We start from the raw sequence: 72,089 nt of genomic DNA, 5'->3' as shown, positions 1-72,089 counted from the left end.
GAGGGAGCAGGGAGAGTTTAGCTGTAAATTTATATGAGTTCCAAATTCCAAAATATAAAGTGTGTAAACAAATCAAGTGGCATTGTTTTCTTAAGATGTTTTTGTCGGCAATATATTCTTTACAAGTTCTTAACTATTTACAGGAAAACGACTTTTAATAATTCAGGAATCAATGTGGGGTTAAAAAGGGTTCCCAATCACAGAAAGTGATTATAAATGTAATTAACTCATGATCAATAGAATATATAGGAAAAGGCTTTTTAGGAGCTATGGCCCCTGAATTTTGTACCCACTTGAGCTTTAGTCCCTCAACTTTCAAAATAGCTTCCATAGTCTTTCAACTCCACATTCGTTTGTAACAGAAGTCCTGGAGTAATTTCTGTTACTTTTTTCCATCAATATGAGGGGCAAATTGGTCATTTTCAGTGTTTAGGAAAAAAACCAGCATCTCAGCCTCCCCACGACGACCCACCAATAGTTGCGAAGCCAACATAGGGCCAGTGTGGTCCCAAGCCCCCACTCCACTTTTTACCTCTTTTGTTTGTATATTATATATGATATATAATATTATAATATATTGGATTAGTTTTAGGATATTTATCCTAAAATAAAATAATATATTAGGTTCTTTTTGTCTAAAAATTAACCATAAAATTTCTTGATCTCTCTTCTACTCGTCTCCCTTAAATCTTCTAGGTTAGTTTATGATATTTGCATTAAAAACTTCTGGGCATGTTTGGTATGCCTCACTGGACTGAACTGGGTTAAATAGCACTCGAAACCCTTGTTTGGTAAGAGACGAGAATAACTTAAATGAGACTGTATAGTCCAATAGTGAAAAAAACGCCTCACTCGCTCGTCTAATACAGTGAGCCTGAAAAGTGGTTCACTAAATAGCACGCTCGCTAAATAGAACACGTGAGTTCCACGCCTCTCTTTAAAAAAATATCAGAATTTTATTTGTTTTCTTTTAATTATTGTTTTAGATCTTTGAATGGGTTTTTTTTTTTTTGCAGCATTTATTTATTTTAGATAAAAATCCTTAAAATATTACAATAATTATTTTGATATTGCATTTGGAAAATCAAACTATAGTAATTTACAAATGTTTGATATTTTTTTGATATTGAAACAAGTTTAATAATTCATGATGTGATGCTTTCTTTATCGCAAGTAATTTTTAAATATAGAGTGAGCTTGGCTCCTTTAACAATGTTTCGACCAACTAAGATTAATCTTGAGAAGCCAAAAAATAAATATCATAATTTTATTCTTCATCAAATAAAAAAAAACAGAATTTTATTTGTTTTCTTTTTATTATTGTTTTAAATCCTTTGTTTTTTTGCCAGATATTGTTATAAATCTTTGAATTGGGTTTCTTTGTAGCATTTATTTATCTTTTAGGTAAAAAACCCCAATTAAATTTAAATATTATAAGAATTATTTTTTAGTTTGACACAGCACCAAACATAGGTTTTCACTATTTTTACAATCCAGCTTCTTAGTTTGACGCAGCACCAAACGTAGGTCATTACTTAATCCAGCTTAGGCCAGTCCGAGCTAATCCGAGACAGCCTCAGGATTTAGTCCAGTCTATGACAGTCCGCCATGCCAAATGACCCCCTAAAGTTTTAACCTTTCTTTCTCTTCCTCTTTTGTTTAAAGCTTTGTGAATTTTTTATTTTCCCCGTTTGTTTCGTGTATGAGTTGGGTACCTTAATATTGCACTTATATGAACTTTTTTTTTGTTGGTCTTTCTATTTCTTCTATGTTGGAATATAAATTATTAATTTTTAAGTCTTTGTGTATATGATGAGTATTTAACCAATTTAAAATATGAAATTCATGATAATTATGAAGAGAAGACAAGTTTTACGAAGGCCCCGTGAAATTCTCTGACTCCGCCACTGCCCACCAGCCACCTCCAGCCATCAACCCACCCCAAATTGGTTTCGGCAACTATGGAAATAGGTTTGAAGCATTGAATTTTGTTTGCTATTCTGTATAAATTCTCTTTGTCAAGAACTTTGGGCTATAGTCCTTTTGAAAAAAGGAAATTTTCTTCGCCTCTGTAAAGAGATGCCTTTGCATAATCATTAATTTTGTTATATTTGTCCAACTCTTTAAATGTCGTCTTGCATGGGAAATGATTTTACCTTCAAATCAGCGTCTCCGTTCGCCATAGCCACATGCCCTTTTCCAAATCAGGGCCTACCCAATTTTATCACCGCACCCTCTCCCCACCCGAAATTATCAAGACACACATGCACAATGCCATTGCAGTTGAGAGAGGGAAAGCAAAAATTGAAAGAAAAAGGGATAGAGAAACACCTAACCCTACGAGAGAAGAAGACGAAGAGCAGAGAGGGTTGGGGGTTGAGTTACTTTTTTTTATTAAAATTGTTTAAATTTTAAATTTAAATTATTTTAGAAAACAAAAAAAAGGGTAAACTACCGAAATGCCCCCTGAACTTGTACCTAATTATCAATTTACCCCTTGACCTTTTTTTTAGCGAATTAAGGACTCGAATTAAATTTTATTCTCAATTTCCCCCCTGCCGTCTAAATCAACAACATGTCATCCAATAATCCGTTAAATTATTAAAAAAATATTATTATTTTTTTGAAAAAATTAAAGAAAAAAAAACAAAAATGAAAAAAAAAATCCTATGGCTTTTCTACACAGAAAAGAAGAATTATGAAAAACATCCTCAAGTAAATAAAAGTACAGCCAAAATTGGAATTACCTAACTAGAAGGAAAAAAAACAAGGGATTTAAACTAGTTCAGTTTAGTCTTCTTCGTCGATCACCTTGGTGCCCAAACCAGTAAATCCATTTGGAGGGACCTCTGTAACAGTGACTAGTGAGTATAACTCCTCCTTGGCATCTTCTTCCTCATTTCTCTTCCGTGCAATGCGGACGCGTATCCTTCTAGGACCACCAACCCTTCACTCCAGACCAATCCACCTCTCTTCCTTCAGTTTTTTTTACCCCCAGACCATTCACCCCTTCCCATCCTAACCCGATTCCCCCATGACTACCACCCCTCAACGAACCCAGAACCCACAGACCCAACCCCATCCCCCATCACAGACCCACCCCTCATGAACCACCGTTTTCTTCTCCCCTATTCCCTCATGACCACCACCGCAAGCCACCCTTCCTTGCATCCTTAGTCCCCATAGAAATCATCCACACAACCCCAACCTTTCAAATCAATATCCTAACCCCAAATTCACAACCATCGAATTATTCCAAATTAAAACAAATAAAAAAACAAAACTAATTGGTTTCTGAAAACCACGAATTTGACCACAACAATCTTGTGCGTAGTGTTTCTCTCTCTCTCTCTCTCTCTCTCTCCCATTTGAGCACTCCCCTCCCCCCCCCCCTCCCCAATTCCCCAAGGGTAATCAAATTCATCTGAATCTGCCCTCCTCTCTCTCTCTCTCTTCTTCACCAAGCCCACTGCCCAGCTCCTCCACCATGACTAGATTTGCCATGGCCATTGCCCAAATCTACCCTTCTCTCTTACACTGAGTCTGAAGCGGCCATGGAAACAGATCGGGAGGGCTAGCCAGCTCTAGCCAGCCGCCACCACACTCCTCACTCCTCGACGACCGCCACAGAACCGTAGCACCGTTGGTGGGTGCAAAGTGCTAGCAAAGGTGGATATGGCTGGGGAAGGCACGAATGGGTCTTGGGTAGAATAGAAAGAGAGAGGGCAGAAGGGGAGAGGCGGAGGTGAAGGGGGTAGGGTGGGTGGGTCTCACTCCTTTGTTTATAAAATATATATATTTTCATTTTTATGTCATTTTATTTTATTTAAAAGTATTTAATTATTTTTAACATATGAAATGACCAATTTGCCCTCATATTTGACGGATTATTGGATGACATGTTGTTGATTTAGACGGTAAGGGGGGAATTGAGAATAAAATTTAATTCGAGCCCTTAATTCGCTAAAAAAAAAGGTTAGGGGGTAAATTGATAATTAGGTACAAGTTCAAGGGGTATTTCGGCAGTTTACCCGACTGAACACTTAAAAGGACCAATTTGCCCCTCATTTTGATGAACAGAAGTTACTCTAAAACTTTTGTTACAAACGAATGTGGAGTTGAGGGACTATGGAAGCTATTTTGAAAGTTGAGGGAGCTCAAGTGAGTACAAAGTTTAGGGACCATAGCTCCTAAAAGCCGTTAGAAAAATCCAGTAGGTTTTACAACTTAGGTCTCTAGTGAGGACGGGGGATGTTCTATTAAAGGCAAGGTTCCTTTTGATCGCACCAACAATCGAACCATAATATGTAAAGCTGCTTACTTAATCCTCTAGAGCTGAGTCCGTTTTTATTTTTTATTTTTTTTTATACCTCTTATAAATAAATATTATAGCCTTTTCCAAGGAAAAAAGCATTAAAATACCACAACTAGATATGCTTGCATAGACTTAATCAAGCGACCGTTTGATGTGTGAAAAAGGAAAGGTGAAAAAGCTAAAAGAGATTTTTTTTAAAGTTGCTATTATTATGTTATATACAATAAGGTCAAAGTGCCACTGGTTTGAGATTAATTAAAGAAAGAAAAAGAAGAAACAACATGCAAAACAAAAGGCTTTTATATAATATTGTTTTCTCAAAAGCTAAATGTTGGAATATGGATATCTCAAAATCTCCAAATAAAATTCAGTTGTCTATCCTTTAATTTTAATTTTTTGTGGAATGCTTGCTAGATTCCTCTTTGTAGATTCTCCCATCAAGTTTGTGTCATGCAACTGATCAATTGTATGATGGAAACCATACTTGTTGATCACCCTTTAAAGATCATCATCTCTACCAAAAAGAAAAAGAAAAACCAACCAGATCGAAAATCATTTGGTTATTCAACTATTTGTCAAATAATAGATGAATCTGGTGTTATGTTTCAACATTGAATTTAGTATAATATTATGAACAAGAAAATAATAATGTGTAAGGGGCTTGTAGCTCAAGTGGTTAAAAGTATTTATCTATGCACTAGAGGTCTTAGGTTTGATCCAACCCTCCCCCAGTATCGCTTGTATAAAAAAATTATAAAATAAAACAATAATTCATATAGCTTATTACAGAATTTCGTATAAGAATGTGGAAATGCAATCATGCAATATAAAGCATGCAAACGGGGCCTCCTTAATGGTGTGATTTATTAGTGAATATACTCCAACTTGCGTTAATGTATATAAAAGAATTGACGAGTCATGGATAATTGCACCGTGACAAATGCTTTATGAAAGCAGCTTTTTGATAAGAATATATATAATAATTTAGGGCTCGTTTGGGAGTGCTTTTGGAGCAGCGAAAAGCGCTTCTAAATATGGGTGAAAGCGCTTCTATCTTTTAAAAATGGTGTTTGGCAAAAATTGCCAAAGCGCTTTGGGTGAGATCCAAAAGCACTTGGAGTGGTTTTGGAAGAAGCACTTGAGAGGTGCTTCTTCATAAAAGCGTTGCAGGACAAAAATACGGGAAGCACTTGGCTCTCTTTAATGAAACTTTTAAAATACCGAAAATACCCATATTTAATTTTGTTAAATGCCAAAATACCATTTCCTACAATCCAGTCTAATGCAATTATAGGCATCAAACCAGGAAATACACTCCAAAACTATAACTTCCCACAGTAGCTCTTTTGTTCATTCACATAGGAGTTGCTTTTAGTTAGTTTTGGAAAGTCCTTCATTAATTTTTGGGAGTTTCACTGAAATACCCAAAATGGGGGCTGAAATTATAAAAATACCCAACACCCAAAACACTTTATAAACATACCCAAAACTCATCATTACACACACTCAAAACCCATTTATAAACATATCCAAAACCCATCATTACACACATACCCAAAACCCATTTTGGGTATGTTTCTATGTTTAAATAGTGCTTGGGTATTTTTATAAATACATGTCTAGAATTGGGTATTTTTATAAATATCTATTAATTTTTTTGGACGTACGCATATAATTTCGAAATGTCAAGTTTCAGAGAACCATCATGTTAACAAAGGCCAGATTAATCCTCAAGTCATGCAGATAACGGAAAGGATTGAGGAGGGAGTAGCTTGACATGTGCTAAGCCAAGAACACGAAAATTCAACTTCTGCAGATTTGAGGTTGCTTTCTCCAATTTGTGCCCATAATGCACCACTTCGAAACGAATGGCTAGACAAGTCAAACTCACCGTTTTGCTAAGAGCTTTTATTTTTTCTCGCTCTTTATGCATAATTTCACATTTTGCTAGGTGAAAGTTTCGATTTTTGTTATTTTCATATTTTGGTTTGAGGTTAATTAGCTTCATTTTTAAGTTTGTTGTTCATATTTTCAGAGAGCAAGATTTTGAGGTTTCTATTAATTTTCTAGGAGGATTCCAGCTTTCATGTTCTAGGATTAACACTTGTTTCCCCTTATTCCGCAGTGTTATTTAGTAATAAAATGTATAGAGAGGTCACCATGGTAAACACATTGAAGCAAGAATCTAATAAGGAAGCAAATACAGAGTGAAGAGAGAGAAAAGAGAGAACTAATTGTCAATCTACATCGAACCAGACAACTAGCAAGCTAGTCAACTAGAAAGGTGAAAGCATGATCACAATCAATGAAACAGAAGAATTCATTCGAAGATTCTTTGGTCCACTCCCTATCAGTTCTTCCATGTCTGCAAAAGCACTTTCAGTGTGATAATGCTCCAACTGGACAACTTTTTTCCTTTGATGGTGCTCTAAGTTTTTTGGTATTAATATTTATGTCCCTGGCCACATGCGTTTAATTGTCTTTGATAACACTCCCATATAGGAAAAAAGATATCTTTTATTTTGGTGGGCCTCCAACTTAAAGTTAACTTTAAAATATTAATTCATCTCTTTCTGGACCTTCTCTTTTCTTAATATATATATATATATATATATATATATATATATCAGTCCCGATCTCTTGGACCACAGGAGTCCAAGAGATTATGGTCACCCACCATTGGATATTAATCTAATGGTTCAAAAAAGTTTTTTAAAAGGAATGCAAGAGTAAGTGAACCGTTGAATTTACATCCAACGGTGAGTGACCACAAATCTCTTGAACCCCTGTAGTCCAAGAGATCAGGACTAATACATATATATTCATCTCTTTCTGGCACTTGGTTTTGTCGAAATTTACCTATGTTTACAAATTTGTCAATGTCATTTTTAGGGTTCTGTTCCCCCCGTCAATTGTGATTTCAACAAGAAATAATTGGTACCCGTCTAAGACTTTAGTTGCATACAACTGTGATTTAGGGACCCTCGAATCAAATAATACTTTTCAAGAGACAGTATATTAATCCATCATGGAATATATAAATGCCCTAGTTCACTAACTTAATCACTAGCTAGTTCTTAATTCCATCTTTCTGTTAACTTTCGACAAAATGAGTAGTATATCTGTGAGTGTGAATGGACAATGCCAAGTTCCCCCTGGCTTCAGATTTCAACCAACGGAAGAGGAGCTCTTGCTATATTACCTGAGGAAGAGGGTTTCATGTGAGAAGATCGATCTGGACGTAATTCGTGATATTGATCTCACTAAGCTTGAGCCATGGGACATTCGAGGTACGTAATGCATCTATATACATAGGGTTTAACCGTAATGGTCCTTAAACTTATACCCAAGTTTCGTTTTGGTTAATTTTGATTTGATTAAAAACACAAACCAAGTTATATGTAATGTGTTCTGTAGCAGAAAAATGCAAAATAGGAAGCTTTCCTCAAAATGACTGGTACTTGTTTAGCCACAAGGACAAGAAGTATCCTAGTGGGATGCGAACAAATCGGGCAACCATTGCTGGGTTTTGGAAGGCCACAGGGCGTGATAAGGTGATATACAGCAACGGTAGGCCAATTGGGTTGAGGAAAACTCTTGTGTTCTACAATGGCAGAGCTCCACATGGAGAAAGATCTGATTGGCTCATGCATGAATATAACCATATTGTAAGCCTTTTTGTCTTTCTAAATTCTTGATGAAAAAAGTATCCTAAGCGGCTTAGAAAGTCTAACTATTAGTTTCTTGTTTTGTCACTAACTTCAATCCGTGAAAATTGCACTTCTCATGATTGTTGTGATGTTGTTTGTGAATATGAATCAATGGTCAACTTGAGTGACTTGAATATAGGGTTACTAACTTGAATATGTTAAAATCGCCCGCTTCCCATAATTAACTTTTCAATGTGGGACACTCTCAACACGTCCCCACACGTGTGCCGAACTTTCAAGCATAACACGTGGACATGTGAGCACGTGTGGCCGTTGAGCCCAACATGTGAAGTCTTGCTCTGATACCATGAAGGAAGTTGAGGTTCCACCCCAAAACCAATTGGCCATGGGGGAGTAGCTCAACTCCCAACAGTCTTAACTTGTCATAATGTGAATCTAAATCAGTGATATGCTAGAGTAATAACAGATTACGAGTTAGTTAGCTCAGCTATTAGAAGAGTTAGCTGTTCATGTTCTTAGACTGTGAATAATTTCTTATTCGTATTTCCTCTTGCTTAACGTGATCAACTTGATTCTTACTTGAATGTATGATCTAAATTTACAAACAAATTAATGATTTGTAAAGAACATTGCTTTGCCTATAGAATATGAAAATGAAGTACCACTTTCTTACAACTTTTGCATATGATATGTTTTTGCTGTTATTGTTTTGTTTTTTTAAATCCAAGGTCTCCAATGCTATGGGAGGGGCAGCAACAGAGGAAGAGGGATGGGTGGTGTGTCACATATTCATCAAGAAAAAGAAGAACTTGAAAACCTTAAACAGCCCTAGCAATTCTTCCTTCAACTACATGGGAATTAATACAGGTCATATGTTGGATTCCTACTATGATGAAGGATCTTTGGAGCAAATGTTTCAGCAAGTGGAAAGGAATTGTAAAGAAGAGAATAAGGCAGAGGTGGTCAAATACAATACTAAACCCTTAATATACACCAGCAACCAGGTGATTGGAGCCCCTGATCCCAAGTCCTTGCATCAAATTGTCTCAGGGCTCATCAGTTGGGCAGCCTTTGATCGCCTAATTGCTTCCCAGCTCAATGGCCACACAGCTTAGTGCATCGATGATCATCATCGACTCCAATTGCCAAAACCAGGACGTCTTTAAGATCAAATCTTAATTATCATGCTCACCTGGCTAATACGGCAATGATTTGTGTGTACATACATACGTACAGATGTGTATGTGTACAACCACATATATAACGTATATCAAGACTCGAATGTTGGAACATAACCTAAATGTTGGATTTATTGAGTCAAAATGTGAACTATATTATTTTTCCAATATGTACCAGAAAAATGTTCTTCTAAAACTACAAGGGAAAACCCTAAGAAAGAAAAATTTCAGCCACCAGCCCCCTCTCATCCTCCCCTTCCGTCTCCTCCTTACCCTCCCAAACCTTTCCCTCCCCTATCCACTTTTGCTCCTCACTCATCCCCGCCAACACTGCTATCTTGGTTGAGTTTGGTGGTGCTTGGCTGTCTTGGTGATGACGTGGTGGCAAATCAACTTTTATTTACTTGTTTTATGTTACAGTATCTTTTGAGTTGTAATAAGTGTACCAACTCCTGAGTTTGTTGCATATTTGTTGTCTCTACTTCTATTTTATACTTGTGGGACTTAAAAGGTTGTAGTTGCAATTGTAGTTTGGTGCGCTAAGGTATATGTATGGTTTTTCCAAGCTTGTGAAATTTTGTAGGCTCGGTGTGGCTATGAGTAGAGGTACACCTTTTGTGCTTGTTGTTGCTGGTGAACTCCTTTGTGTTTGGATTAATCCTATGTGGTTATTTGTATTTGTATTAAGCAAATATATATATGGTTATTTGTATTTGTATTAAGCATATGTGGTTATTTGTATTTGTATTGGGCCTTGTGACTGACAGCCTTTAAGCTTGAATTATAAATGCAATATATTGCATTTTTTTCTCTTGAAAAAAGGTTATTTAGCAATATATAAATCATAGTAAACACCTTTTTTTTCTTTTCAACATTCATTGACTTAAATGTTCGAGATATTGGGTTTAGGGTTGGCTAGATTGAGGTTTGGGGTGCCAATGGGATCTATCTTAGTGGAAAAAAGCCTTGATTTGCACACTAATGGTGTCAAGTTTGAATTTCGATGACACCTTGGTAGTGTGTGTGTAAGAAACCTCCCTCCCCCTTATAGTTTAAACTATCATTTGTATTAAAAAATAATAATAATAATAATAATTTAAAAAAATAAAAAAGGGGTTTGGGTTGTCATAATTTTAAAATTTGGACATGAAAAAAAAAAAAATTAAAGTTGCTTGGCCCACCCAAAGAGTCGATACATAGAATTCAAAGCCCAATCATAAAGTTGTATATTCCATTTTTCTCTCTCTTTACACATTTACAATCTTGTTCCCTTTATGGCATTCTGCTCAATGTCAATACCTTTTATAGTCTCCTCCCAACAAAGGTACGTGCCTTAATTTCTTAGCTAGATTGTTCATTTCTTTATGCTACCTGCCTCCATGTTTCTCTCTTCGTTCTCCCTCATCTCTCCCATATTCCGTTCCCATCTTCTTTTTTCTATCTTTAGCTAAGAAAAATAATACATGCAAATTAAAGACAAAACGGTTACTGAAAGCAAGGTATTTATATTATCCCGATAATATTGGTTTTTTGGGGGCCGATATTTTCGGTTATTGAAAGCAAGGTATTTATATTATCCCGATAATATCGGTTTTTTGGGGGGCCGATATTTTCGCAACTATCCATGGAGTTATTGATAATATCGGAGACGATAATTTCAACATTTTTATGAATGATTTGGGCAATATATCGCGATATGAAACCCAAAAAATACATGAATTTTTTTGAAAAGCCTCCCCTGTTGCGGATAGAGGGATTCGAACCCCTCCCCCTCTGTCAACAACCACAAAGCCTTATCCATCTCACTGAGGATGTGTTTGTGATTATATTTTCGGCGTGTAATATTTATAACGTCTTTAAAATGTCTGCAAGCTAACATTTATTATCTAGGATAAATTTCGATATTGAAAAAAACACCAAGGGGATTCGAACCCCTCCCATTTTACTCCTTCAACGCCTTCACAATATACTTACTCTACACATAGAGATGATGAAGATAGTGAAAATTTTGAACCTCATAGGAACTCTATGTGGTACTAAGTCACTCATGTATCTTACCATGCAATGTATAAAGTGTAAAATATTATAGTAATTCATTATATATAAATGATAATGGTGTGTTTAATCTTCTGTCATTAATTACTACATATTTTCTACACTTACAGTGTTTGTCAGCTCGCTATATAATCAACTTAAATCAGTTAAATCCATCATGCAATGCATTTCCTTCCAATTTTTTGTGATAAACTAATAGATAATTGACTAAATAAACATCCTGCAAAGTTTCAATAAAAATTTCCAAGTTTTTCTTACAATTTCCGTGGTTTTTATTCATTTTTATCGATATCGATAATATCCCGATATTTCCATCAACATTTCCGTTTTTTTGGACTACCGATATTTCCGATATCATCGATATTTTAGACCTTGACTGAAAGTGTGCCCTGACTTTTTCACTATTTGTCATTGTGTGGGGACTATGTAGCTCTATTATTAGTTAAGAGCGTCTTGAGACTTGGAGTCTAAATTTATTTTTTTCCTAATATCCTGTGATAAAACAAAGAAAAATGCTAGGCATACCACATTTTTATACCATAATGTGTACCACCTAGGGGTGGGCTCGGTTTGGGTTGGTTCGGTTTTGGGCTCAACCTAAACACTGAACTGTAGGCCTCTGTTTGGTTATTTTGGAAACCGAAACCAAACCATGATTGATGAAAACCGATCACTTCGGTTAATCGGACTTGTTGGATTGGTTTGGTTTGGTTTGGTTTGGGTTTTTTGACTTTCTTAGAAAGAGAGAGAGAGAGAGAGAGAGAGAGAGAGAGAGAAGAAATAAAAGCGATGGAGAGAGGGAGAGATGAAGAGGAGAAGAAGAAAAAGAGGGAGAGATGGAAAAGAAGAAGAAGGAGGAGGAAAAAAAGAGAGGGAAACTATGTATTATATATATATATATATATATATCTTATAATAATATTATATATAATATTTTTTTAATACCATCGGTTTGGTTTGGTTAAACCGTGGTTTTGAATATTGCAAACCGTACATCGAACCATATATTTCGGTTTGGTTTGAGTTCAAACCGATGACCAAAAAAATATTGAAAAAAACCAAACCAACCCAAACCATCAGTTTGGTTTGGGTGGTTTGACCGGGTTACCGGTTTGAATGCCCAGCCCTACCACCTCTCTAATAGAAGTGAGCCTCATTGAATTGGTGGGCTCTACCTCTATTAGAGAGTAGTACACAATGTGGTATAAAAATGTGGTATGCCTAGCAGTCATTAATTTTTTTAATCTTGCCACAAAAAAAAAATTCATTTTTTTAATAATAGTTAATGCTTTGTATTAAATATGCTTGTATAAGTGGCTGCTTATATTAAGTAATAGATAGCATTGGATGTTACATACCTAACATGAAAATAATTAGGCTAAGTGGGGTTTTGATTTTTATTTATTTATATTCAAGCGAGGGGGATTCGAATATGGGTGCAAGGAAGGCAGGCTCACTGCCCTAACCAACTGGTCTAACCCATGTCTATAGTGGGGTTTTGATTTTGAGTGTAGTTGTCATACCTTAATTTGAGTCTTGATTGTATTTATTTTTGTCGGCAAATATTTATTTGTTTAGTTCAATTGGTTACGTTTAATTGTGAACCCACTTGTATGACTTGTTTAATTATGACAATCTCATAAAAGTTCATTACCATTTATTTAATTAGGGCTCTTTTGGGATTGCTTATTTATGAAGCACTTCTACTCATAAGCGCTTATATTATAAAAATGTTGAAATTTTCATAAGAAATCTAAGCGCTTCATTGAAAACCACTTTGGAGTGCTTCTCGAAGAAGCACATAGTAGGTACTCTCTAGAAAGCACTTTTATGACCCATAAGCACTTCTAAACTGTTTTGAGAAATGTTGTCAGAAGTACTTTTGGTTGTCAGAAAGTGCTTTTAGCCCTTTCGGAAGCACTCCCAAAAAGGCCCTTATGAAATAACTCATGGGAAATTGGTACTTAGGTGACAAGGGGTAAATTTAAATGCTATTCAAACAGACACAGCAATCTTTACACACTTTAAACCTTGACCAAATATACTTATGACTAGTCAACTATTAGTCATGTAAAACCATAACCAAGAACACACACACACAGAGCATAACAATATGCACCTGCAAGCCTAGAAGATTACTAGTGACAACCTAGGCACTCATAAGGACCCATCAATCTAGGCATCCCCTGTGCTACCAACAGCTATGGTGAAAGTGTGTGAAAACATCATAATCAAATAAACAACAAATAGCAGATAATGATGACTAGTCAAGCGTAAGAACACAAACCCAGAAATGCATGAACATCATGCGATGACTAGTCAACTATCAAGAATACAAACCTAGAAAATAATGAAGCTGCAAACCATAAATTGTTCACCTAGAAACCCACCACTGGGAAAAATTGGGGGTCATCAACCGACCAGGCAATCCACTAAATAAAGAAGATTCTTACAAAGAAACACAAGCAAGCTCAAGAAATCTTAGATATATTTAGGAAGATAAGCAATACCTTTGTGCAATCTTCTTCTCCAACTTAGCAATGCTAGCAGCTTAGTCCTTTATGGCAATGGCATCTCCTTCTTCAGCTCTTTCATCCCATGGCACCAGCTAGCCAGCTCAAACTCAGACGAAAACCGAAATTTGGATTCAAGGAAAATTGACCAATTTCTTCAAGAAACCATACTCTTGAAGAAACCAATCTTGAATCACACACATATGTTTTTCTTGTGTTTTTGATAAATCAATAAAACTAACACCAAGTTTCAGAGGGCAACAAAACTAACACGCTAAAAAAGGCACATTAAAGCAGGCACACCACCAATTACCCACATCACTACAGTTAAACATAATCTCAAATAGGCCAACGGGGTCCAATCCAATGAAAAATGGCTTTGACTTGCAGACCAGTGTGCTCATGTTCAAACCCTCATGGCACCTTGTTAGTCTGTGTGTGAGAACCCCACCTTCCCTTTGTAACACACCCAAAATTTCCAAAACCCTAAAATAACACATGAGCCTAAATGAACTCTACTGCCACCACCTGAAGAAGCGTCACCGTCAACCCCACCACCACATCTAGCATTTAAGCCAATGCAAAACCTCCAACGGATTTGGGAAAAACCATGTTTCCAATGATCCAACTGTACATGATAGTGAACGCCTATGTCAATTGCACAAACATGGCGAAAACCAATAAGGTAGATTGCAACAAACTCCTTCAAATGCGAGGTAGAATTAAATTTAGAGAAGATAAGAAGTTGTAAAGAGACTGTTTTAGGAGAATGATTTGATTGAGGAATTAGCCCAAAAGAGGTGATGGAGAACTTCAAATTGAGCATAACTTAGAAGAAATCACCATAAGGGGCTTCCTATTCAAAACGCCCTAATGGACTTATTCACTAACTCAAAAGAAAAAGGAAAGAGAATAGAAGAGAGAGGAGGAGGGACATTGACGCTTCTTCCTCCTCCCCTTTATTGAGTTTTTTTTTTCTTTGGGACTATCCAAAGCCTCATCTGCATTACACACATACGTTTACACATGCACTCTACAATGTAGTTTCATTTGAGGACTTAAAAGTTACATATCAGTAGTTATGTAAATTAAATATGAAGGAACAAGATGCATATAAAATATAGCAGCTAACATGTGCAATACCTCAATTTTTGGCATGTCATATGATATGTGTGATTAGACTAGATTGAATCTTACATCCATAAGTATCTTTTAAACGCGACCTAACCTTGATTGTGATTAAAGTGACGTAGCCCTATAAGCCTATGATTTGAGAGAGAGAGAGAGAGAGAGAGGAAGCAGGGAGAGTTTAGCTGTAAATTTATGAGTCTCCTAATTCCAAAGTATAAAGTGAGTAAACAAATCAAGTGGCATTGTTTTCTTAAGATGTTTTTGTCGGCAATATATTCTTTACAAGTTCTTAACTATTTATAGGAAAACAACTTTTAATAATTCAAGAATCAATGTGGGGTTAAAAAGGGTTCCCGATCACAGAAAGTGTTTATAAATGTAATTAACTCATGATCAATAGAATATATATATATGTGAAAAGGCTTTTTAGGAGCTATGGGCCCTGAACTTTGTGCCCACTTGAGCTTTAGTCCCTCAACTCTCAAAATAGCTTCCATAGTCTTTCTACTCCACATTCATTTGTAACAGAAGTCCTGGAGTAATTTCTGTTACTTTTTTCCATTAATATGAGGGGCAAATTGGGTCATTTTCAGTGTTTAGGAAAAAAACCAGCATCTCAGCCTCCCCAACCACCTCTTCTACCGGTGACGACCCACCAATATAGTTGCGGAGCCAACATAGGGCCAGTGTGGTCCCGGGCCTCTACTCCACTTTTTACCTCTTTTGTTTGTATATTATATATGATATATAGTATTAAAATATATTGGATTAGTTTTAGGATATTTACCCTAAAATAAAATAATATATTAGGTTCTTTTTGTCTAAAAATTAACCATAAAATTTCTTGATCTCTCTTCTACTCGTCTCCCTTAAATTTTCTAGTTTATGATATTTGCATTAAAAACTCCTGGGCATGTTTGGTATGCCTCACTGGACTGGACTAGGTTAAATAGCACTCGAAACCCTTGTTTGGTAAGAGACGGGACTAACTTAAATGAGACTGTATAGTCCAATAATGAAAAAAAGGCCTCACTCGCTCGTCTAATACAGTGAGCCTGAAAAGTGGTTCGCTAAATAGCACGCTCGCTAAATAGAACACGTGATTCTGATGCCTCTCTTTAAAAAAATATCATAATTTTATTTGTTTTCTTTTAATTATTGTTTTAGATCTTTGAATGGGTTTTTTTTTTTTTGCAGCATTTATTTATTTTAGATAAAAATCCTTAAAATATTACAATAATTATTTTGATATTGCATTTGGAAAACAAACTAGAGTAATTTACAAATGTTTGATATTTTTTTGATATTGAAACAAGTTTAACAACTATATTCTTCATCTATGATCTACAATTTTCAATATTTCACCTTCGATTTCTTGTTCTAAAATCGTGCTTCTATTCATATATTTTTTTTTGGATTGTTCGAAACCTCACACTACTACATTTTTCTATTTGCGCGACGATAGTTTGCGCGACGAAGGACAAATCGTCGCATAAAAGATCATAGCGCGACGGATAACCATATGCTTTTAGCTCTACTCCTCATCTTCGAGCTCTACTCCTCTTTCGCCATGTCGTCGTCGTCGTTGTCGTCATCATCGTCATCGTTGTTGTTGTCATTGTCATCGTTGTCGTCATCATCGTCATTTGGTTTGGACTTGAGATTTTTGATCTTTTGCTTCAATTAGGTGTTTCTCTTTGGATTTTAGTTGATTTTCGGAATGTATTTTAAGCTTTGATGATCGATTTATCTTTAGTTACTATTTGAGTTATGGATCTCATTTTGTTTAACAATGTACTTCTATGACATAATAGTAATAACAATCTGGGCTCGGCTTGTTTTGAGTTGGTCTGGTTTGTTCTTTCTTAATCTTTTCTTTGGTGGACATGTATTAGAAATACCAACATGACAAGCATTAATCAACATGACAGTAAATTAACAGTGTTATTACCCTAGACTGGAACATTATAGGGGTAGACATGCATTAGAATTAGGATGTCATAGGAAATTAGCAGTGTTATTACCTAGACTGGAACAAGACTGGAACATTACAGGGATAGATATGCATTAGAAATAGGATGTCATAGTAAACTAGCAGTGTTATTACCCTAGACTGTAAGATTACAGGGGGAGACATGCATTAGAAATAGGATATCATAGGAAACTAGCAATGTTATTACCATAGACTGGAATATTACAGCCATTAATCAACATGATAGTAAACTAGCAGTGCTATTACCCTAGACTGGAACATTACAACCATTAATCAACATGACAGTAAAGGTGTGGAACATTTGATCGGTGCATATATACATATCATTTTGTACCCTTCTAGCTTATGATTTGGTTATGTTTTTGAGTTAAACTTGTGCTTTTAATCCTTTTTGTGTTTATCTTTCAGTTCATTGAGCTTTAGGTAATAATGAGGGCTTTGGATAGTAAATGATGCAATCCATGCATGTTAGGGCCTAATTTGGATGAATGGATGAAGAGCTTAAAGACAAACTCAATTTTGGGTACAGTCCCCTGCCAGCCCAGTTTCGTAGGTCATATTGCAAGCTTTGTTTCAGCAACCTACATAGCTCGGATGAGGCCACATTCTTCATGAAAGTTGTTCCAATGGGTGTGTAATATAACATATCCAAAATTCAGCCCCATTGGATAAATATGGAGTCTGTTACCTAGCAAACACAAAGCCATGCTCAGGATGGATTTTATCAGCGCGCAAAATGAGTTAGCAATTTGTTTTGGCCTTAACTTCCTCCTCCGACCTTGGATTGGCCCAAATGATATATGGCTGGAAAGAAGACATTCTGAACTTCAAGTTTGAGTGCTTAAAGTCTTAATTTGCTTAAGGGAAGCCCAATTCGTAAGCCCTTGAAGTTGCTGGTCATGCTGACCTCAGGATGAGCTATTATTTCTGGTTGGAAGCTTGGTCATGGTGACATGAAGATGAGCTAGGGCTGCTGGTGGGATTTATTAGTGAAGTGCATCAACCATTTCAGATTTTATAATGGAAGTGTTGTATGCATTAGTGAAGTGCATCAACCATTTCAGATTTTATAAAACAAGTGTTGTATGCATTAGCCATACTTAATTCAGATTTTCAGCTTCCTTAGGCCTATATATAGTGAGGTTTCCCAAGCTTGTAAACACACCCCAAGGGGGGGAGCTCTCAAACACTTCTCTAGAGCTCCCTTCCCTTCTCTCCCTCAAATTCTCTTAGTTTCATTTTCTAGTTTTCAATTGTTGTAATGAAATATTTGTGCTGAAATTCTCCTTAAGTTTTTCTTAGTTCCACTTTACTTTTCATTATGTAAATTCTTTTCTTTAGTTTCAAGTTTGATTAGTTTCCAAGTTTCAATTATGGTTTTTGTTCTTATTCATTATGCTTATAAGTTAATATGCTAGTTTGAATGATTGATCACCATTTAGGCTTGCATGTTAGCTATCTTGGTTTGAATTAAGAGTAGACACCATGCTTTAATTCGAATTGAACTATGAATAGGAAGAGTATGTATGGACATTCGACAACAGGGATTAGATACATGCTTGGTTGTTTAAATTGTTCTTCTATGCTTAATGGGTTCCTAATGCTTAATTTTAGGTTAGACAACAAATGATCAAATTAGGGAATTAGGAACACAAGGTTATGACCACACACCATGGCTTAATCATACTTTAGCTAGAATCAATCCATTAATCTAAATTGAACTTGGGAACTTATCTGCTTGAGTTAGTTATTTCGTTCTTCCTTGTTTTATTTATTTCCTTTCTTTTTCATTTCTGTTTTGTGTAGGAAAAATGAATTGGATCATTCAATCACCAATCCTCGTGGGATCGACCTCGCACTTACATATGCTATACTACCAAACGGCTCGTGCACTTGCGAGTATCACAAGTTGAGGATGCAACTGAATCCATTTTGGTGCAGCTGTATCTACGCAACAACATTACAGTAATTAATCAACATGATGCGTTAATGAAGCTATGATTTTCAAGATGTTTTGTTTGTAATGAATTGTTTGGATTTTTTTTATTTTATAAAATTGGGCTGGGCTTGTTTTGGGTGCCTTTTAAGTTTTTTGTGTTGGGCTTCTTTTAAGTTGATCAATGACAGTCACCTAATTTATAGAAACTTCAACACCAATTTCTTATGTAGTAAATGAGTTTTGGGTGCGTTTCTAATGTGCATTCCATATGAGGTTTTTTAAAATAATTTCAGCCCCTATTAGTGAAGCTCCCTATTCTCTCTCTCTCTCTCCTCAACCATCGACCGAGTCATTAACGGTGGAGGAGGCTCCATCGAACTCATCCTCAGATTGGATCGACGAGATTGAGACCATTCTAATGTTAGACAACGATGTTAACGACCTAGATCTCGTCGTCGGCGACAATGGCCTCGACCCAGAACTCGTCAGCGAAGGCATCATCTGCAATGCTTTTTTTTGTTGTTAAACCTGAGTTCATGATTCTTCACTGTTGGGATTGCTCCACGCTTACTTATTTAAGGTATATATTTCATAATAAAGTATCTATTTAAAGGAATAAAATAAAATAAAATTCGTTGGTTCATCAAATAAAGAGAGGTCCCGAGCTTCTTCTATGCTGTTCTTTTTTTCAATTAAAAATAATAATTAATTGGAATAAGTTTTAAGATCTTAAAAATAGGTTTGAAGTTGAATACCAAAAAAGTTTTTAGATCTTAAAATTTGTATTTGAAAACTTATGTTTTAAAAAAGAATCATGGTTTTTAAGTTCACTTTTTGAGCAGACGGGCCCTTATCCACTAGGATACACCACTTGCACGCCATCCCTCCAAACACCAAGGCATAGCATTGGAATTGGAAAGCCAAGCATACATTCATTTAATGCGTTAAACCGATGCTAACCCATATCATCATAATACAATGGATGCATAATTAATATACAATGTGAAAAATACACCACATGCATTACTTAGTTGTTGCGAAACCCGTAAGTCTTGCACATAGGAGGGACACGACAACGAACACTTTGCACCTCAACCATTAGCTTGTTCAGGATATCCTTAATTTTTTTGAAATCCCTCCTAGATCGGTCACGTTCTTCAAGGGCCACTTCTCGCTCTTTAATGGTCATCTCGTATGTGTCCAGCACAGCAGTGGGCAAAAGAGGCAACCTGCATGAACATGAGTACACATCCAAAATTAGACTTGAACAAGGTTAGGTCTTGCTCTTTCAAAGCATGATTGTATTGGCTATGAAGTCCTCAGCGTATCATAAAAGAGTATAATATTCACATCAATTGTAGATCTACAATTTTGTCTACCCCAATTTCCTTGATTTGTGTGGCATGCATGCTGTGCATTTCAGAGATATAGACATCAATTCTAGCATGTATATGGATTCTTGAACAGTCAACATATTAATTCACTTTCCAATTTGATTTACCAAACAAATCCAAAGGAAGTTGATACAAGAATTCAAAACCCACCAGCAAGCTGCAGATGACTCTTGACAAGGGAGCTAAATCAACCTGCATGGCCTCTCTAATCTGCTTTGGAGTAGCCACTGCACAACAAGAGAACACAAAATATGTGAAAAATTAGATAAATATAGAATATAAAATGACGAAAATGATATATATTGTACCAAAAAAAATTCGAAGAGACTTATTTTAGTGATATATAGAAAAAAAAAATCCATTATTAGGTAATGGAAGAGATTTATTTTATATACATTCTTGATCACACCATCCTCAAAGGATTTATCTTTTAGTTTTTTTTTCTTTTCAAAACCCTAATAGAGTTGTCCTGCTTTGGGGCTATGGTTGAAAATCAGAATTTCGAAAAAGGACAACATAAACTGAGAATGTGGTAAAACAATAACCCTAACATCAAACTCTATATTTTACCTCTGGTAAATCATCGATTCGATATACTGATTTGATTTGAACCATTAGGCTCTTTGAGACCAACACCATCTTCCTATTCAGACCATCTTCTTCTTCTTCTCCTTGGGAATCATATTCCTCGTAAACCTTAACCATTCTAATATTCTCTATGGAAGCCTAGCTAAGACCTACTTAGAAATTAGAGGAGAAAAGATGGTGGCTTTGTGTACATATTAACCCAGTCTTATGTGCTTTTATAGATGAAGTGCACTGTTCTGTAGGGGTGGTTTGTGAAAACAAAGGGGCTTGAATCTGTGTGCCAATTTGGTATTATGTTGACAGGTTTGATTTTATCTGGTAAATGGTGGTTTTGTCAAGGATCTGCTTGCTTTGCAATCTGGGAAGGGCAGGTTTCCATTTTGGTTGACAGGTGCATTTTGGCCATATGTTTCCAGGTACATTAGTCACCATGATTAAATTTACAAAAGGAAGCAGGTGAGTCACTGATCTACTTCAACAAAAATTCTCAAAAACTTCAACAAAAATTGTATGAGAGAACTATTGTCTACAGTATTATTGTATAGAACTATATCAGAACTTCAACAAAAATTGCTAATTACCAGAATTATTGTATAAGAAGATGTTATGCTAATTCTTTTTACTATTGTTGTAGTAAATGACAGTACGAGGGTAACAACTACGTAAAACAGTACTCGCCATGGTAATGCCAGGCATAAATTAAGAAATGTGTGTACAACAACAATTGTGTTAATTTTTTTTTTATGTGTTTAGTAATAATTGGATTACTTCAAAATTTTAATTTTTCTGGATGAAAGTACGAGGGTAACAACTATGTACGGAACTTGTCAACATAACGGCGGTACTTGACAATTACGTAAGAAAGTAATAAATGTGCCTACGACAACAACTATAGCATTAAAATATCAAGGAGGGAGATTTCTCACACACACACACACACAAAAATATGATGTCGTAGGGATTCAAACCAGAGACCTAAAAAAGCACTAAACTATGCAATAGCACTGTCATGCTAATATCGGGCAACTAATAATTGTGCCTACAACAACAATTGATAGATGATGTGTTTAGTAATAAGGTGTTTGTGCCTAATAAAACTCGGCCAAGAAAGCTGACCGAAGGAACAACAGCTCGGCCCTAGCGTCTATCCATGGCCAGGTCATCGTTCTTCCTTTTGTTAAAAACAAAAGTGAGTTATGATTCAAAGTCATCACGGCCTCGGTCACGGCCTCGGTAATACTGGCCGAGGACAAACTCCTCAGATACACGGCCAAAGTAGGAAAATCATGTGGCATCGCCACGTGGCATCATGGTCCCACACTTTATTTAATGAAGTAGTGCCTCTGATCACAGCAGAAAGAACATGATCCACGTAGGAGCATTTAATGAGCCAAGAAAGAGGGGACGTGATTGAAGTCAGATATGGTGAGTAAAATCAGGGATTATGTGTGAAAATCCCATGATTTTGTAAGGCTAAGCCACCAACCATCAGACCAGGGCATTAAATGCCCCTCCAAGGCCCGAGATGCAGAGCCCGCCCCCAGGGCGGCAGCCGGGGTTTATGGGTGTCACACCACCATGCTTCACGTTCCCAAATGCCGACTCGACTGCCCACTAGCTCTGATCAACCTCACCATGCAGATTTTCAGCTTCATTGTCTCCTCAAGACATTCTCTATAAATAGCGAGCTCAAACTACATTTAAGGCGTTCAACACCAAACACAAGCCTCCCACGGAGCAGATTATATTTTCCTGTCATTTACTTCTTGTCATTTACGTTCGTGTAATGCCATTTCAATACATTTACTTGCTTTCTTAGGAGTAGTGGCAGTTTGTAGGAAAATCCGTTCATCAATATATCATACGACCCTTGATTTTCAAGGCGTCGGAGCACCATCTTTGTTACTCTTTCGTTCATCCCATATATCATACGACTGTCGCCACCCAGCGACGCGCCGGAGCACCACCTAAAACCACCATCAGCGCACCATCAGCGGCCTTGTAGCTCAGGCCGTGAACCTAACGGCCGAGATCAATTCCTCTCTCGGCCACAATCGCTCTGATTAAAAGTCAAATTCAAACAGGCGCATCATTCATCTATCAAACCAATCATATCACCCTCAAACGCACGGTAAACCGTGCTGGCACGCCCGCGCACAAACCATACAGCACCGAAAGAAGGACGACCTGTGTTGATGCAGATCCACGCGGCCCGGAGCACCAGGCCGTGAGATTTGCGAACGCTAACATAAGGGAGGATGTCAAAACCTTAACTTTTCTGGATGAATAAGATTTTATTTAAATAAAACAAAATAGGTAAGCCTAGCCATGCACAAACAAATATTTTGCAAAACTACCCTAAAAATCTTTCCCAGAAAGGAAATAAAGTTAAAAAGAAAAACCCCACCTAACCTAAATTTTTTTCATGTTAGGTGCATGCATAGCATCTAGTGTTATTTATTTCTTGGTATCCAGTATGATTTATTCCTTAATAGATATGCATCTTCGCATATAACCATTTCGAATACACAGCGTTCCTTTTTCATGAAAGTTAAAGACAATTTTGTTGTATCAAATAATTGGTTAGGTTAGCTTATATATGGGACTGAGTTTTTTTCAAAGAGACAAGTTTTTGTGCTTACTTGACAGTGTTATGTTTCTAGTCATCTGCACTGAAAAACTAATTACGCATATGTGCCCTGGTCACCTCAGTTTTAGCAACTCCGAAATTTAAATCCCTTCCACCCCAGTATCCTTTGTGTGATAACATAAATAATCATTCATTTTCGATTTTTGTTAATGTTTTTTATATATTAAATATGCATGCATAAATAGCTGTATATATTAAGAGATAAATATCATTGGATGCTTTACATATACATAACATGAAAATGGTTAGGTTAGGTTGGGTTCTGATTTTGAGACAATAAATCTGCCAAAAAAAGAGTAGATTGACATAGGTCCACCAAATGTGGAAGAACAACGAAGATCCAATGGGATCCAGGGTTTTCCTGGATTTGAAGCTCTCTCTCTCTCTCTCTCTCTCTCTCTCTCTCTCTCTCTCTCTCTCTCTCTCTCTCTCTGGCTAGAGTTTTTCTCTTGTGCTCTACTTACCACTTTTCATTCTTAGCATATTGTAGCCTTTCTTATTTTATTTTAGCTTTCTAAAGTTTGTTTGTTTGTTTATTAACTTGTGCACTGCACACTGTTTCCCTCCATCCCTTGAAAGAGGCATTTCTACTTCTTGCATATCAGTTTGACACATACGCAAAAATAATTTGTCAACAATATAAAAAAAAAATCTCTGCATATATCAAATTGTGATTGATAGAAAAGTATGAGTTCCTACTTCCAAAAAATGACGCAAGTATTTTCCTTAACTTTTGAACCATATCCTTTCCAACCATTCTCACCTCACCCCAACAACAATATGAGTACCATATTTTTCAATGAACGTGGAAAAGTTACTCCTTTATATTAAATCGCATTCCATACTATATAACAGTTGCCAAGCAAATTAACAAAATGGCAAACCAACCAATCCACTCTCTCCTCCACTACATAAGACAAAGCTTAGGACTTGATGAATAAGGCGAGCATGCACGTGACTGACCCGTCAATGGAAGTGCCCCGGTCCAATTACCTGGCGAAAACCTGAACTCGAATCGTGGCAGGCGGCCTCCAACTTCCTGAGCTCTGTCCTATACAACGAATACCTATACCAACCCAACATGTGGAGCTCAAACGTTACCCCTCCACGACCTCTTCCTTCTGAGATTTTTTTTGCCACATCACCGCTTAAGTGGCCTGACAGGGTTTCGATTCTGAATCTGTGAGTGGTCTCGGTCTTGGTGCTCAAAGCTGGGGGTGGCGCCACCGGCTTCGTTGCCAGCAAGACTCTGGCTTTGGCCTGGTCGCTGTCACTCGTTTCATACAAGATCGTGGCATGTAAGCTGTGGTAGGAGACGGCGAGCTTGTGGTTGGGGTTGACAGCAACTAGCGTGACGTCCCACTTGGCGGTGAATTCGAAGGCGGAAGCTTTGATGAGGGATACGGTGGCGGAGTGGAGGTGGAACTTGGGGTCTTCGGGTTTTATTTTGGCCTCCTTGACAATGCCGCAAACTATCAAGAAGACTAACCCGACGACAAGAATCGGGGTGCCACAGCAGATGATGACGAATACTGGCAACTCCCACTAGAGGTGTCAAACGGGCCGTGCCGGGCCGTCCCGTTTGACACCTCTACTCCCAAGTCACAACTGGCGTACCAGTCATTGCAGATACATCCATCATCGGCTTTCAGAAGAAGGACTTCATCGGGCTTGATCAGCCGCATAATGATGCCCTAGTAATCTGCATCCAAATTGAACAAGCTTCGAGCGAGTTCATGTGGACGAGGGCAGCACAGCCAATATCCTGCAACTATCTATTATCCAACAGATGGGATTGGAACCCAAGATCAGCAAACTTGCCAGATCGCTCACCGACTTCAATGAGGCCACGTCAATCATGGTTGGAACAATTGACCTAGACGTCCACTCACCCCCAGTGGTTTGCTCGCAAACCTTCATGGTCATCGATGAGGTCTCTCCCTACAATGGAATCTTGGGCCGACCATGGATCAACAAGATCAAAGCCATCACATCTACTCTACACCAGAAGATATGCTACCCCACCCCTGGGGGCGGGATCGGGCAGATCAACAGTGACCAGGCCATGGCGAGGAGATGCACAGCCCAAGGGCTCAAGAAGAGCAAGCAATTACAGTTCACACTAGTAATGCAAGCTACTGAAGTGGCATAACACACTCCCAGCAGACAAGCAAGCCCGAATAGGAGAGCAGTTGCTACCTCAAAATAGCAATTAAGGAGCCAGGATCAATGCGAGGGAATCCGCCCGGAAGACTCACCTGAAAAGGGTTGGAAGCCTGAGGATGACGTTGAGTTAGTACCCCTTGATCTTGGCCCGCTAGACAAAGAAGCGTAGATTGGCTCGTGCCAGAACCCAGACGAAAAGGATCGAGACAAGGGAATTCGCCCGAAAGGCTCCCTTGAAGAAGGTTGGAAGCCTGAGGAAGACGTTGAGTTAGTACCCCTCGATCCTGACCAGCCAGACAAAAAAGCACGGATCAGCTCGCGCCTAAGCTTAGACAAGAAGGTGGAGCTGACCACCTTCCTCCAGAACAACAAAGACATGTTCACGTGGTCGCCATCTTACATGCCTAGCATCGACCCAAATATCATCTGCCACCGACTTTATGTCAACCTCGCCAGCAAAACCGTGGTGCAGAAGAGACGCAACTTCGCTCCCGAGCGAGTCGCAATCATTGAAGCCAAGATCGATAAGCTTTTAGCTACTGGCTTCATTGAAGAGGTCTCCTACTCAGAATGGTTGGCCAACGTTGTTCTGGTGGCGAAACAAGAAAAGGGCAAGTGGAGAGTTTGCGTCGATTACACCGACCTCAACAAAGCTTGCCCTAAAGACAACTTCCCACTGCCGAGAATCGACCAGCTCGTGGATTCAACTTCCGGCAATCAGCTGTTCAGCTTCATGGACGCCTACTCAGGCTATAACCAAATCCTAATGTACGAGGATGACAAGGCGAAGACCTCTTTCATCATCGAGAGAGGGACCTACTGCTACAAGGTCATGCCCTTTGGGCTAAAGAATGCTGGTGCAACATACCAAAGGCTCGTGAATAAAATTTTCAAGGAGCAGATCGGCAAAACCATGGAGGTCTTCGTGGATGATATGCTGGTCAAAGCCATTAAGTGAGCAGACCACATTAAGAACCTTACTGAGGCATTCAACCTGCTTCACCAGTATCGCATGAAGTTGAATCCAAGTAAATGCATGTTCGGTGTATCGTTCGGCTGGTTCTTGGGATACCTAGTCACTCAACGAGGTATCGAGGCGCACCCATGCCAAATCAAAGCAATTCTCAAAATGAAGTCACCATCAACAGTAAAGGAAATCCAAAGTCTGACGGGCAGAGCAGAGGCCCTCAACCGATTCCTCTCGAGATCTACCCACAAATGTAGACCATTCTTCAAAGCTTTGAAGAAAGGACAAAAAGACAAATGGGACGAGGAGTGCGAAGAAGCTTTCCAGGATCTAAAGACTTACCTCAATTCACCTTCCCTGCTCTCAAAGCCAGTTCATGGTGAAGACTTGTTCGTGTACCTGGCAGTGTCCAACTTAGCCGTCAGCTAAACTCTCATCCGAGAAGAACTGGGGGCCCAACATCCGGTATTCTACACGTCAAAAGCCCTTCTTGATGCAGAGACTCGCTACTCGAAATTGGAGAAGCTCATTTTGGCCATTGTAGTTTCCGTGAGAAAGCTGCGACCCTACTACCAAGCTCACCGAGTCATCGTCATGACCGACTTTCCTTTGAGGTCGGTCCTCCACAGCCCTGACGCGTCTCAACGACTCATGAAGTGGGCTATAGAGCTAAGCCAATACAACCTCCTCTGTCAACCAAAAACTGCAATAAAAGCCCAGGCTTTAGCAGACTTTGTCGCAGAATTCATGTCATCGGCCGAAGAAGAGAAGCTGGTCAGCCAAAAAAGGGAAAGTTCGAGAGCAGACAAGACCTCCGCTGAAACTGACCAACCCAAAGACATGTGGCAGTTGCGCGTAGACGGAACGTCGAACCAAAAAGGAGCTGGAGCAGGCGTCATCATCATCGCCCCGGATGGAACCCTGTTAGAGCTAGCTATCACGCTTGGCTTCCCAGCCTCAAACAACGAGGCAGAATACGAGGCATAGCTCGCTGGCTTGCCCTTGGTGAAGGAGCTGTCAATCAAGAAGCTGGCCATCTACTCAGATTCCCAGTTGATCACAAATCAAGCCTCAGGAGAATACATGACGAAGCACCCAAGGATGATCTTGTATCTTGACAAAGTCCAGAAGTTGTTGAAGGCATTTCCTACCTTCACCATCCAACAAGTGCCTCAAGTAGAGAACGCGCACGCAGATGCACTGGCAAGCTTAGGATCAGCTCTTGATACCCAATTCAGACGCTCTATCCCGATCGAGCACCTTGACTAGCCAGGCATAGAAGAGGTAGAGCAGCCAAACCTGATGCAGATCGATCAGGATCCTAGCTGGCAAGACCCTGTCATTGACTACCAAGTTAACGAAAACTTATCCAAGGACAAGTCCGAGGCCAGAAAAATCAAACAGAAGGCTGCGAGATACTACATGAAAGGCGACATGCTTGTTCACAGATCATACTCCGGCCCTTATCTTACTTGCATCAATTACCCGCAGACACTCGAGGTTCTCTGCAAAATACATGACAGCGAATGTGGAAATCACGCTGGGGGCAGATCGCTTGCCCAGAAGGGTCTCAGCATAGGCTATTTCTAGCCTACCATGCACCAAGACTCCACGAAGTATGCTCGACGATGTGATCGATGCCAATGAAATAAACCAATCCCTGGCTTGACAGCTATGGAATACCATCCGCAGAACAGTCCTTGGCCATTCATGCAGTGGATCATTGACCTGGTGGGGCCTATGCCAACAGCACCTACCAAAAAGAAGATGATGATCGTTGCCACATATTACTTCACCAAATGGATCGAGGCCGAGTCTTTATCTTCTACCAAGGAAGCTGATGTCAGCAGTCGATAGTCACCGACAATGGTACACAGTTCATGGGCAGGCAGATCACCGCATTCCTTGCGAAGTATGGCATCAAACAACACCTGTCAACTCCTAGATACCCTCAAGGCAATGGCCAAGCAGAGGCAACCAACAAGATCGTACTGGACTGCCTGAAGAAAATATTGGAAGGCGCAGAAGGAAAATGGGTCGACGAGCTGCCATGAGTCTTATGGGCTTATCGCACCACCAAAAGGAGATCAACCGGCGAGACACCATTTTCTCTAGCCTATGGGACTGAAGCAATCATCCCCCCACACATCACGGTCCCTTCCATGAGCACTGAGTTGGGCAGTCTTGACCAAAACTGCAAGCAAATGAAAGTCAACCTTGATATGCTCGAAGAAGAACGAGAAGAGGCCATTGTTCGAGTTGCAGTCTATCAGCAGCAGCTGATGTCCTACTACAATAAGAAGGCCAATATCAGACAGTTTCAACCTGGGGACCTTGTGCTCAGAAAGAGCTTCATCACAGCACCAAGGCAAGGGTCAAAGAAGATGAAGCTCAACTGGGAAGGCCCCTACGTGATCAGCCGACCTGGGGGCAAAGGAAGTTACACCCTCGACACTCTAGAAGGAAAGGAAATTCTAAGACAATGGAATGCACACCACCTTCAGAGATACTATCCATGAAGCCCTTCGCTCACCAGCTAGGCTCCTAGCAGGCGACAGGCCTCCCTTACTGCCATTGAAGACAAACTGTTTTCGATGTTATCTATGTTATTCATTTATTTTATTCAATAAAGCGATGTAGTCACACCAACATCAATACAAGAGCAAGCTTTTCTATAAGTATTTTTTCGAGCATTATGTCTCACAAACATACACACGCAGGCGACAAGCCTCACCTCGACTGCAGACAAGCTGCTTCTCAAGTATAAACTCAATGGAGCATTTTCGGAGTGTTATGTCCCTGATATACGCCCGCAAGCGACAAGCCTTACCTCCACTGCAAACAAGCTGCTTCTCGAGTACAAACTCAGTGCAGCATTTTTCGAGCGTTATGTCCCCGACATACGCTCGCAGGCTACGAGCCTCAATTCCATTGCAGACAAGCTGCTTCTCAAGTACAAACTAAATGGAACATTTTTCGAGCGTTATGTCCCTGACATATGCCTGCAGGCGACAAGCCTCACCTCCACTAAATGCAAGCTACTTCTCGAGTACAAACTTCATGGAGCCTTTTTTCGAATGCTAAGTCCCCAACATAAGCACACAGGTGACAAGCCTTACCTCTATTCTAGGTAAGCTACTTCCCGGGTACAAACTCAATGGAGTCTCTTTTAAGTGCTATGTCTCCGGACATACACTTACAAGATACAATGAGAATTGAAGTTTGAAACATAACTGAAAATTCCATAACAAAGCGGCTAACCAGCCAAGTTCAACAATAAATAAGGTGGTCAACTAAAGGCCACTTATTGAAAGAAAATTACAAAGTTCAAAAATAGCAAAAATGAACTACATCTACTAGGGGACTTCGGCAGAGGACCCTCAGCCGATCACGTCCTCAGCTGCCTCAGCATCACTCTGCTCAACCGGCATCATTTGCTCAGTAGCCTCAACTGCCTGATCCTCCACATCTGCCCTAATCTCGTCAGCCGTGCCACCTTAGGCATTGTCTTCCTCTATTGCAACTTCATCTGCTACCTGCTCTTCAACTGCTTCTATGTCCACAGCCTTGATCTGCACACTTCAAATAGGGGCAGGTCAAGACTAAGCGGCTCACCATCATCATCTTCGAGAGGGCAGCATGGAGAAGCACCATTTCGGCAATCCAAGTATCCCAACTTGTACGCGTTAGCAGCAATCTCATGCTTGGATGCCTCCGTGGCTTCCACATGAGTGTCAAACTTGGCCAGTAGCTTGTCACGATACTGGGCCAGAGCAGCATGCTTACGTTCGAGGCGAAAGTAGGCTTCTTTGCGTTCGAGCAGAGTAGCCATAAGAGACTCGAGCTCACCATCCTTTTGGCCAACAGAGCTCTTGAGCACAGACATACTCTCCTTCATCTCGGAAATCCTCGCATCATAGCGAATCCGCTCGTTCGAGAGCTTGTCAGCCAAATCAGCATTCTTCTTCACCAGCTCATCACGCAGGGCAGAAGAGGGGGCAACAGCACGTGAGTTCCGCATGGCCCCAACACTAAAAATCTGTCACGCCCCGGACCCGAGGGTAGGTGGAAACCCCGCGCCCGGTGCGTGAGAAAATAAAATAAAATAAAAAGAAAGTCGAAACAAGATTTAAAATAAACTTCTCTTATAAAAATAGCTCTAAAATCTTACAACTTTACAATTAATAAATAAAGCTCTAACACTCTCATCTAATTCAGCCTCGACTGGTTTAGTCCTTGTCTTGCCCACTAATTCATCTGAAAAATTAAACAGAGTGAGGGATGAGCAACCACCGCTCAGTGAGTAGATTATGTAATATGCCAGTCAAGCAATGCCTTTTTACACACTCTAGAAAATATCATAAAAAGATACACCAATCCAAATCATATTACATCATCCCTTCATATTTCGGTTATCCTTCATAGCATGTAACCAACCACGTGACTCCTATTGGCCTTACTGCCCTATGTCCCCGTGTGGTACATCTATCCCTCGGATACCCCAACATTGAAGTTCTCATGTTCCATGAATAATACATACTTTATGAATATTCCAATCAATATATATATAGTGTGAAAAATTGCACCAAATTAGACATGCTTGACTTGAAATAGAGAGACATTTGTACATGGGTCATGCTAGGGAGACCAACTTGGGAGACCAACTTGGGATACCAACTCTCTAATAGAGGTGGAGCCCACCAATGCAATGGGTCCCACGCTCTATTAGAGAGTTGGTATCCCAAGTTGGTCTCCCTAGCATTTTCCTTTGTAAATAGAGCAAATCCACGATAATTCATGGTTGTTATATTTTATCACAAAATAAGAACTTTTAGAACACATTACATAAACCACTCACCTCGCTAATGAGAACCCTTTAAATAAATTGGCAAGACAACCCATCTACCCATCTCCTCCAATAATCACCTCTCTCTCTCTCTCTCTCTCACTCTCACTAAAAGAACTATCATCTTCTTCTCAAATAATTCTTGATTGAAATGAATGAACATCTATTCCTATTTATAGTACGAATGAGAATTGGGCTAAAGATGAGAGGTAATGTCGGCATAAATAGTAGCATGCGTTGTCAAATATTAATGTGATTATGAAGGAAATGCTGCCAGCTGCAAGAAATGGTAGCATGATGTGTCTCATGCAAGATAAATGTAAATGACAACAAACTAGGTGATAGTGCTCCTAGGGTGGCTGGTACAGTGGACGTGTCTAATACTAACAATGACTAACCATATATATATATAAAATAAATAAGATATTTATGTAATACACACATATATAATATAATAAAATAAGATATAAATATATATATATATATATATATATATATAATAGAATAATATATGTAATAAGAGATAAATATTTACAAGTGCACAAGACAATATATAAGTTATAAACTAAATATGTAATATTTAATTTCCCGAAATATAATATATATATATATATATATATTTATTTATTTTTATTTTTTTCAAAATACGGGGTTTCACAAAATCATCCCCTTTTGAAGATGACACATGGTAGCTTCTTCTTACTTATCCAAGGAAAGGCTCGAGAAAGTGCCTAGGTCACCAACTCGGTACACGTGGTCAACCAGCTTCGCACAAGCAGACGGACTTGACAGGAAGTCCGCTTTAAGCAGATCAGACATGGACTCACCCCCAGTAGAGCTATCACCAATTCCCGGACCGGCAGTTCACGCAAGTGAAGGACTCTTTGCTCGAGCAGACGACTCTTTAGCTCTCTTGGCTGCAACTTGCAACATGGAGTCAGCTCCGTACTTGACTGTTCGTGGCCTCGCAGACGAGTCATGATTGCTAGACAAAGGTATAGTCCTCTCAGTTTGATCTCCGGATCGACGCTGACGCCCCAGACCTGGCTTCTCAGCGGCCTTCTTAAGAGGCAGATCACGAATTTTGGGCAGTACGGGTGGAGACTTAAGCAAAATATCTCGGACCTCCTGCATGCCATTGACGTTGTTGTTGTTCGCACTAACGAGGCGTCTGATCTCGGCAGACGAGGCATGAGCAATCCCCATATGAACCTTCTCAGCAGGCGAGACCCCTCTTGAGGAAGACTTGCTTGTGGCAGAAGGAGGTCTCGGCTGCTTTCGCTATGGAGACGTATCCCTTGATCGTGAGACTGCGATTTCATCGCGGGTAGATCCGCTGCTAGCCTTCTTCTCCTCAGGGAACTCGATCGAGGACTCCTCCTGCTCGACTGGCAGATCACTTAGGTCCAAGCCATGTAGCTTCCATATTTCAACATCCTCAATAGGGGGCAGGCCACTGACCTTCTTCCGATGTTCGCTCAGCAACTAGCGCCATTCACGAAACTAGGCAGGGATGTTCAGGGCTTGCTGAACCTTGGTCATGTTCAGGTCGAGAACGAGCTTCTTGCGGATGGCATTCCCTGCAAGTAGAGGGCGAGAGTCAGTTAGACACACGACATAGAATTCCAGGGTAATTATAGCAGATCAGAGGGATGCAACTTACCATCACAGTAGGTGAGAGGAATGAGCGACCGTCGCCAACTTCCCCTTCCTATCTGCCGCTGACTTCCAGTACGTCCTTGCTCCACACATGATCGCCCTGATTAAAACTGTCAAACAACTTCGGCTTACACATGCGAACTTGGGCATACTTATCTAAGCGTCTCACCTCGAAGAAGTAGAAGAATTCCCGAACAGTCAGACCTAGCTTGAAAAAGCGACTCAAATTCTCAAAGCAGATGATCGCCCGATAAACATTCGGAGTACACTGGCTCGGGGCACACTCCATGGCGCAGAACATATCCCTGAAAAATTTTGACAGCGAAAATGTGAAGAACATTGAAAAATAGAAGGGACGAAACGTGGTAATCCTGGCACCTGGATTGTTCGGATCCACACGAGGTACACAGTCAGCCGAAGACTTTGCCAACTTGACATGCACGTCCTTTGGAATGGCGGAATCAAAAAGTGCACGCCATGTCTTGAACTGGGCCTCGGTGGTGAAGCGATGCAAATTTGCCACAAACTTCTCTTTGGGCACTTGGGAACCACCCCACAAGTACAACAGCACTTGCAAGCTTGGTGATCGGCTTCTCCCTTCAGAAGACATGGTCGTTGAGCAGCTGCAAAAATAACGAAGAAAATTGCAAGTTAAAATTCATAGTTCGTGGCTTGACAAAAAAAAAAACAGGGAAAAAAAAAGCAGCAAACAAAAAAAAAAGGAAAAAGAAACAGCAGCAACAAAAAAAAGAAGAAAAAGAGGTCCAGCAGGTGGAAGCCCAATCCGGAGAGGAGCCCAGCATGCCAGCCAGCTCGAGCCCACTTGGCACACAGCACACGCGGCCCGACACGCGCCTCCAGCCCAGCGTGCATTCTGCTCCAGCCTGGCCCATGTTGCCACCAACTCCAGCTCGAAGCCCGCTGAGCATGCGAAGCCCAAGGCGTGGCCTGTTCGCTCTAGCTGCTCAAGTGGCCCAACAGAGATGCTAGACGCGCCTGGTGCATTCCAGCTCACGCCCAGCACCTTGGTCCAGCCTTGTCGCAGCCCTCATGCACATGTCAGCCTTCCAGGCTCACTTCCACACAAACCCAAGCTAGCGCCAGCAACCCTTGTTGCCATCTTGGCGCACCAACACGTACCAAGCTTGCATGCCTCCCTTGCTGTCAAAGTTCACCACGCTGGACCCCCCAGCCAAGAAAACAAAAATATACATATAAAGATATATGTATGTTTCAGTTCGAGTCAATTTACCTAGAGATGCACTCTCTCCTCCTTGACAAGCAAGCTGGAACAATTCTCTCACCAACAAAATTGGAGGATCAGATTTTGGTTTGAAGAATAATGTGGAGGATCTCTATATTTATAAGGATTAAAATTCCTTGACCTACAAGGAACCTCAAACCCTTTCCAATTGGGTGTTCAGAAAATTAGCAAGTCAAATACCTCCTCAACTCAGGAGCCCAAATCCAAGAAGAAGCCTAGTTACAGCTGGACAGCCCAACAGATAATTCACACCTCCTACATGCCACCACGTGCCATGCAGAAGTTGGGGGGCATTTGTGGGAACCGAATTAAATCACCCTAGGTCAAATAATTCCTTCCATTTGGGGATTATTTGACATAATTGGGAGTTACCCAATTTAATTAGGAATTACCCAATTAAATTGGGAGTTATACCTAATTAAATTGGGATTGATTGGATTCCTACCACAATTAGGGATTTGATTTAAATCAAATAAATCAAATTCCTAATTAATCAAATCTCGCCTAATTGGGGAGGAATAATTCCTTTCCATCTACGGAATTATTCCTTTGAAACCTTAGCCTCCGAGGCTCCTATAAATACTTGGCTACACACAAGGTTTCAGGTACGTCTAAAATTCCTGATAAAACTCTGCATAAATTATCTCTCACAAACCCTAGCCACCATATTCTGTCTCTCCCTCACACAAGGCTTCGGCCACCACACACGGCTCCGACCACCCGGTCCTTTTACTATGATCTATTTTGCAGGGAGTAGGAGACGACGACGTAGGAAGAGGAATTTTGGGCGAATATTCTCGTGGGAAGAAATTTGCTCCCACAAACAATATCACCATTTTTGTTCAATAAGATACCAAAGTGGATGATTGACTCATTCCATGCTAGAAATAATCGCAGGAAATCTTTTGATAACATGGATTCCTATTTCTCAATGATATCCCACGATCAAGACAATTGGCTGAATCCCGTGAAACCATTTCATAGAAGTTCATGGACATCTTCTTTTTATAAAGAAAATCGACTTCGATGCTTGAATAATCCACATCACTTCTGCTTCTATTGTAACAAAGGATTCCCTTTTTATGTGGAAAAGGCCCGTATCAATAATTATGATTTTACGTATGGACAATTCCTCAATATCTTGTTCATTTGCAAGAAAATATTTTCTTTGTGCGGCGGTAAAAAAAAAAATTACTTTTTTGGAGAGAGATACTATTTCACCAATCAAGTTATAGGTGCCTAACATATTCATACCTAATGGTGTTCCACAAAATGGTGATGAAAGGTATAACTTGTACAAATCTTTCCATTTTCCAATTCGATTTGATCCATTCGTTCGTAGAGCTATTTACTCGATGGCAGACATGTTTGGAACACTTCTAACTGAGGGATAAATAGTAAATTTTGAAAGAACTTATTGTCAACCTCTTTCAGATATGAATATGTCAGATTCATAAGGGAAGAACTTGCATAAGTATTTCAATTTCAATTCAAACATGGGTTTGATTCACACTCCATAATCTGAGAAATATTTACCATCTGAAAAGATGAAAAAATGGGGTCTTTTGTCGAAAGAAATGCCTTGAGAAAGGGCAGATGTATAGAACCTTTCAACAAGATAGTGCTTTTTCAACTCTCTCAAAATGGAATATAGTCCAAACATATATGCCATGGTTCCTTACTTCGACAGGATACAAATATCTAAATTTTATATTTTTAAATACTTTTCCAGACCTATTGCCGATACTAAGTAGAAGCAAAAAATTTGTATCCATTTTTCATGATATTATGCATGGATCAGATAGCACACCAGCCTAGTCAATTATTGGGCTATTTTCACAACGAAATATGGGCTCTATTTGCCAAAAATGGAGAATAGCCCATAATCCCAAAGTAGGAGGGGTATAATAAACCAATTACCCAAAGTAATTTTTACAGGATGGATTTTAATTACCACCAATGGTGATTTAATCTAAGACCCAAGATTAATTGGTTTAGCTTTTACCCAATTTCCGGTTTGCATTTTTTTGAGAATTGATCACCACTGTTGGTGACTAAGTCAAAGCCAAATTGGCAACCTTGAAGTTAGAAAGGTAAAAACAGAAATCACTTTCTATAGCCATTAACTTCTAGGAAAACAGGCTGAGTTTTTTTTTTTTTGCAATACCCATGTGGTTTCATCGAGAAGACATTTAATCCCAGTTTACAAGGGACAGACAGGAGGCATCCAAGGGAATTGGTTGACAAAGAGCCAAAACTAATCACCATAGTTGGCTCTTGACATTGGCTGCTATTGTCAAAACAAATACTACTCCCTTATCTGCTGGAGCGAACACTTTTCAGCAAATATTCTTTAGATATTTAGGAGTTATCATCATGCATATTTCCTATAAATATAAGAGGATATGAACTGGAGAGGAGACAGCCAAATTAAACCAACAAAAACAAACAACCAAAAAACTCTCAGTCAAACTGACAAAAATCAAAGATCACACGATCTCAAAAGCCTTCAAATTTAGAAGCAATCAAGCTAGCAAGCTTGCAAGAGCAATCCAGCTCCAAGAAAACGAGTAGAACTCAGACTTCTGACTTTAACTTAGCTAAGAGAAGCAGCTCACCAACAAGAAAACGAGATTTCTCTAGTTGCAAATGCAATTCAGCTTAGAAGAATCAAGCAGAACTCAGCTTTCTGTCGTTACAAATTCGGTTAAGAACAGTTTAACCAGGCGGAACCCAGGTTTTTCATCATATGAAAACCTCAACAAAAGCTCAGAGACGCCTTGATGTCTTAAGCTCATCAGAATAGCTTACAGGTGATCCCCCAGTCAAGCATAACAGGTACTGAAGTGCAATTCCAGGCTGGCAGCTGCCAATACAACCACTTCTAATCCAGTCCAGATTAGAGAAATTCAAGTTCAACCAGAATAAAGACACCAAGATGTCTTAATCTCATACAGATAGTCTCCAGAACAGGCAGAACAGACGCAAATTCTAAGTTCTGCCCATTTGTCAAGCCTCTCCATGGCTCAAACTGATTATAGGTCTGCCAATCTCAACATTGGTACTGATTTCCAGCTAATCTCTATTAGTTAAAGGTGTTGACGTGCAATTCCAGTACAGATAAATCCAGTCCAGCCTGAGTCACAGACGACAATCCAAGCAAAAATCAAAGTCCAATGTTCTGATGTCTTCCCAGACTTGGCATGTCACGACCCGACTCCCCTAGCAAGATATTGTCCGCTTTGGGTCTCCCCCCTCACGGTTTTGTTCTTGGGCTCAAGCTAATCCTATCTTGCCCAAAAGGTCTATTGCTAGGAAGAGAAGTGCCCACACATATAAAGCACTTCACCTTTCCCTCCCCGATCGATGTAGGATTGCTCATCGTTCTTGTTTCTCTAAGACACGGGTCTTACATGGTAGTTCATTTCATTTAATGTATAATAAACAGTTCTCCCTGGACTCGCTTGTTTTATTTTCTCCACTACTACAAAAATTGAAATAGACAACAGAGAAGACCTCGTTAAATCGACCGCCATCTTTCGAATGTCAAACTACGACGGTAATTCACCGTCGTCTATTAACAGTGTAGACAACGGTTTTACTCCAAATCATCGTGTATTTATATAAAGACGATGGTTTGGTTGAAGGAATCGTCGTCTATTAACTGTAAAGACAACAGTTTTTCTGAAAGAACCATCGTTAATTAAAGGTAAAGACAACAATTTTTCATAAAAACAACATACGCAAACCCTAAAAACGATAGTGTGTTAAAAAATCGTCGTCTATTAATTCTAAAGACGACAGTATTGTTGAAAAAACCGTTATATATCAATTGTAACTGGACGTAGTGATTTTACATTTTAGCTTTTTTTTTGTTTTTGTTTTTGTTTTTGGTTTCCAATGATTCTCAACAACGATTTTAACTATTAAAACAAACCATAATGCTTTGTGAACAATAATTCAAGTCCAAATCTGCTATTAACCACACCATACATATATATACTAAAAAATTGTTCATTTCATAAAACTTGAAGATTCAAAAGTAATTGCATAGTTTACCAACTTGATTCCTACTATATCCATACAAAATATCATATCTATAGCATTAAACTATATAATTAGAAATAGATGAACTAGATGTGATTGCTCATAAATGCTGCCCGTTCGATCCGAATTCATCAATCTCTACCTTCTTGCACTGCAAAACCAATATTTAAAAAAAAAAAAAAAGCAAGTTTTAGTAAGAGATTATAGAACAATAGACCAATTCTCTGCCCCTAGACATTAAGAAGAGTAGACCAAGTTAAGAACCTAAGTTTCCATGTTGCGAGCACAAAACTTGCTTCAGAATTGATACCCTTTTTAATCTTCTCCTTCATTTTAATCTCCTCTTCACATCGTAAGAGTAAAAGGAGAAACTAATCAATAAGAAACATATTTGTTAATTATATTTTATTTGTAATAGTGGATATATAGACTGGAAAGACAACCTGGACAACTGTGGGATATATAGTCATCTGACTATGAAATGCAGGTTACATGTTATCAATTTTAAGATGAAACTAACTCAAAACTAGCATCTCACTTATCAGTATGCTTAATAATAGGATTGTACTTGAAAGATATAGGGAGGAAATATTAGCTTGCAACCAAAGCAAGCATATATATATCCTTTGATATAATAGGTCAGTTGAATTCTCAAAACATTGTTTGCCTGGCTGCTAAAAATATGCACTGGCTCTCTTAAAGAAATAAGTAAGATTCTAAATGTTATGAAAACACTCTCCTAATTAATTCAAGATCCTTCCATCATATAAATATAAGAAATCAGCTTCTATGATGATACTACTATTGATGCAGGACACGTAAGACCTAAATTTATTAGTTTCCTAATGTATTTGTTATTTTCCTAGATACTCTAGTTTTCCAAATTCTAGTAGGATTTCTACCTTTCCAGATTTCTAGATTTCTAGTTTTAAGTTTCCTATTTTATTTGGGTTATGATTTCTATTTAAGCAAGGGATTTTTATCCTATTATGTCTAGGTTTTAGTTTGCTATAAATACCCCATGTAGTCCTTTAAAATTCAAATTTGAATGTCGAGTAAACCTTTTCCTAGAACTCTCTGATTTCATCCCTTCGATATATATTTTCTTCTCCTCGACCTCTGATATTCTTATGTGTTCTACTGCTTCTGCCCTTTGCCTCGTCTTTTCGATCTATATTTCTTCTCATCGATCTCTTATATTCTTCTTTGTTCGATTGTTAAGTGATTAATTTAATACCTACGGGCTGTTCTACATCAATTAGTATCAGAGCCTTCTCTCGATTTCGCTTGTGTCTACTCTCTGCCTGGTACCCCAATGTTGTGCGAAAACACTTCCAAGACCTTGTCGTTGATGGACTATGCAACAATCACAACACAAGCTACACAAAGATAAATCGCACACGAAACCACAAAAGTAAACACACAAAGAACACACAAGAATTTATAGAGGTTCGGCATTGTGTCTACGTCCTCTCCGATGATCCCCGAGAAAATTCACTAGTATGAGAAAAATCCCTTTGGTTACAATAAAGAACTCCCTTTGATCTCTCTCTCTCTCTCTAGATCACTTTTTCTCTCACCCTAGGCTTGTGTATCTTGAATCTCATCTAAATCCTAGTCTAAAGTACCTATTTATATGTATAGGCCTTTACCACAATCATACAAGGAATAGGAAACTAAAAAACCTCCAAAAACTAGGCCAAAAATTGACCTGTTTTGAAATAGGAAATCGCGATCCACTCGAGCGCCTGTAGGTCCGCTCGAGTGCCTGCGCCAAGATGCCTCTGCCGCTCGAGCGCTTGCATGCTGGGCTGCTTCCTTCTTTCCTTCGTTTAGTCGAGCCAACTCCAACAATCTCCACCTTGGCGAGCCTAAACACCTTTGTGAAAACTATTGATCCCTAGAACATCTTCAAACCTCTTGGAAATCGTTCTAGTAACTCCCAAGAGCTCCACCTCAATCTTCAGCATGTAACAAGATTGAGCAAGCTCAAACAATGTTTGAACTTCTTGGCTGTAACTGGCTTGGTCAAGCAATCTGAAGCGTTCTCATCTGTATGAACCTTCTCTATCGCAATGTCCCAATCGTTCACCTAATCCCTTATCCGGTGGTACCGTACATGAATATGTTTGGATCTTCCATGACACACTTGGTTCTTGGCCAAATATATAGCACTTTGACTGTCACACTTAATCACCACCAGGTCTTGAGCTATCCCGAACTCTTGTGCCAATCTTTGCAACCATAATGCTTCCTTAGAAGCCTCCGTTAGTGCCATATACTCCGCTTCAGAAGTAGACAATGCAGTGACTGATTGTAGCACCGCTCTCCAACTAATCGGTCCTCCACCACAAACGAAAACATACCCTGTGGTGGACCTTCTCTTGTCTAAGTCTCCCGCATAATCTGAATCCACATATCCTAACACACATGCCTTTCTTTGTTGTCTTTCAAACAAAATTCCAAACCTCTTGGTGCCCTTCAAATACTTGAAAATTCACTTCACCACATTCCAGTGTTGTTTGCCCGGATTTGCCATGTATCTTGAAACTACACTCACAGCTTGAGCCATATCGGGGCATGTGCAAACCATTGCGTACATGAGACACCCTACTGCGCTTGCATACGGAACCTTACTCATCTCATCCTTCTCTTTGTCACTAGAAGGACTCTCTTGGGCACTTAGCCTGAAGTGCTCCGCCAAAGGAGTAGACACGGGCTTGCAATCCAACATATTGAATCTTTCAAGTACCTTAGCTATGTACTTGCTTTGTGACAGCCACAACTTGCCCTCATCTCGGTCTCTCTTTATTTCCATTCCTAGGATCTTTTGTGCGGGTCCAAGATCCTTCATGTCAAACTCCTTCCCAAGTTGGATCTTCAACTCTTGAACCTTTGACAAATCTTGACACGCAATCAGCATATCATCCACATAAAGTAGTAACAGAATAATCTTCCCATCCTTGAACACATGAGAATACACACAGCAATCCGATTCAAATCTTCTATACGCAATCCGCAGCATATAAGTGTCAAAGCACTTGTACCACTGTCTTGGAGATTGCTTGAGCCCATACAAAGACTTCTTCAACCTACAAACCAGATTTCCCTTACTTGCTTCAACGAACCCTTGAGGTTGACTCATGTAGATATCTTCCTCTAAGTCTCCATGGAGAAAAGCTGTCTTCACATCCATTTGCTCCACCTCTATGTCCCACTGTGCCGCAATGGAGAGCAATAACTGTATAGAAGTATGCTTTACAACCGGGGAAAAGATCTCATCATAATCGATTCCTTCCTTCTGTAAGTATCCCTTAGCCACTAGATGAGCTTTGAATCTAGTTGGCTCCTTCTCACATATTCCTTCCTTCTTCCTAAACACCCACTTGCAGCCAATCACCTTTCTGTCTTTGGGTTTAGGGACCAACTCCCAAACGGAGTTTCGGTGTAGAGATTCCATCTCATCCATCATAGCACTCATCCAACTTTCCCGTTCCGCACTCTCAACTGCTTCTTGGAACATAGTTGGGTCTCCTTCACTTATGTTTAAAGCATAGTGAACTGTGTCCATCTCCCATCCAAACCGTTGAGGAGGTTTGATGGTTCTCTTGGGCCTGCACCTTGCTATGGATGGCGGCTCCACCTGATCTTGAGCCTCTTCTTCTTCTTCATCTTCATCTTGAGTTTGTTGTTGTTGCCCAAATTCCTCCATCTCAGTGTCGGACTCCACTGCTTCATGGACGTCTCCAATTGGCTGCAAACTCGGAGTATCCCCGAACACCCTACTAGATGATTCTATAACGGTTGTTTCTGTCCCAACAACATTCTCCTTCACCCCTGATTTCTTGACTTTAATCATAGGCATAGTCTTCTCATCAAAGACAACGTCTCTACTGAGTATCTTCTTCCGGTTCACTGGATCTCATAACTTGAAACCCTTCACACCACTCTCAAGAGACTTTGGCTTCAACTTGGTTCTCTCATCACTAGGTATAAGAGCATAGGCACTGCATCCAAATACTTTCAAAATAGAATACTCAATAGACTTGTTAGACCATACCTCTTCCGTACACTTGAAATCAAGATACTTTGATGGTGACCGGTTAACCAAATAGGAAGTGTGGTTAACCGCCTCCGTCCAAAATGCCTTGGGCAAGCCTGCATGAATCCTCATGCACCTCTCACGCTCCATGAGAGTTCTGTTCATCCTCTCTGCTGCTCCATTCTGTTGGGGCATCTTCTTCACGGTAAAATACCTCTTGATACCTTCGCTCTTGCAATACTCCAGAAATTTGCTATCTTTATATTTGCCCCCATTGTCACTCATAAGGACCTTGATCTTCCTTCCTATCAAGTTCTCTACTTCTACCTTCCACACCTTGAATTTTGTGAAGACCTCGGATTTCTTCTTCATGAAGTAGACCCAAACCTTCCTAGAAAAATCATCCAAGAAAGTAACATAGTAGTGAGCTCCACCCAATGACTTAACTGGCGCGGGCCCTGATCGGTTCATAATTGTATATTATTTCTTACCCTTCTAGCTTATGATTTGGTTATGTTTTTTAGTTAAACTTGTGCTTTTAATCCTTTTTGTGTTTATCTTTCAGTTAATTGAGCTTTAGGTAACAATGATGGCTTTGGAGAACATAATTCATGCAATTCAAGCATATTAAGGCCTAATTTGGATGAATTGATGAAGAGCTTAAAGACAAATTCATTATGGCTACAGCCCCCTGCCAGTCCAGTTCCGTAGGTCATATTGCAAGCTTTGTTTCAGCAACCTACATAGCTCGGATGAGGCCACATTCTTCATGAAAATTGTTCCAATGGGTGTGTAATATAACATATCCAAAATTCAGCCCCATTGGATAAATCTGGAGTCCGTTACCTAGCAAACACAGAACCATGCTCAGGATGGATCTTATCAGCGCGGAAAATGAGTTAGCAATTTGTTTCGGCCTTAACTTCTTCCTCCGACCTTGGATTGGCCCAAATAACATATGGCTGGAAAGAAGACATTCTGAACTTCAATTTCGAGTGCTTAAAGTCCTAATTTGATTAAGAGAAGCCCAAGTTGTAAGCCCTTGAAGTTGCTGGTCATGCTGACCTCAGCATGTGCTGGTTGGATGCTTGGTCATGGTGAGCTAGGTATGAGCTATCATTTCTGGTTGGAAGCTTGGTCATGGTGGCATGAAGATGAGCTAGGGCTGCTGGTGGGATTTAGTGGTGAAGTGCATCAACCAATTCAAGATTTTCTAATACAAGTGCATCACCCATTTCAGATTTTCTAATACAAGTGCATCAACCATTTCAGATTTTATAATTCAAGTGTTGTATGCATTAGTCTTATTGAATTCTGATTTTCACTTCCCCTAGGCCTATAAATAGGGAAGTTCTCTAAGCTTGTAATAACACCCCAAAGGGGGGGAGCTCTCAAGCACTTCTCTAGAGCTCCCTTCCCTTATCTCCCTCAAATTCTCTTAATTTCCCTTTGTAGTTCTCAATTGTTGTAATATGATCCTTTTACTAAATCTTCAAACACTTCCCAAACACTTCTCTATTCTCTTCCAAGCATTCTCCAATTCCTCAAACACATGTCTCTTCCCTTCCAAAGTTCTCAAAGCTCTCCAATTTTCCAAACACTCTCTCTTCCAAAATCCACAAAGTTCCCAAACACAATTCCCATTCTCTTCCAAATTCCCCATGTTCTCAAACACTTCTCCCATTCCTTCATCAAATTCTCTAAACTTCTCAAACACCCTTCTCTCCCTTCCCTAAGTTCTCAAATTCTCAATGTTCCCAAACACTCCTCCCTTCTCTTTCTCAAACACATCTCTCCTCTCTTCCAAAAGTCTCCAAATCTCTCAAACACATGTCTCAACCTTTCCAAAATCCTCAAAGCTCTCAAACACATGTTCTTCCAAAATCCTCCAAGTTCTCAATACTTTCTTCTCCCTCTCAAAGTTCTCAACACTTTCTTCTCTTCCTCAAAGTTCTCTTAATTTCCTTAATGTTTTCGTAGTTGTAATTTATTTTTCTTGTAATGTACATTCTTTCTTCTTGTTTTGTTTCTTTTGTTTTTATTTATGTTTTGTGTAGGAAAACTGAATTGGATCATTCAATCACCAATCCCTGTGGAATCGACCTCGCACTTACATACGCTAAACTATCAACGGTTCGTGCACTTGCGAGTATCACAAGTTGAGGATGCAGTTGAACCCATTTTGGTGCAGCTGAATCTACGCAACAAGTTTTTGGCGCCGTTGCCGGGGATCGGTAACATTGTTTGATTCTATTTGGTTTTCCTACTTTTTATTTATTTTTATCTTTTTCTTAACTGGACAGTTTCATGTTTTAAAGTTAATGATGTTAATTGATAAGTTGTGTTTGTAGTCCAACGGACAAGGACAATTGCCTGACAAGCAAGAGAACTGGGTTTGAGTCCCAGCTTACACAACACAAAAAAAAAAGAAGGTTCAAGTAGCATGTTGATTATTGCTAGTTTCTGGTTTCATTCACTTGTTCTTAATTAAATATCTTGTTCAAGTTTACATAAACACCATATGACTCTTGGACTGATTAGTGAATGAATGGGTAGATATTGAAGACAAACACCATGTTTAAATTCTACTTGGTTCTCTATTGTTCTTCTTGTTCTTAATGGGTTCGGAATTTATGTTTAGACTAAACACCATAGCTAAATGTTTTTTTTCTGAATACTTGATTAAAACCACACACCATATGGATAATCATATTTGAGAAAGAACGAACTTCATAAGCTAGTTTGTTTACTTTGCTACTTGTTACTTTGAAGCATGAAATTGGACGTGTGTTGATTTTCCTTTCAATTTTAGTTTTTTATTTCCTAATCCTTTAATTCTGTTTCAAGTTTTCTGTGTTTGTTTTAGCAAGTAATGTCAGCTTAATAAAAATGGAGAGAGATGGTAACTTCAATCATAAAGATAGGGAGTGTGGAGTAGTGGGAGAAGTCGCGACCTCCAAGTGCATCCATGCTCGACCTAATCGCTTCAAGGGGGAGTATTCCAATCCTTTCTCTTTAGTTGTTTTGTTATTATTTCAGTAATTTTAATTTTCTATTTCTTTTATTAAAAAAAAATTTTAAAAGATTTTTTATATTAGCTGACTCGTGGTAACTCCAGTGAGCGTCTCCGTCAATACAGTGTCTAGGAGTTCTTTAGGCGACACCTTCGGTGTCTAAGAAGTTTGGGTTTTAAGTGGGACCTTTGTGACCCCTCCAACCTTCCCGGATCCCCTGGCTGTGTTTTCTGAGGCCCTTAACTGGTCATCCATGAGTTGCTTGTATATTTGTGTGTTTTTAAAAATAAAAAAAACAAAAAACAAAAAACAAAATTATAAAAATAATAAAAAAAAAAGAACTTTTTTTTTTAAAAAAAAAAAACCTTTAAAAAAAAAATTGAAATTTGAGTTTTTTTTTAAATTTATTTATCCTTGTAAATTGCAATTTGGAACTTCTTTGTTTTCTTTTATGTTTTTTTTGTTTTGTTAGGTTATTTTATTTATTTACGTGGTGTGGTTAGTTAGTTTATTTCTGAGTGTTAAAAACACATTTTTATTCAAACACTGCATTAACAAAAAAAACAAAAACAAAAACAAAAACAAAAACAAAAACAAATAAAAAATAATAATAATAAAAACATTCAAGTAAATTAAAAATAAAAACAACTTCTTCATCTTCATCTTCATCTTCATGGCATGCCTCTATTGTCTCTTACTTGCAGAATCTGCAGCAGCTCCACATGGTCCTCATTTTTTCTCTGCAGTGCTTCCACGTGCTGATTGGCACAGTAGAGCCGCTTCTGCAAGTCCGCCACCATAGCCTTCAAGGAAGCTATTTCCTCGCTCATCGCGGCACACTCCCGTGTTCTCGCCAGCAATCGCATGCCCAAATTGGTAGCCGAGACCGCGTGGAGTACAGTTAAATTGTGGGACTCCTCCACCGCTGCCTTGTCAGACCTCTGTGCCACATGCAGATGATCTGTCGGTGTGAGCTTGTTACCAATCATGCCTCCCAGCAGCGCTGCTCTGTTCGGCATTGCCTCAGAAAAGTTCGGTATTATCTCAGCAAAGTTTGAGGCCGTACCGTGATGATATGTGGAGTTTGGGAAGACATGGTTTGGAGGAACCCTTATCTGCGCATTCGGTGGCGCAAGGGACAATTCAAGGTTAAGATCATCAAGGTGAGTGCATGAGGATGCCATTGTTTTGTTTTTGGATTTTTTGATGTTTTTCTTTGAATTTGCAGGAAGAAATGCGGGGTGCTCTTCTACTTCACAGAGATGAGTTTAAATAGACTTATACAGACGAGGGAGCCGAAAGCACTTCGGATCTCGAGGGTGCTATCCTGTGCTCTTTTCTCTCGGATCCCTTCATTTCTGGCGCAAATTGCGAGCACGTTTTTTTTAAAAGGGAGCATGTCTACACTTTCACTTACTTTTGCCTCTCTGTTTTATGATGTTTGTGTTTTTGCTTTTTCAGTTTTTATTTTATTTTATTTTATTTTATTTTATTTTCAATTATTTTCTTCTTGTTTGATAGGTTTCTTAATAATGTAGTTGGAAGAAGAGACAAAATTAAAGATGCGTCTTGGACACCTGGTGCAAGAATCCCAACTCTTCTTTTAAATTCTTGTTTGAATTGCGTGTTTATTTCAGTTTATTTATTTATTTATTTATTTTGTTTTTTATTTAATTAGGTAGTATAATTTAAAACTCATAGGATATTCTTTGAAGGAGCTAAATTTTTGGTAACTCCAGTGAGCAACCGCAATCTATACAGTGTCTAGGAGTTCTTTAAGGCGACACCTTCGGTGTCTAAGAAGTTAGGGTTTTAAGCGGGACCATTGTGACCCCTCCAACCTTCCCGGAACCCCTGGCTGTGTTTTCTGAGGCCCTTAACTGGTCATCCTTAAGTTTTTCTCTTAAAAGAAGAAGCAGTTATTTGTGTATTTACTTAACTAAAAATAAAAAAATAAAAACAAAATCTTGTTTGGGTCTTCGTGTTTTTGTTTGATTGTCGTTCTTTAAATTTAGGGTCAATCGTTTCTTTGAGATAGCTAACGTTTTTATTAAAGAAAAAAAAAAAAAAAAAAAAAAAAAAACACAATACCCTTTAAAATTAAATAATAATAAAAAAAACTGAAATCATTTCTTCTTGGCGCTCGGTGTCTCGACCATAGGAGCTTTGAGTTTGGCCCTCTGGCTGTCCTCTTCCGGGGCTTCACGCACAGCCTCTTGGGGCTCATCACTTGAGCTCCCAAAGATCGCAATCTTAGCTTGAGCGTAACTACTCTCGCGATCCGCTTGCTTGCGTTTACCCGGTCGGTCTAGGTCCTCCAGTTGCTTTCTCATGTCGCGAGAGTACAACTCTACCATCTTTGATAGATTTTTATTCTCGTCTCGCAATACTTCTAGCTGGTGTCGATTCACCTCCACAATCCTTGACCTCTCCCTTTTCAAGCTTTTTATAGCACTCTGACAGTCTTCAACCAAACTTCGCTCCGCCGCCAACTGAGCTTTAAGCACCTCTACCTCATGGGACTTCGCAAGTAGGCGATGACCCAAACTTGCGACACATGCTGTACTCTGCACGCTCAGTGCCAGGGCATCACTCGTGACCCGGTTGTCATCCCTTGTCCCGAACACACGTATATCTTTGGGAGTCACTAAATTTCTGCCAACTCCAATGGCAACATCGTTGTCCAGGAGTATTGAGTCATTGACAGTCACAGGCCCCCGTGCGGAGGCAAAGTAGGGCATCCATACTGGTGCTACTGCTTGGCCTCGTGTCTGAGTCGGTGGAGCTAGGTTGAGATCTAACGAAAAGGGGTAGGAAGAAGCCATTTGATTTCTCACTTTTTTTTTCTTTTTCTTGCTTCTTTTCTCTTTTGTGTTTCTGAGTTTGTGTGTTTTTTTGTTTTTGTTTTCCCTTCTTTTTCCTTCTTATAGATGTAGTCTTTGACAAACCCTAGCCGTTGCAGCGTCTAAGCGTTTTTCTGAATATCCAGCGTTCCTCGAGTCCCACAACCTTCTCACTTTCCAACCGTTTCCAACTCATTTGTCACGACTTGCTTTGTCTGAACGGACGCGTTCAGCAAAGTCGTCGCGCCTTTCCATGGCCCCGTAATTTTCGCTTGTGGATCTGCGGCGCCTCTATGCGTCGACACATGGCTCCTGCTTTCTGCCCGTGACTATCCATGAGACGACATTAGGGACCACGTGCTTTCTTTTCAGAAATCCCGCTTTGCGCTCATAATTCACGTTTTATCTTTTTTTAAAAAAATTTAAAATTAAAATGTGTGGGCTTCAAAATTCATTTTGGGTCGGTTTTTCACCTTGTTTGGGTTTCAAGGTGGGTTAATTTCATTGTGGGCTTTGGGCTTCAAATTTTTTTGGGTTTCAGAATTGTGTGATTAGGGTTTACTGTTTCATTTTTTGTTTGTTTGTTTGTTTGTTTTGTAATTTTTATTTTTGTAATTATTTTATTTGTGTATTTTAATTCTTGTGTGTTTTGTGATTTATATTTACTTTAGTACCTTTCATTTCTTGCTATGACATTGCTTGTTCCTAATTTTTAAACATTGAGGACAATGTTCATTTCTAGGTTTGGGGGTATTGGAGTTTAGCATGTAAATTTGATTTTTTTCCTTAATTTAATTTAATTTTTTTGCTTGTTTTTATTTTTATTTTATTTTGTTTGAGTCTTGCTTTTATTTTTATTTTGATTTTATTCACTTTCCGAACACATTTGATGAGATTGTGATAAATGTTTGCATGACTTAAATGAAAATTGGATTTCATTTTATTTTAGTGTTTTTTTTTCTTTATTAAAAAAAAAAAAAAATTTAAATTTTTTTTTTTTTAATTTGGCATTGTTCTAACATGATATGCTTGAAACCTTCTTTAAACTTGCCATTTGTTTCATAATTTTCCAATTAAAGGATTTGCATGATCTAAAGAATTGTATGAAGCATAAATTAGACTTATATAACCAACCATATAAAGTGAGCTTTTGAGCCTTGTACTTCAATTCATGAGTGTTATATACATACTCTTATTTTCTTGTCATCAAAGTTGTTGTTTGATCTCATTATTCATTGATTTGGTTGAACACTTAAAAATCATTCATTCTTATGCAATTTGATTTCATGACATTTAAGAAGTGATATTAAGGCCCTCTTTGGATCGTTTGTGCCTTTCAAGCTAACCTTATGCATGCTTAAGCATGATTTTCCATTGTTAACCATTTTGAGCCTACATGTAAACCTTTTCTTTCATTTACCAATTTTATTTCCTCGCCTTAGCCCGAAAAACAAATATTTACCTTTCTAAGGAACTCATGAGCTTTAATTGGGATGTGTTTTTCATACTAAGTTTGGGAATGGGTGTTACATTTCGAAGAAAAAAAAAATCACACAATTGGTGAAAGAAAAGAGAAAATTTAAGTGGTAGTTGATTGAAATTTCATTTTTGGGCCTTCAAAATAAATTGGTGTTTGTTCAATTAAAGGAAAGGAGTATCAATCAATGTAAATGAAGGTATAAGGAGTTTTGATCATGTAAAAGAAAAAATCTAATCGTGATGATTCGAAGTCTTGTAAACAATTATTTTATGCTCTTACATTGCGAGTTCCTTGGACTTTGTATTATCCATACCTTTCATTTCTTACTCACCTTAATCCCTTGGCCCAATTACAACCTTTACTAAAGACCTAAATTGATCTTAAATGTCATGTGGTTGAATTGCATTCATTTTTCTACTTTTAAGTGTTTGACATCCTTCTTGAGATCATATTAATGCAAGTTCTTCATATTTCTATTGCGAGTTAAGTCCCTTATGGTTTAACTCTATTCTCATGTTTATAACTGAGTGTGCATTATAACCCTCTTCTGAGTGATTTATTTGTGAGAGGACAACTTTGGTGAGATTTGAAGTTGAACTTATGCTTTGTATGATTTTTGAAATTGTGTGAAAACTAAGATTGGGGAATTTGTTGCATTTGGCTATCACACTACTACACTTTGAGCATATTGTGTTTAGAACTTTGCTGCTTTGTAAATAATGTCTAAAAATTGAGCTTTTATTGTTAAAACGTTTAAGTCATGTGCATGAGTCATTTCTCTTCAGAAAATGTTCGGAAAAATTGTTTTAAGTTCTTTGTGTTTTTGTGTTTGTTTTTGTTTTTGGTTTTGCTTAAGGACTAACAATCTTTAAGTTTTCTAATTACTTTGTTTTACAGAGTCAGTAAAACGTTTGTGGGTATCGTATCTGTTAAACCCTCAGGAGACACAACTCCTCCTACTAGGGATGCCTAGAGGTTTAAAGGCTTGTTGCATATGCTAAATGCAATCGAGTTACCTACGAAAGTGGTTTAGTTAACTTCTAGTTTTGTTTTTAACTTTGTTTTGTGTTGTTTTGCTCGAGGACTAGCAAAATCTAGGTTTGGGGGTATTTGATCGGTTCATAATTGTATATTATTTCTTACCCTTCTAGCTTATGATTTGGTTATGTTTTTGAGTTAAACTTGTGCTTTTAATCCTTTTTGTGTTTATCTTTCAGTTAATTGAGCTTTAGGTAACAATGATGGCTTTGGAGAACATAATTCATGCAATTCAAGCATATTAAGGCCTAATTTGGATGAATTGATGAAGAGCTTAAAGACAAATTCATTATGGCTACAGCCCCCTGCCAGTCCAGTTCCGTAGGTCATATTGCAAGCTTTGTTTCAGCAACCTACATAGCTCGGATGAGGCCACATTCTTCATGAAAATTGTTCCAATGGGTGTGTAATATAACATATCCAAAATTCAGCCCCATTGGATAAATCTGGAGTCCGTTACCTAGCAAACACAGAACCATGCTCAGGATGGATCTTATCAGCGCGGAAAATGAGTTAGCAATTTGTTTTGGCCTTAACTTCCTCCTCCGACCTTGGATTGGCCCAAATAACATATGGCTGGAAAGAAGACATTCTGAACTTCAATTTCGAGTGCTTAAAGTCCTAATTTGATTAAGAGAAGCCCAAGTTGTAAGCCCTTGAAGTTGCTGGTCATGCTGACCTCAGCATGTGCTGGTTGGATGCTTGGTCATGGTGAGCTAGGTATGAGCTATCATTTCTGGTTGGAAGCTTGGTCATGGTGGCATGAAGATGAGCTAGGGCTGCTGGTGGGATTTAGTGGTGAAGTGCATCAACCAATTCAAGATTTTCTAATACAAGTGCATCACCCATTTCAGATTTTCTAATACAAGTGCATCAACCATTTCAGATTTTATAATTCAAGTGTTGTATGCATTAGTCTTATTGAATTCTGATTTTCACTTCCCCTAGGCCTATAAATAGGGAAGTTCTCTAAGCTTGTAATAACACCCCAAAGGGGGGGAGCTCTCAAGCACTTCTCTAGAGCTCCCTTCCCTTATCTCCCTCAAATTCTCTTAATTTCCCTTTGTAGTTCTCAATTGTTGTAATATGATCCTTTTACTAAATCTTCAAACACTTCCCAAACACTTCTCTATTCTCTTCCAAGCATTCTCCAATTCCTCAAACACATGTCTCTTCCCTTCCAAAGTTCTCAAAGCTCTCCAATTTTCCAAACACTCTCTCTTCCAAAATCCACAAAGTTCCCAAACACAATTCCCATTCTCTTCCAAATTCCCCATGTTCTCAAACACTTCTCCCATTCCTTCATCAAATTCTCTAAACTTCTCAAACACCCTTCTCTCCCTTCCCTAAGTTCTCAAATTCTCAATGTTCCCAAACACTCCTCCCTTCTCTTTCTCAAACACATCTCTCCTCTCTTCCAAAAGTCTCCAAATCTCTCAAACACATGTCTCAACCTTTCCAAAATCCTCAAAGCTCTCAAACACATGTTCTTCCAAAATCCTCCAAGTTCTCAATACTTTCTTCTCCCTCTCAAAGTTCTCAACACTTTCTTCTCTTCCTCAAAGTTCTCTTAATTTCCTTAATGTTTTCGTAGTTGTAATTTATTTTTCTTGTAATGTACATTCTTTCTTCTTGTTTTGTTTCTTTTGTTTTTATTTATGTTTTGTGTAGGAAAACTGAATTGGATCATTCAATCACCAATCCCTGTGGAATCGACCTCGCACTTACATACGCTAAACTATCAACGGTTCGTGCACTTGCGAGTATCACAAGTTGAGGATGCAGTTGAACCCATTTTGGTGCAGCTGAATCTACGCAACAGGCCCCTACACATCCAAGTGAATATAGTCAAACACTCCCGTGCTCCTTTTTTCCTTGTCTTGCAGCTTGAATGTCACTTTCGACTGCTTCCCCATGGTACAATACTTGCAGAACTCAAGTTTGCAATTGTGCACGCCCTTTAGAAGCTTCCTTTTGTGCAACTCTTGCATGGCTCGCTCACTCATGTGCCCTAGCCTCAAATGCCAAAGCTGAGTGTCATCTTCTGAGTTCTTCTTGGTAGATATAGCTGCTCCACCGGTCACTGTTGTACCACATAGTCGATACAAGCAGTTAGGTTGAATCTCCCCTTTCATAATCGCGAGTGAACCCTTCGAAACTATGAGTTTTCCTCCCATACACTTGTACGAATAACCATTCTTGTCAAAAGTACCCAGGGAGATGAGATTCTTCTTTAGCTTAGGTATGTACCTAACCATACCCAATGTTCTAACCACGCCGTCATGCATCTTCACCTTGATTGTACTTGTTCCTTCGACTCTACAAACTGAGCCGTCCCCCATCATAACTTCACCGCCATTGTCCGTCTCATATGTGTCAAACCAAGACTTGTTTGAACACATGTGATACGAGCACCCGGAATCCAAAATCCAATCAGAAGCAGAAACCCTGGAAGTAATAGCAAGTGCATCAGTATTAACAATGCTACTAGTAAGTAAAAGCTCACTGTTGCTCCCTTCCGCGACCCCGGCTTCATCCGGCTTCTTCCCTTTGTTTCTCTTCTCTCACCATGTAGGGAAATTCTTCTTCCAATGATCCTTTGACCCACACTCGAAACAACCATCTTTCGCCTTGGATTTTGACTTTCCCTTATTGCTCTTCTTGCCCTCACGCTTGCTCGATCTACCTCTCTCTCCGGACTTGACCACAAGACCTTCACCTTGAGAGACTCCATCGGAACGTTGAACCATTCTATCATGCGTCAGGATGTCTTGCATGACCTCTTCATACTTCAAGGTTCCCTTCCCGAACATGAGCGTCGTGCGAAAGTGTTTATAAGACGGTGGCAAAGATGTCAACAACATCACGGCCTTGTCTTCCGACTTATAACCTCATCCATTCTCTGCAAGTCAGCAATACACCTATTAAAGGCGCTTACGTGTTCCATCATGCTTGCGCCCTCCTCCATCTTAAGAGAGTGAAGCTCTTCCTTCAAGAAAAGCTTGTTGGACAATGATTTTGACGCAAACATCTCTTCTAGCTTTTCCCATGTTTGCTTTGCGGTGTCTTCCATCACATTACACAACACCTCATCGGTTAGATGTTGTGACTTAGTACCGGAACATTCTTCGTCCTTGTCGCCTGCCATCTTCAACACACCGCCGCTCTTAAAGTTATAAGAGCACTTGGGCATAAACCAACGCCCGCTGCAACCGCGGCTCTGTTACCACTTCTTGTGCGAAAACACTTCCAAGACCTTGTCATTGATGGACTACGCAACAATTACAACACAAGCTACACAAAGATAAATCGCACACGAAACCACAAAAGTAAACACACACAAGAACACACAAGAATTTATAGAGGTTCGGCGTTGTGCCTACGTCCTCTCCGGTGATCCCCGAGAAAATTCACTAGTATGAGAAAAATCCCTTTGGTTACACAAGAATTTAAAGAACTCCATTTGATCTCTCTCTCTCTCTCTCTCTCTCTCTCTCTCTCTCTCTCTAGATCTCTTTTCTCTCACCCTAGGTTTGTGTATCTTGAATCTCATCTAAACCCTAGTCTAAAGTACCTATTTATATGTATAGGCCTTTAGCACAATCATATGAGGAATAGGAAACTAAAAAACCTCCCAAAACTAGGCCAAAAACCGACCTGTTTTGAAACAGGAAATTGCGATCTGCTCGAGCGCCTGCGCCAAGATGCCTCTGCCGCTCGAGCGCCTGCATGCTAGGCTGCTTCCTTCTTTCCTTCGTTTAGTCGAGCCAACTCCAACACCTAAACCGTGGCCAGCCTAACCGCACAATTTAATGAGTTCAAAGCCAAAGTTTCTGCCAGTATCACTAGAATTGACACCCAACTCTCCCATGTGAGTGCTAACCAAAAAGAAGAGCAGGTACAGGTCCACAACCATTTTGCGACGACGACCCTTGCCATCAACAAACTCCAAGACTCCGTGCAGATGCTTATTAATCACTTTCGGCTCGGAACGACTGAGCCTTCTTCTACCTCAGCAATACTCTCAAGTTCATCTACACCGTTGCCAAAAGGTGGCCTTTTTCCCAATCCACTGGTGGATCACAAACTGAACGCCATGCAACCAGGTATGCTAAATCATGCCAAGGGACTATCGATTGGCATGCCCATTGCTCAACTGGAGCCCTTCATTTCTTTTGATTCTATGCTGCAGCCCAACTATACCCAACATAAGATGGGGTCTCATCTGGTTGACGACACAGTTCCCATCCCTAACTTGCCTCCCCAACCACAGGACAAGAACTTTGTGCACCGACACGTGGATTTTAACATAGACTGCCATGCCCAGCAAAGTGTTTTTCCTAAACAACGACACTACGACGACGACGACTTAAGAACACACTGGATTGAGGGTCTCTCACACCCACACACATGCTTTTGTTCGTTGGATCAGGGATGTTACCATGTTTGTGTTCTCTAGCTTTCATTTTGTTCATCTACCATCGTTGGCTACCAAAATCCAAATTTTTTTAAATAAAGCAAATAAAATTAAGATGACGGTTTATAGATAAGGTAGACGTATAAAAGAGATAAATACGACAGTATTTTTCACAAAATTGACGTCGTAAAGAAATGTTATACGACGCTATAAGTTAAGAAACCGATCGTCGTGGTTTACAAATTTAAATCGTCTTGATATAGTAAAAATACGACATGGATATTGTTGCATTTAGACGTCGTTATCTACTCTTCTATTGTTGTGGTTCCCAGAACCCTATACGACAATATTTTTATAAATTCCGTCGTAGTACATACAAAACGTCGATCTTTTTATCTTTACCGTCGTGGTACATGTCTTGAATACGGCGCTGGTTACTAATATACCGACATATATTTTATTAAAGTTATACGACGCTGATTAAGAATAGTTCGTCGTGTTTACTTAGAAGTTAACACAACAGCAGTTTTGGTAAATCGTCGTTTTTACTTTCTACGTCGGTGGATTCCTACCTACTGTCGTTTAAGTCAGGAGAAAACATCTTTAATAATACGACGCTTGTTAAGTTTGATGTGTCGTGTTTTAGATTTACCCTAGCGGATCTCGATTTTTTTGGTGCTTAAGTAGATGATCCACGTCATTTTTCTGTTACCATCGTCTTTCGAAACACAACGGTGGTATTTTTTTCTTCCGTCGTTTTTTTCTGGTCGTCTTTTTCCTTTTTTGTAGTAGTGATTGTGGACAATAAGTCCACCACAAGCACGAGTACATTTATTACCTTGGAAACAAAGCTTACAGTACTCAATCAAGCAACATAAAAAAACCAATACACAACTTCAAATTCGAACTACGTTAAAGATGAAGAGAATGACAGCGATTCAAACTGGACAGGACCAAATTTCTCCGACTCGCCTCCTTATATGTCGTACAACAATTCGGAAAATGATTTCATGTGCTCAGATTGCAGAGTAATAATCAGCGATAAACTCCCATCATTAGTCGCACTTGGTAATAACAATGACATCCCATCCAATGGATACGCACGACCAGGCCCCATGAAAATGGGTCGACCCCAACCAAAATCAGCATCATGAATCGGCAGCCTGATCCAAGCGTTTATTTGAAGATGCGGGCACCAAATCGGAGGAGGCCCGACAGGAGGTTGGGAAAGACAAGGAGTTTGAAGCTCAAGATAGTCAAGGGCTGATCTCAGATAATTGTTGTCCATCCGCGCCAAAGCATTGTGAATACAACTTGCAGCATACCACGTTGGTTTCGACTGGATATCCCTTGCTGCAGCAATGTGCGCAGTTCTAAAAGTGACATTGCCGAAGAAACCAGCCGGGAGTGGGGGTTGCAATCTGGACCGTCCATCAGTGGGAATGCGTAGTTTGGTGTTTTGATCATCAGGAAGTTTACGTGCCTTGCAAACACATCTCCAAATGTGACCTGCCAACATCTCAAATGTGGTATAGTTGATTGAATTACCATTGTTCCCAGCATCTTCCTTAGACTTGGATTTCAAGATGTTGAGTTGCTCCCGCGTCAATCTAAACGTGGACGCAGTAATATTAGTACGTAGTTTTTTGCAGATCATAAACTAATTCCTTTTCTGCACAAGTTTCGTATTCGATGTGGTGGAATGCAGGCTGAGGTGGGTTTCGGGCACGAAGTATGGTCCTGTCCATGAAGGGTGGATTAATCTTTGTGACATCACCACGAGCAATAGCAGACCATGTATTCACGAAGTGGAGAGCAGAAAATCCATCTGCTACGCGGTGGTCCATGGAAACACCAATTGACACTCCACCACATTTGAAGTACGTGACCTGCATATATATATATATGTAGACAGTAAAATCCAGAATCATATATATTATAATATGTATATTCAGCATACCTCAAATAATTTTATTTGGTAGACAACTTGTAGGGTCTTCGACTAATTTTATTTTAACAATCCAAACCGTGTATTTTATCAAGTTTTCATTCATATACAACTGAAAACCATTAAGACATCTAGTTATGACCAATTTAATAGACCAATACAATACTTCAAAAAAACACTAAAGTGACAACCATTAATTTAGTGGTCAAATGGTTTATGTGATTTTTTGCATAGATGATCTTTGAATTAATACATAAAGGATAGACAGTTTAGATTGCTGAAATACAATACGGAGTAGATCCACAAGAGTGTCCCACAAAAATTAATTGATATCCTTATATGAGTTCTATATATACTAAGTTGCACACCGTACCTCAAAATCTGAGGTAAAGGGCAGATGTTATCCTTCAAGTTTTATAATATCGTATACTTAAGGCGGCCCTCAATTATGATGGGATGAACAATAATATAATTAGTAATATATAAGTCCTAAAAGAAATCGAAATTTTTGAGTTTCCATTCAAACTTTCTGTTGAATATTCAATGTTTTATAAGGTTTGAAGGTGAAATTAACTCTCTAAAACATTGTTATCATCTTACAAATCGTTTCCAAACTCAATATGCAGCGTCCACAAACAGCTTGCCATTCATTCTGAACAGTTATAAATGCCATGCCTTCAATATTAAATAATTATACTCATGGAATTTTTCATTATTGCCATTCATTGGATGATAATTATTAAATACCTGTAACGCAAAAATGGGATATGAGGATATCGCACCGGTGTAATCAACACTGGGGGATGAGCTCATGAAAATCGGGGGTGGGCACAAAATCACCAAAATCATCAACGGCAGAGATGCTCTCCGCTACAAGAAAGAGCATTCCCTCCGCATTGCAATCAATCTCCACACGGCCATTCTGGTCGTTGAGCTTGTAGCGACCAGCCATGGGGTAGAAGGGCACAAGGGCCTTGCTGAGGGCTTGCTTGAGCACTACTAGGTCAAAGAAGTTCTCGTCACCGCTTGATCTGTAAAAGTAAACATTTGACGTGTGATAGCGCGAATATTCTAGGTCCAAGTTGGAGAGCCATAGCGAGCCTCGGGGCGTCGACTCCTCTGCTGGCTTCACCATTGTGGACTCTTTTATGCTCACTGTCACCTTCTCCGCCATCTTTTCTTCTTCTTCTGTTCTTTCTTTTTGGGTTTTCAAGAACACAAGTACGTTCTTTTTTTGTTGTAATAAGAAAAGAAAATTACAACTTCTTGTGATTACAACTTACGACGCAAACCCACAAGTAGAACTAGAACTGCATGGACCAAAAGTGAAATCGAAATTGAGGAAAAGAAATCCAAATCAAGAGAAGAATTGATTCTTAGAGAGAACCCAAAAGATACAGCTAAACTTGAGACCACCCACCAATTATTTATGGTGTGTGTGGAGCATTAGGTGGATGATGGCTCCACCAGAGTATTATGTAGTAATTGGGACTTACAGTGTTCGGAGAAGCATTTTTGCTCACTACTTTAACCTAAGGTGTATACTCACCACTTTTCTCAACACTTAACAGGTCCTCCTATTATTACAAATTGAACACCTCCCAGGAGAACTAATATACACGTTTAAAAAAACACCGACAAGTCCTCCTATGATTACAAATTGAACATGATAAATTTTTCAGCTACCAACAAGACATTATTTCACATGTTCCAGAGGAATTTAATTTCTAACTAACACGTAAGTATAGCATTTAATTTCTCAAGCAGCGGGTGATGAGATATTTCAAACCTTTGTCCAAAAAAAATAAAATTCAAACCCAGCAAACAACAACTTGCAAAAAAACTTTGGCTGGGCAATTTTTTTGGGTTTCTTTTTTCTAATAACAAATTTGTACAACTGAAAGGAGGTTCCTCTACGGATCCTATTTCCAAACATGTCAAATTTTATTCTAAAATAAGAACCAAAGAAGGAAATTACAAAACTAAATATGTGATCATAATTATGTCCTAAATGTGCTAAATTACTAGTACCAGATTTGTTTATCTCGATAGATATGATGTTGATATATATAGTGTAACTGGATAGTTGAGAAAGTAACTGCGAAATATATCTCCTCTGATAGATATCATCTTCCAATGTATACTACATTTCCTCTTATCATTTAGATAAGTAGCTTAAAATCTCCTTCAATCTCCAGATAAAAAAGTTGAAGTCGAATAGCCCATTGAATAGCTTGTTTGTAGCTAGAGCAAATGTGTCGGCGTGCAAAAAAGATGTTATACCAATAGGAAAGGTATCAGGGAAAATAGTTGAGATATTTCAAACCCACCAAACAACAACTTGCAAAAAGCTGTGGCTGTCCAACAATTTGCAGAAAGCATCTCTTGTCTTTTCATTCTCTCTTGCTCAGTGGCACTGGATGCTGGGGTGGCTTTCATGGCAGCTTTATTTGTACCTTTTGTTGGAAAATTTGGTTTATGTATGCTACTTTTACTGCAAAACATCATAGAAAATATATATTAGAAAATTGTAATTTATATTGATCTAGTCGATTAAATAAAATCAATGAAATTACAGCAAAATACTTATCTTTTGGGATGTAGAAGTTGATCTCTATTGATACTTGAGTAGAATAATAGTTGGGCATGCGTGATATCTTTGCACCAACTTGAGGGAGAGTGTTGACAATGACTTGAGACAAAGCTGGAAACATGGAAAAGCTTGTTTACCACCTAGAAATTCATTTCCATGTTTTAGGGGAACACAAGGGGAACACAACAAGCTGGAAACATGGAGACATAATTCATGCTTTGGAGATTGTAATTTATTGTAAATTGTGAATTGGGGTTGTAACCAACGGATGGCTATCTAGCTATGCCTATACTTGTAGATATATATTCAATATGTGCAATGAGAAAAATCAGATTTGCATTCTCTGCAAAACTTATCTTATTTCACATTCCCTACTTCATCAATTACACTATCTTTGGCATTATGCTCATTGTCACCTTCTCCGTCATCTTTTCTTCTTCTTCTGTTTCTTTCTTTTTTGGTTTTCAAGAAGAACACACGTAATTTTTTTTTTTTTTTGTTGTAATAAGAAAAGAAAGTTACAACTTCTTTCTTGTGATTACAACTTACAATGCAAACCCACGAGTACAACTAGAACTACATGGAGCAAAAGTGAACGTCGAAACTGAGGAGGGGAGAGTATGAAATCAAGGTCTTAGAACTACATCCAGACTAACCACAGCGCACGTAACCATCCTCGTCCCAGCCAATAAAATCTCATTATAACAAACCTACCTCACATATCTGACCAATAAAATAAAAAATAAAGACTAACCCCACACACAAATAAAATCTCATTAATGCAGAAAGAATTCATTCTCTCTTGTTTTTTCATTATCTCTTGCTCAGTGGCAATTGGATGCTGGGGTGGCTTTCATGGCAGGTTTATTGTACCTTTCAGTAGGCATGGAAAATAAAAGCGTGGCCCGGTGGGGTACAAAGGGTGAACACTGTGACTTGGCAACTTTCCCAACCGCAAAAGGGCATCGTGGTTGACGGTTGTCCAACGTTACAAGTGATTTCATTTTTTAAACTGCACAGTACAGAATTAGCAAGTATTAGAATTTAGTACTGAATCTGACAAAGCAGAAGAGGTTTAGTTGTCTCATAATGAGATAAAACACGATTCATTAACTTGCTATTTTTTATACAAATGCAGAAACAATTTCATTTATATTAGTTACCAGATTTGTTTATCTCGATAGATATAATGTAGAGTGTAATTTGATAGTTGAGAAAGCAACTGCGAAATATCTCCTCTGATAGATATCTTCTTCCAATGTATACTACATTTCCTCTTATCATTTGGATAAGTAGCTTAGAATCTCCTTCGATCTCCAGATTTAAAAAAAATTGAAGTCGAATAGCCCATTGAATATCTTGTTGTAGCTAGAGCATTGTGCAAAACTGATGTTATACCAATAGGAAAGGTATCAGGGAAAATATATAGCAATACCATAAGACTTTCAGATAACAAAACATGTAGTAGCATTGCCATTAGTAAGAACTGTGCCATCAAAATTAATTTTATAACAATTTGACTCAAAATAATTAGGGTTTAAACTGATATGTTTATTCTTCTCTCAAGGAGGAATATATATACTACATACAGAGTGGGTACAAATAGGAAATATGTACAAAATCTCCTAATTCTACTCAAATTAGATAATTACAATAAAATATAAATTCTATTCCTAATAGGAACGTTGACTTACCCCAACACTCCCCCTCAACTTAGTGCATAGATATCGGTAATGCCCAACTTGTCAAGTGAGTCTTCAAATCGGCGCTTTGACATGGCATGGGTCAACATATCTGCAAGTTGCTCTGAAGAAGGCACAAAAGGTATAGAAATTAACTTATGCTCCAGCTTCTCCTTAATGAAATGCCGATCAACTTCTACATGCTTAGTTCAATCATGTTGCATCGGATTGTTAGCAATTTCAAATGCAGACTGATTATCACAGTAGGGCTTTGTAGCAACATCCAATCTAAACCCAATTTCAACAAGTAACCACCTCAACCACAATATTTCACAAACCCCTTGGGCAATCCCTCTATACTCAGACTCTGCAGAGGACCGAGACACAACGTTTTGCTTCTTGCTACGCTACATAACTAGGTTACCACCAACAAAGGTGAAGTAACCTGATGTAGAATGTATATCTGTAATATTCCCTGCATAATCTGCGTCAGTGTAACATTCTAGATCCAAGTGGCCATTTTTCTTAAATACTGAACCTCTCCCAGGAGCAGACTTTAAGTAACTCAGAATACACATCACAGCAGCCATATGGTCCTCACTAGGTGAATGCATAAATTGGCTAGCAACGCTTACCGCATAGGCAATATCAGAGCGTGTCAATGACAAATAAATCAATCTTCCAACTAACCTTTGGTATCTTTCTTTGTTAGTTGGAACTTGATCCACATAAACACCAAGTTTATGATTCTCAACAATAGGTGTGTCAGCTGGTTTACAATCAAGCATTCCAGTATCTGCTAGCAGGTCCATGACATACTTCCTTTGTGAAAGAAATAAGCCATGTTTAGATCGAGTGACTTCCACTCCTAGAAAATATTTCAAACTGCCCAAATCTTTCATCTCAAATTCAGATGCTAAACGCTTCTGCAGTTTCTCAATTTCTATAGTATCATCACCAGTCACAATCATATCATCAACATAAATAATCATCAAAGTCACCTTACCAACCCTATGTTTAATGAATAGAGTATGATCAGTATTGGCCTGTTGGTAACCAAACTTCTTCATAGCTGTAGTAAATCTGCCAAACCATGCCCGAGGAGGCTGCTTTAACCCGTACAACGCCTTTTTTAATTTGCACACGTTCCCCGTGCCACCAGTAACGTTATACTCTAGTGGAAGACTCATGTACACTTCTTCTTCTAGTTCACCATGTAAGAATGCATTTTTTTACATCAAATTGCCTCAGGGTCCAATCCAAGTTTACTGCTAAGGACAACAAAACTCTGATAGTATTCATCTTAGCCACAGGCAAAAGTATCATGATAATCAACTCCATATGTCTGAGTGAACCCTTTAGCTACTAATATTGCCTTGTACGTCTCCACAGTACCATCTGCATTATATTTAACTGTAAACACCCATCTGCATCCTACAGGCTTCATTCCCTTTGGTAGATCAACAATGTCCCATGTATTATTTTTCTACAGCACCTTCATTTCAATATTCATGGCTTCAGCCCACTTTGGACCATTAAATGCCTCCTCAACACGGGTTGGAATCTTAATACTATCCATTCTAGTCACAAAAGCTTTGCACTCAGGAGATAACCTGTGATCAGACACATAATGGGCAATAGCATATCTTGCTTTGCCTTCTAGTGAGTAACGATCAGGTGGAACCCCACGGTTCCTTCTCGGCGGTAAAACATAAGAATTATCAGCAATATGAATAGAAGCACTTACCTCAGGAATATCCAGAGGAGCTTGATCAGGTACTATTAGAGAAGCTTCATGGGGGGCATCAGTTAAAATAGTAGGTTCAGCTGGTGTAGCAGGTTCAGCTAGTGTAGCAGGTTCAGCCGGTTCAACAGGTTCGATCGGTTATTCCCTTTGTATCAAACTATCCAATACTACTCCCCCTTGTAAATCTAGCCAGTTATGTCCTTCACTACTAGTCCTCCCCTGAAGGACATGCTCGGGTGTATCAAAGAAAAGCATTTCATCCTCAATAAAGGTAACATTCATAGAGACATATAGACGTCGGGTTGCAGGATGATAGCATCGGTAGCCTTTCTGATGAGGAGAAAAACCCAAAAAGACACAGAGGAGAGCATAGGGGTCCAGCTTACTCCTCTGATTCTGATGGAGGTAAACATAGGCGACGTCTAAGGGGGAGTGTTGTAAATCTATGGAATGTGGATGACCACCATAAGATCCATTACCTCCACCCCTTATTGCTTTGTAACCTATGCCCTTATTATTGTAATTAGTAGCTATAAATTGTGGGTTAAATACCTCTATTGTAAGCCTATAAATAGGCACTTATCAAAGATGAATAAGATAAGTTGATACAAGTTCATAGAACAAATTCTCTGTATTTCTCTTCCTCTTATTGTTATCTACAATTCCCCCTAGTTTTATAACACTCATGGAATTTTTCATTATTGTGTGACAAAATATATAAAATGAGACCTTGGATGATAATTATTAAATACCTGTAACACAAAAATGGGATATGAGGATATCCCACCGGCGTAATCAACACCGAGGATGAGCTCACAAAAATCGGGGGTGGGCACAAAATCACCAAATCATCAACGGCAGAGAAGCTCTCCACTACAAGAAAGAGCACTCCCTCCGCATTGCAATCAATCTCCACACGGCCATTCTGGTCGTTAAGCTTGTAGCGACCGGCCATGGGGTAGAAGGGCACAAGGGCCTTGCTAAGGGCTTGCTTGAGCACTACTAGGTTGAAGAAGTTCTCGTCACCACTTGATCTGTAAAAGTAAACATTTGATGTGTGATAGCGCGAATATTCTAGGTCCAAGTTGGAGAGCCACAACGAGCCTCGGGGCGTCGACTCCTCTGCTGGCTTCACCATCGTGGACTCTTGCTCACTGTCACCTTCTTCGCCATCTTTTCTTCTTCTGTTCTTTCTTTTTTGGTTTTCAAGAACACACGTACGTTCTTTTTTGTTGTGATAGCTAGGAAAAGAAAATTACAACTTCTTTCTTGTGATTACAACTTACAACGCGAACCCACGAGTAGAACTAGAACTACATGGACCAAAAGTGAAAGTTGAAATCGAAATTGAGGAAAAGAAATCCAAATAAAGAGAAGAATTGATTCTTAGAGAGACCCCAAAAGACACAGGCAGCGGTCACCTAGACCCCGTGAATCATCGGAGTCAAATAGTGAGGTGATTGCTTTGAAGACAGAGGTGGCCGAGCTCAAGGGTCATTTGTCACATCTTCTACAGTCCCTCGCTCACTCCGGCATTTCAATCCCGCCTTTTCCTCCCCCGTCGACCTCCGAGCCCCGCCAACCCGAGCATGGCCACCACACCTCTCCCCCTGTTGACAATGTCCAGACCTCCGAGCCGCATTTGCCAGACGACAATGTAGATCTTGGAGGGTTGTTTGATTAGATTTTAACTTTATTAATTACATTTTAAATATTTCTATTGTACTAAATATATTATGTTATAACAAAAATATTTCTCTTCATTACATTTTTTTATTGCAATTTCATTTTATTATTAAAAAAAAAACCAAATTTATTTTTGTTACCACAAAATTTTAATTAAAATTTAATTTAATTATAATATATTTATTTTTGTGCGACGATATCTTTTCGTCGCGCAAATTTCCTTTTTACAAAATACAAAAGCGTAAAAATAAATTTTAAATAATTTATTCTATTTTTGCGCGACGAAATTTTTTGTCTCGCTAAGCAACAGCGACAAATAGATTTCATTTTTAAAATTGCATAGTACAGAATTAGCAAGTATTAGAACTGAATCTGACAAAGCAGAAGAGGTTTTAGTTGTCTCATAATGAGATAAAAAATGATTCATTAACTTGCTATTTTTTATACAAATGCAGAAACAATATACATAAACATGTTACCTGTGGAGATCCTATTTCCAAAAATGTCAAATTTTAGTCTAAAATAAGAACCCAAGAAGAAAAATTACAAAACCAAATACGTGATCATAATTATGTCCTAAATAATTATTAGTTACCAGATTTGTTTATCTCGATAGATATGATGTAGGGTGTAACTTGATAGTTGAGAAAGCAATTGTGAAATATCTCCTCTAATGGATATCTTCTTCCAATGTATAGTACATTTCCTCTTATCATTTGGATAAGTAGTTTAGAATCTCCTTCAATCTCCAGATTAAAACAAATTGAAGTCGAATAGCCCATTGAATATCTTGTTGTATGTAGCTAGAGCATTGTGCAAAACAGATGTTATACCAATAGGAAAGGTATCAGGGAAAATATATAGCATTACCATAAGAATTTCAGATAACAAAACATGTAGCAGCATTGCCATTAGTAAGAACTGTGCCATCAAAATTAATTTTATAACAATTTGTAGGAGAACTCCATCCATAACTCTGAGCATTTTATAACAACAAGGAGGCCTATCAAAATAAAAATTCCCTAGATCTTGCCAAAGTATCAGCCAAAAAATTATCTTCTCTATTACTATTAGCTCACAGTGTTGGGTTGTTGAGAGAAAAGCTTGACATGAACGACATGAAAAAACAAGAGACCCAATGGGTGACTATTCTGACTTCCCCAGAGTCTCCGGTAGCACACTCGAGACAACGATGGGTTTACTGCCGCTGCTGGTGAGGACTGATTATGAACTTCAGCTTGTAAGAATATCACCAGCAACTTACTAATCCCCAATCCCATAGACAAGATAGCAATATAGATTAGTTTAGCTTACACAAATGTGATTTACTCTATACATTCAAAAAACTCACGTAAGAAAAATATTAATATATGTTTTGCCTTTTTATTTCATGTTAATAATACATGGACACAAGACATAAAGTTCAACAAAGAAAAATAATATCCACTCTAATTTTGTGACTTTTATTACTCAGTCACAACAAGATACTTTGTGACATTAACAAGGGCATAACCAAGATCAAACCTATATCTTAACTGTTGAATCAATGCTTTAGATAAGTTCCTCACTATAGAATGACTCAATTGTTGTAATTAGAGATGGGCTAGATTATTTTGGAAATATTTTTGCTCACCACTTTAACCTAAGGTGTATCATCACCACCCTTTTCAATACTTGACACGTGTCCATTGACATAACCAAAGTTAACTCTTTACTTTGTATTTATGGAACTATGGTTATGTCAATGGACACGTGTCAAGTGTTGAGAAGGGTGATGATGAGGGTAGTGGCGAAGCCAGGATTTCATGTGTCGGGGGCCTCTCACAAAATAAGAATTGATTCTTAAAGAGAACCCAAAAGATACAACTAAACTTGAGACCACCCGCCAATTATTTATGGTGTGTGGAGAATTAGGTGGATGATGGATCCACCACAGCTATATTGTAGTAATTGGGACTTACAGTGTTAGGAGAAGCATTTTTGCTCACCACTTTAACCCAAGGTGTATGCTCACCACCCTTCTCAACACTTGACAAATCCTCCTATAATTACAAATTGAACACCTCTCAGGAGAACTAATATACACATTTAAAAAACACCGAGAAGTCCACCTATGATTACAAATTGAACATAATAAATTTTTCAGCTACCAACAAGACATTATTTCATATGTACGAGGAATTTAATTTCTAACTAACACGAGCGTATAGCATTTAATTTCTCAAGCAGCAGGTGATGAGATATTTCAACAACAAAAAAATTAAAAGCCAGCAAACAACAACTTACCAAAAAACTTTGGCCGGGTAATTTTTTTCTGTTTCTTTTTTCTAATAACAAATTTGTACAACTAAAAGGAGGTTCGAGGTTCCTCTACGGATCCTTTTTCCAAACATGTCAAATTTGTCTAAAATAATAACCAAAGATGGAAATCACAAAACTAAATATGTGATCATAATTATGTAAATGTTCTAAATTATTAGTATCAAATTTGTTTATCTTGATAGATATGATGTAGAGTGTAACGAGATAGTTGAGAAAGTAACTGCGAAATATCATTTGGATAAGTAGCTTAGAATCTCCTCAAAAGGGCTTCGTGGTTTACGGATGTTACAAGTGATTTCATTTTTAAAATTGCATAGTACAGAATTAGCAAGTATTAGAACTGAATCTGACAAAGCAGAAGAGGTTTTAGTTGTCTCATAATGAGATAAAAAATGATTCATTAACTTGCTATTTTTTATACAAATGCAGAAACAATATACATAAACATGTTACCTGTGGAGATCCTATTTCCAAACATGTCAAATTTTAGTCTAAAATAAGAACCCAAGAAGAAAAATTACAAAACCAAATACGTGATCATAATTATGTCCTAAATAATTATTAGTTACCAGATTTGTTTATCTCGATAGATATGATGTAGGGTGTAACTTGATAGTTGAGAAAGCAATTGTGAAATATCTCCTCTAATGGATATCTTCTTCCAATGTATACTACATTTCCTCTTATCATTTGGATAAGTAGTTTAGAATCTCCTGCAATCTCCAGATTAAAAAAAATTGAAGTCTTATAGCCCATTGAATATCTTGTTGTAGCTAGAGCATTGTGCAAAACAAATGTTATACCAATAGGAAAGTGTTGAAAAATAATGTCGATTTGGGTTCTACACAGTTCTAGAAGAATCATGAATACAAGGATGATTCTAGAGTTGTGGAGAACATACTATGTTGAGAGTTGAAGTTGGAAGAACTTTCTAGAACAAGAACACTCATGTTACATGATGGCTAAACAATAGCCACAAAAATATTGTAAAATATAGAAATTTCTAGTATGTGGTGTGATGTAGGCAAAGAATGCCTATAAATAGGCATGCAAAGCAATAAAGCAAATTGGAGTCCAATGAAAAGAACTCCCAAACTATAAGGGAGCCAATAAGCTCACCAATCTAAGTGAAGGGCCCAATAGCCCAAACTATTCTAAATCAAGTGTGATGGCCAATAAGCCAAAATAAGCTACGAAGAATGCCAATTAGCCTACATCAAGCTATGTACTATTCTCCTCCAAATCTAATAAAATCACTTTGTTTCCCCTACAATCCAAAAATGGTATCAGAGCAACACACATCACACCCCCTACAATCCTACATAAAGGTATCATGGAAAATATATAGCAATACCATAAGAATTTCAGATAACAAAACATGTAGTAGCATTGCCATTAGTAAGAACTGTGCCATCAAAATTAATTTTATAACAATTTGTAGGAGAACTCCATCCATAACTCTGAGCATTTTATAACAACAAGGAGGCCTATATCAAAATAAAAATTCCCTGGATCCTGCCAAAGTATCAGCCAAAAAATTATCTTCTCTATTAGCTCACAGTGTTGGGTTGTTGAGAGAAAAGCTTGACATGAACGACATGAAAAAACAAGAGACCCAATGGGTGACTATTCCGACTTCCCCAGAGTCTCCAGTAGCACACTCGAGACAACGATGGGTTTTCTGCCGCTGCTGGTGAGGACTGATTATGAACTTCAGCTTGTAAGAATATCACCAGCAACTTACCAATCGCCAATCCCATAGACAAGGTAGCAATATAGATTGAAAAAAACTCACGTAAGAAAAATATTAATATATGTTTTGCCTTTTTATTACATGTTAATAATACATGGACACAAGACATAAAGTTCAGCAAAGAAAAATAATATCCACTCTAATTTTGTGACTTTTATTACTCAGTCACAACAGGATACTTTGTGACATTAACAAGGGCATAACCAAGATCAAACCTATATCTTAACTGTTGGATCAATGCTTTAGATAAGGTCCTCACTATAGAATGACTCAGTTGTTGTAATTAGAGTTGGGCTAGATTATTTTGGAAATATTTTTGCTCTTCACTTTAACCTAAGGTGTACCATCACCACCCTTCTCAACACTTGACACGCATCCATTGACATAACCATAATTAATTCTTTGGTTTGTATTTATGGAACCATGGTTATGTCAATGGACACGTGTCAAGTGTTGAGAAGGGTGGTGATGAGGGTAGTGGCGAAGCCAGGACTTTATGTGTCGGGGGCCTCTCACAAAATATAAATAATAAAAACTTCAAACTCACGAGACATTAAAACATCAAAAATCATATTGTCTATATTGTCTATTCATTACAATCATAATTGTCCTCGATGAGTTTTCTTATTTTGAAATTGTTGCATAACAACCTCGTCATCTATACTATTAAAAATGTCTTCTCAATATATGCAACCAAGCAATCATTCATCCACAAATCCCCCATTCGATTGCGTAACCGATTCTTCACAATATTCATAGCAGAAAATACTCGCTCTACACTTATGGTCACAATAGGTAGGATTAGTGCTAGTGTCAGAAGCAAGTACACTAAAGGGTAGATCTGATCTTTTTTTGTCTCAAGTATCTTTTGCGCAAGATCAGTAATCCCTTTCAATTCTGTAAATTCATTGTTAGAGCTCAAGTCCCAAATGTAATTCTCAAGTTGTTCTTCGAGTGACTTGAGGTCATGTTCAGAAAAATCACTTGGATAAAATTGGGCAAGTCGCATCAACTTTGCTTTATGAAAAGCAGAAAATGAATTACTTGGACTCAAGCATGCCATACAAATAAGTAATTCAATATTCTTCTCATTGAACCGATCATTTAACTCTCAGATCTAAATATCAATGACATCAATGAATAAATCAACACGATAATGATGTAAGTTTGTGATGGGTTGAGCTTTACATTTTGGTCTCCCTCCACTAGAAAAAATATCATCCATTTTAGGAATTTCAATATGATACTTGCCACAAAAGAAAGAAACTTGATCAAGTAAAGAATCCCAACCATTAGCTCTCATACTTTTAATCTTCCTTTATATATTTTGACCAAGTCCATGACATTCAAAATATCTTGATCTTTCTTTTGTAATGCCTGAGACAAGTCGTTTATGATTCCCAAATTTTTTTTCATCAAGTGTAGACTAAAAAAGAAGCTGAAGGCTTAATATCACAAAACATCCCTAAGATTTACGAAACTATCAGATTGTATCCTTGTTGTTTTTTTTTTTTTGTCATTTGTGGTCCTTAAGGTTAGTATGTGTGCTCACAAATGGTCTCTGCCGTCAGGTTCTGTCAAAACTCCGTTAGTTTGCTGACGTGGTATATATATATATATCACAAAACATCATTGAGGTTCACGCACCTATCACAAATGTTCATTTGCGAAAAATTTTGATTTTTTCATTTAAAATTTATAAAATTTTGGTTTTCTTTTTTAAATTTTATGAATTTTAAATTATTTATTGGAGATGTGAGCTCCACATATATGCCACATCAATAAACTAATGGAGTTTTTTTTTTATAAACAATTTAAATTCATAAAATTTAAAAATGAAAAAACCAACATTTTATGAATTTTAAATTATTTTAATATATATATATATATATATATATTCTATTTTAACAATAACGCTACGGGCACCAACTTGTTTACCAACTTTTGGATACCAACACATGTGGCACATGATATGGCAACCCATGTCATCTGCCATCTCATCTATTTTAATTACATAATTTATTATATAAATAAAAGAATTTCACCAAAAACAAAAAACAAAAAAAAAAAAAGAAGAAGAAACCCAACCGTTTAATATTTATGGTCCCTTCCGTCTTCCTCCTCGGCGCGTCCCCGCGCGCGTAGAAATTCAACAGTCCTCCATGATAGCAAATCTGATTTTTTCCAGCAGGGGGAAGATGGTCCAAGCCTGATTTCTTAAGTTACCTTTCACCCCTTGGATGAGATGGCACAGAATCATTTGTTATTGCTGGAACAGATTGGTTTTCCAGTACCCAAGCTTAGCAATTTCATTAGACTGCTCATTCACGAAAGATGGCCCATATATAGGCTCGGTGCTTTGAATTTGAGAAATTTCAACTGGTGGCGGTTGAAAAGGAGGATGTTGAATGCTTTGATTGGAATTGTCCACCCAACTATAGTTACAATATGAAAAACCCACATCCACGACACTTACACCTAGATTATCTTGCAAACATATATTTTGGCTTGAATCCTGACTTTGATTCCCATACTGATATCCACCTTGACTGGCATCTTGGCTTTGATTCCCATACTAAGAGACATATTGACTATCATGGAGGACTGTTGAATTTCTAGGGTTTTTCAAGAGGGGGGGTGCCAAGGAGGAAGACGGAAGGGACCATAAATATGAAACGGTTCGGTTTCTACTCTTTTTTTTTCATTTTTTTTTTTTTTTGGGTGTGAAATTCTTTTATTTATATAATAAATTATGTAATTAAAATAGATGAGATGGCAGATGACATGGGTTGCCATGTCATGTGCCACATGTGTTGGTATCCAAAACTTGGTAAACAAGTTGGTGCCCGTAGCATTATTGCTATTTTAAATACACGTGGCACTATATTATTAGAGATGTGGGCTCCACATATATGCCACATAAGCAAACTAAGAGAGTTTTTTGAATTTAGAAATGAAAAACCAAAATCTTAAATGAAAAAACCAAAATTTTATGCACCAAGGTTTTTCATTTTTAAATTTTATGAAGGCTTAATATCACTAAACCCTAAACCCTAAACCCTTGGTTTTTTCATTTAAAATGCATACAATTTTTATTTTTATTTTTTAAAAAAAAATTTATGAATTTAAATGAAAAAACCAAAAAATT

The 72,089-nt window shown here is 38.5% G+C and overlaps 2 protein-coding genes and 2 pseudogenes across 3 annotated transcripts; 1 reads left to right on the top strand and 3 right to left on the bottom strand.

Moving 5' to 3' along the window:
* Positions 1-7,396: 7,396 nt before the first annotated feature.
* Positions 7,397-9,882, top strand: LOC110773264 (NAC domain-containing protein 43-like). Its single transcript, XM_021977772.2, has 3 exons — positions 7,397-7,605; positions 7,736-7,983; positions 8,715-9,882. Exons 1-3 carry the CDS (start codon positions 7,425-7,427, stop codon positions 9,099-9,101), a joined length of 816 nt encoding a protein of 271 aa, XP_021833464.2. The 5' UTR covers positions 7,397-7,424; the 3' UTR covers positions 9,102-9,882.
* A 14,511-nt stretch (positions 9,883-24,393) lies between these two features.
* LOC110773252 (uncharacterized) lies at positions 24,394-25,066 on the bottom strand. The gene is made up of 2 exons (XM_021977759.2): positions 25,045-25,066; positions 24,394-24,959 (listed from the first exon to the last, which is right to left on the bottom strand). The coding sequence occupies exons 1-2, from the start codon at positions 25,064-25,066 to the stop codon at positions 24,394-24,396; spliced, it is 588 nt and encodes a 195-aa protein (XP_021833451.2).
* Positions 25,067-56,005: 30,939 nt separating this feature from the next.
* On the bottom strand, positions 56,006-58,092 carry LOC110773253 (shikimate O-hydroxycinnamoyltransferase pseudogene; annotated as a pseudogene). The gene is made up of 2 exons (XR_015826063.1): positions 57,906-58,092; positions 56,006-57,099 (listed from the first exon to the last, which is right to left on the bottom strand). The product of XR_015826063.1 is annotated as a shikimate O-hydroxycinnamoyltransferase pseudogene (transcript).
* LOC148292392 (shikimate O-hydroxycinnamoyltransferase pseudogene) lies at positions 57,949-58,332 on the bottom strand (annotated as a pseudogene).
* Between the last annotated feature and the right edge of the window lie 13,757 nt (positions 58,333-72,089).

Source organism: Prunus avium, chromosome 8, assembly GCF_965620075.1.
Source record: "Prunus avium chromosome 8, drPruAviu1.hap1.1, whole genome shotgun sequence".
In the NCBI taxonomy this organism is placed as follows: Eukaryota; Viridiplantae; Streptophyta; class Magnoliopsida; order Rosales; family Rosaceae; genus Prunus; species Prunus avium.
This window is presented reverse-complemented; position numbering and strand designations above follow the sequence as displayed.

Coding starts and splice junctions, on each gene's coding strand:
- LOC110773264 (XM_021977772.2), top strand. CDS start 7,425: ATGAGTAGTATATCTGTGAGTGTGAATGGACAATGCCAAGTTCCCCCT. Junction 7,606..7,735: donor TGAGCCATGGGACATTCGAG/GTACGTAATGCA, acceptor GTTCTGTAGCAG/AAAAATGCAAAATAGGAAGC. Junction 7,984..8,714: donor TGCATGAATATAACCATATT/GTAAGCCTTTTT, acceptor TTTAAATCCAAG/GTCTCCAATGCTATGGGAGG.
- LOC110773252 (XM_021977759.2), bottom strand. CDS start 25,066: ATGGATGTATCTGCAATGACTG. Junction 24,960..25,044: donor GGATGTATCTGCAATGACTG/GTACGCCAGTTG, acceptor GGGAGTTGCCAG/TATTCGTCATCATCTGCTGT.